The sequence below is a fragment of the Heptranchias perlo genome, chromosome 10 (assembly GCF_035084215.1).
Source record: "Heptranchias perlo isolate sHepPer1 chromosome 10, sHepPer1.hap1, whole genome shotgun sequence".
NCBI lineage: Eukaryota > Metazoa > Chordata > Chondrichthyes > Hexanchiformes > Hexanchidae > Heptranchias > Heptranchias perlo.
Window position 1 is genome coordinate 64,005,655 of NC_090334.1, and position 54,927 is coordinate 64,060,581.

At 41.1% G+C, this 54,927-nt stretch overlaps 1 protein-coding gene across 1 annotated transcript; it reads right to left on the reverse strand.

The window, feature by feature from the left end:
• Positions 1-8,058: 8,058 nt before the first annotated feature.
• Positions 8,059-54,352, reverse strand: LOC137326656 (alpha-1-antitrypsin-like). The gene is given in 8 exon segments (XM_067991954.1): positions 8,059-8,553; positions 11,435-11,582; positions 13,725-13,995; positions 20,676-21,316; positions 49,407-49,677; positions 53,676-53,781; positions 53,783-53,847; positions 53,850-54,352. Coding segments are annotated over 8 exon segments (2,187 nt in total). The 5' UTR covers positions 54,346-54,352; the 3' UTR covers positions 8,059-8,364.
• Positions 54,353-54,927: the final 575 nt, after the last annotated feature.

The following is a 54,927-nucleotide window of genomic DNA, read 5'->3' on the forward strand; positions in this document are numbered from 1 at the left end:
AGCAGATGCATTGGAATACCATCACCTCTATGTTCCCCTCCAAGTCACACACCATCCTAACTTGGACATATATCGCCATTCTTTCATTGTTACCGAGTCAAAATCCTAGAACTCGCTACTTAACAGCACTGTGGGAGCACCTTCATCACACAGATGGCGGCGGTTCAAGAAGAAGGCTCACTGCCACATTCTCAAGGGCAACTCGGGATGGGCAATAAATGCCGCCCTTGCTAGCAACACCCAAATCCTGAGAATAAATTTTTAAAAAACATACTTTATATGAATTCCATTTCAAGTCTCACCATCCTCTTTAAAACTTAAATTTTTAACAAGAATTAATTTAAACATCAATTTGTGTTTTTTCATATCTATTTCTGTTGAAGAATTGGATACTTTGGCTTAAATTGGGTGTGCTTTTTATGTTAATTCAGGGAACAGACTTGCAGGAGTTGCTGGGGGTGAAATTAGACTTCGAAAGTAGTGTAAAATGGGGGATAGTGAATCGACAGCCTGTTTTACACCCCGCCCTATTTCTTTTCCACTTACAGGAGAGGAGAGGATAAAAATAGGTGAGGAAAATGAAAGTGAGTCATAAGTGGGGCATATTATTCCAGAGGAATAGATAGAAAATACTATCAAAATAAATGGGGAAAATGTGACAATTGGATTAGCTCCATTTGTTCTAAAAAAAAGTGGCCAATGTAAAAATTTACCTAAGTGCTTGGACTTTTAAACAGGACTGTGTAACTGGTTATCAGCATTTGAAGTTATTATAAGAAAGTCAAATCATGAGAGATGAAAGATCATCAACCTGAAACATTAACCCTACCTTCCTCTCTGAGTGTTTCTAGCATTTTCTGTTTTTATTTCCGGTTTTCAGCTTCTGCAGTATTTTGCATTTTGTTTTATTGTTTAATTCACTACAACTTCTCCTCCAGGAATACCCACCTTGAGTTCTGCTCTTCTATTCAATGGTATTTTTGTTTGTCTCTTTTACCCTGTTCATGTTCATTGCTATCTGTCTCCCATCTTGTGTTTGATCATGTGTTTGCTAAAACTCACGATCACAGCCACATCTCTTTTCTGAGCAACTATCTCTGGCACCGACTCATTCCATGTGAATTCTATCTTAAATTCCACCCTTCTATTCTATTCCACTTGTCTGTTACTAATCACCCACCCCCACTATTTTACTTTACCATTACAGGTAACTGTATAAATTGTTCCGTGCACCCCTACAACAAACCGGAAATGTGAATGTGCTCCCCATCATTATTGTGTTACTGAAGATGCAACCAAGTGTGAACAATGCAAGAAGTGAGGTGATAAGGAGCTGCTCTTTCCGGGTATAGTCTACAGTATTATTGTTGTCTCATGAGATCCACCCTTTCCCCTAGTCGCTGCCACATGCAAACTTTCGTCCTCTCTCTTCAGCAGCACTAACTCACTTTATTTCATAGCTGTCCTGGTCCTCAGCTCCATTTCCTCTCTCCACAGATGTTGCCTCACCTGCTGAGTGTTTCCTGAATCAGTTTTAAAAAAAAGCAACTCTGAAAATTTTTAGCAATCTATCATTTAATTATTTTTTCAGCAGATATTTTACAGAAAGAAATTTCACAAAGGAGGACTGAATATAAGCGTAAAATCTGTCGTAATAAGTCAACAACCATATCAGTTTTGAGTGTGTTAGCAATGTTTGTCATCCTAACTTTAAGTTCCCTTGAGCTGCTGAATTAAATAACTCCTGCAAGTCTGTTCCCTGAATTGGCATAACCAGCACATAATTTAAGTAAAATTCTCCAACAGAAATGGAAAAAAAAACAAAATTATGTTAAAGCTAATTCTTTTTAATTGTTTAATGTTTAAAGGGGTGGTGATTGGAGTTCAGATGAAATTAACTTGTTTGGATTCAAATGGAATTTGTGGTGGAAATAATAGAATGGTTTAATCAAGCTTGAAAAAGTAATGAACAACATTTTCACCAGCTTAAATAATGAGGTGTTAAAGTGACCCATTTAGATAAACAGATTAATATTTCCAATGAAACTATTAATCTAATTAAGTGTTCATTGTGTGTGTAGAATATAAAGCCGGACACTTCAATTAGAACGATCTTTAGATTAATCCTGTATTTTTTTTTTTATTCGTTCACGGGATGTGGGCGTCGCTGGCAAGGCCGGCATTTATTGCCCATCCCTAATTGCCCTCGAGAAGGTGGTGGTGAGCCGCCTTCTTGAACCGCTGCAGTCCGTGTGGTGACGGTTCTCCCACAGTGCTGTTAGGAAGGGAGTTCCAGGATTTTGACCCAGCAACAATGAAGGAACGGCGATATATTTCCAAGTCGGGATGGTGTGTGACTTGGAGGGGAACGTGCAGGTGGTGTTGTTCCCATGCGCCTGCTGCCCTTGTCCTTCTAGGTGGTAGAGGTCGCGGGTTTGGGAGGTGCTGTCGAAGAAGCCTTGGCGAGTTGCTGCAGTGCATCCTGTGGATGGTGCACACTGCAGCCACAGTGCGCCGGTGGTGAAGGGAGTGAATGTTTAGGGTGGTGGATGGGGTGCCAATCAAGCGGGCTGCTTTATCTTGGACGGTGTCGAGCTTCTTGAGTGTTGTTGGAGCTGCACTCATCCAGGCAAGTGGAGAGTATTCCATCACACTCCTGACTTGTGCCTTGTAGATGGTGGAAAGGCTTTGGGGAGTCAGGAGGTGAGTCACTCACCGCAGAATACCCAGCCTCTGACCTGCTCTCGTAGCCACAGTATTTATATGGCTGGTCCAGTTAAGTTTCTGGTCAATGGTGACCCCCAGGATGTTGATGGTGGGGGATTCGGCGATGGTAATGCCGTTGAATGTCAAGGGGAGGTGGTTAGACTTTCTCTTGTTGGAGATGGTCATTGCCTGGCACTTATCTGGCGCGAATGTTACTTGCCACTTATCAGCCCAAGCCTGGATGTTGTCCAGGTCTTGCTGCATGCGGGCTCGGACTGCTTCATTATCTGAGGGGTTGCGAATGGAACTGAACACTGTGCAGTCATCAGCGAACATCCCCATTTCTGACCTTATGATGGAGGGAAGGTCATTGATGAAGCAGCTGAAGATGGTTGGGCCTAGGACACTGCCCTGAGGAACTCCTGCAGCAATACCCTGGGGCTGAGATGATTGGCCTCCAACAATCATGAAAGGTATATGGTCATGTGTAAGAATTGAGAGGATGACATCCATGTAACATAGGAAACTGCTTTTATTGTTATATGCTAACCACTCAACAAACCAGGAGTCAATAGAAAAGAATGAGAAGAAATTTGTCTAATTCCTCTCCATACCATAAAATCCTGAATTATATGATTACACATTTAAATGCATTAAAACGTATTGATTTGGTATTGTAACCGACACTCGGAGATGAATTAATAATGATACTCGAAATGGCACACATTGCTTAATGTTTCAGGTCAATGGCTGTATCTGTCAGTCCGGCAGGTCTCTGGGCTGAAAGAAGGTAGGTCTGTGTGAGGATCCTCAATTCTCTGAGGCGGGGGGGGGGGAGGGCAGAGCCAGAGCGGGAATGGCCAGGCTGGTTTTGTGTGCTCCTCCCAGCCCCACAAAAATAAAGTCAAACTTACCTGTTGGCTCCTCTTCAGCCCAGTCGCCAGCTGATAGTGGTCAGAGTGTGCACCATGGACCCCAGTTTACTTAGCTGTGTGCCCTCTTCAGGCGGTCAACTTGGAGGACCCCAGAAAATTGGAGATGGCCATGGCAATGGCAGCAACAAAGCGGTACGTTTTACCACAGCCATTTTCAGGGCCCTACCACCCTGTGCCTACCTGAAAATTCAGTCTCAAAAAACCATTGTTGTGGTCCTGGTTTTATACTAAACAGTCTGGGCAATACAACTGAAGATGTAGTTGGCTTTGGCTGCTACCTCTTGACACTACACTTGAACCTTATAGGGAACTATTATTCGCAAGTCACAAATAGAGGAAAAAAATAATTTTCCCATTCCTCAGTTTCAATTGATTAAGCACAGACTCGTCTTTATATATCATTCTTTGTTGGAAAACCATTAGAAGGAATTGCAAGAAATCATCCCAGATACGCAGCACTTCACCATCTAGAAAAAATTATAGGACAATTCCTATGAAACCTTCCTGTTCTGATTCACATTCACTATTTCTTGCTCAGTTATACTGTATACCACAAAGGTTTTGACATTATTGTAATTCAAAGTAACAATGATTTATTGGGAGTCTGATGTTAGTATTACTGTATATCTGCTCTAACACCCTGTCTGGTGAAATGCCAAATGCAGGAAACTGTCATTATATGCAAACTTCTCATTTATTATATTTTCTTTTAAATGGAGCAGAAAATAAATGATAGAAAAAAAGAGTATATGCATGGACACTGTAAATACGTGCGTGACATGAGAGAAAATAAAGTTCATTTGTTGGAGAATATCTTATTTCAAAATGTGATATTGTTTACTTAGAATGGGCTAATTGTTTCAGTACATTTTATTGGCCCAACATAAAAGTATCGAGGTCTTTTGGATAACAAAGATCCCTTCATCAGGTGATCATTAAGGAGACTTATTGCATTTTCATCATTCAAGTATACTCTGCTGAACTGTTCTGTTGCTATGGTTATCATTTTTGATGAAGAGTTGAAAACCTTTGAGAACTTATCGTTGTGTAAGCAACTGAAGACATTCAATTTGAGATATTTCTGAGATGCGATAAGGCTCTATATAAATCTAAATCTTTTGCTTTCAATTTTTAAAAGATTCATTCTTGGGATGTTGAGAAAGTAGCGGTGGGCCTCCTTCTTAAACCTCCGCAGTCCATGCAGAACCGTTCTATGGCACAATTTTATTTATTAATATTAAAGGATTGCTAAATGTGCAAGAGTATGGACAAGTAAGTATTTCGATTTTGCTGAAGTTGGAGAAACAAAACAATGTGGAAATTATATGGAAAAATTCCAGCCTTTTCTAGGCTAATATTACTCGACCAACAGTGCACCAAAGGAAACAAATAGAATTCAGTTACCTAGTTGCAATATTGCAAAAAATTGCATAAAGCCTGGTGACGCTACAACTCAGAACTACATACATGCTAAACAGCGGAAGCAACATACTATAGACAGAGCTAAGCGATTCCACAACTAACGGATCAGATCAAAGCTCTGCAGTCCTGCCGCGTCCAATCGTGAATGGTGGTGGACAATTAAACAACTAATGGGAGGAGGTGGCTCTGTGAACATTCCCATCCTCAATGATGGTGGAGTCCAGCACGTGAGTGCAAAAGACAAGGCTGAAGCATTTGCAACCATCTTCAGCCAGAAGTGCCGAGTGGATGATCCATCTTGGCCTCCTCCCGATAGCCCCACCATCATAGAAGCCAGTCTCCAGCCAATTCGATTCACTCCACGTGATATCAAGAAACGGCTGAGTGCACTGGATACAGCAAAGGCTATGGGCCCCGACAACATCCCGGCTGTAATGCTGAAGTCTTGTGCTCCAGAACTAGCCGCGCCTCTAGCCAAACTGTTCCAGTACAGCTACAACACTGGCATCCACCCGACAATGTGGAAAATTGCCCAAGTATGTCCTGTCCACAAAAAGCAGGACAAATTCAATCTGGCCAATTACCGCCCCATCAGCTTACTCTCAATCATCAGCGAAGTGATGGAAGGTGTCGTCAACAGTGCTATCAAGTGGCACTTACTCACCCGCTCACCGATGCTCAGTTTGGGTTCCGTCAGGACCACTCGGCTCCAGACCTCATTACAGCCTTGGTCCAAACATGGACAAAAGAGCTGAATTCCAGAGGTGAGGTGAGAGTGACTGCCCTTGACATCAAGGCAGCATTTGACAGAGTGTGGCACCAAGGAGCCCTAATAAAATTGAAGTCAATGGGAATCAGGGGGAAAACTCTCCAGTGGCTGGAGTCATACCTAGCACAAAGGAAGATGGTAGTGATTGTTGGAGGCCAATCATCTCAGCCCCAGGGCATTGCTGCAGGAGTTCCTCAGGGCAGTGTCCTAGGCCCAACCATCTTCAGCTGCTTCATCAATGACCTTCCCTCCATCACAAGGTCAGAAATGGGGATGTTCGCTGATGATTGCACAGTGTTCATTTCCATTCGCAACCCCTCAGATAATGAATCAGTCCGAGCCCACATGCAGCAAGACCTGGACAACATCCAGGCTTGGGCTCATAAGTGGAAGGTAACATTCGTGCCAGACAAGTGCCAGGCAATGACTATCTCCAACAAGAGAGTGTCTAACCACCTCCCCTTGACATTCAATGGCATTACCATCGCCGAATCCTCCACCATCAACATCCTGGGGGTCACCATTGACCAGAAACTTAACTGGACCAGCCATATAAATACTGTGGCTACAAGAGCAGGTCAGAGGCTGGGTATTCTGCAGCGAATGACTCACCTCCTGACTCACCACCATCTACAAGGCACAAGCCAGGAGTGTGATGGAATACTCTCCATTTGCCTGGATGAGTGCAGCTCCAACAACACTCAAGAAGCTCGACACCATCCAGGATAAAGCAGCCCGCTTGATTGGCATCCCATCCACCACCCTAAACATTCACTCCCTTCACCACTGGCGCACTATGGCTGCAGTGTGCACCATCCACAGGATGCACTGCAGCAACTCGCCAAGGCTTCTTCAACAGCACCTCCCAAACCCGTGATCTCTACCACCTAGAAGGTCAAGGGCAGCAGGCACATGGGAACACCACCACCTGCACATTCCCCTCCAAGTGACACACCATCCCGACTTGGAAATGTATCATCGTTCCTTCATCATCGCAGGGTCAAAATCCTGGAACTCCCTTCCTAACAGCACTGTGGGAGAACCTTCACCACATGGACTGCAGCGGTTCAAGGCGGCGGCTCACCAGCACCTTCTCAAGGGCAATTAGGGATGGGCAATAAATGCCAGCCTCACCAGCGATGCCCACATCCCATGAACGAATAAAAAAAAAATCTGGACTTCTCCATAACTCAACACAGCAGTGTCTGGCTAAAGGCACTTGGCGGTGGGTCAGCATTTGCAGTTCAACAACTGAAACTTCAGGATTTTAAGGTGTATTTTCACTTGAGCATGGTGACTAGTTACAGGCTTTTGAAATTTTTTTTTCAAAATCATTGAAAATTGTTTCCTAATTCTTGGGTTAGAATTGCTTAACTTACCACAGAATGGCAGTAATTTAATTGTTGTATGAAGCGGGCTTTACATCTTCTCATTCTGTTGAGCTGCCACGTGTCTAATGAATACTTCAATCTCTGATAATGGTGCCCAAAGTTTCAATCTTGATCCCAGAGATCGTAAGGACAAGTGCTTCTCCTTTCTCTACTCCAAGTTCATTTGAATTTGATGTTTAGCATCTGCTTTTTAAAGTTTATTTACTATTTCATAATATTATTTGTGAACTGTGCTCCTTGGTGTCAAATCAATAGTCTTCATTTAGCATTCATTCTCATCGCTGATTGATCAATATATGTAAAAAAGCATAAAAGTGTGCAGAAAGAGTAATGTTATGCTCCTTTAGGAGACACTGGTTGGTGTTCAACCATAATATCTGGGCCATCCAGGAACACCCTGTTCTAGGCATCCTTAATGGCATCACTGGGTATGAATAAGGTAATCATTCCAATTTTGGTAAACACACATTAAAACAAAAGTTTAATTTGTTTTTTTTTACAGGAAGCTTGCAGCTCTTTATTTAAAAAAGGGGCAATGCCTTCATGAAAAAAGTGGCAACCTTTTTCCATTTGTTCACAAACACACAACACAATGACATTGGCCAGTGTTTCCATTTCTATGCTTGCTAGCCCATGTATTTGTGGCCATTCACTTCAATGGGCAGAAAGCTGTGGGTTAATGATTACAGAAGTAGAAAGTCATTGTGTAAAAAGGCATTATTGTGATTCACCACCAGTGCATCATCCTGTTGAAAATGATGATTAGCTTTTTCAATCCTACTCACCAAACAAAAAATAAGTTTAATTTAAAAAATTGCAAACGACACTGTAAAAGTTCAGATGCATTTTCTATTTTAATGCAAGTTATATTAAACAATCTTGTACTTGTGTATTATGCAAAGCATGATAAACAATAAGTCTACATTTGAGATAAATTTGATACACTTGGTTATTATTGAAAAGAGTTTTATTTGGCTTTAGATCACTTCATAATATGCTTGGCAGATTACTCTATTGTAAAGCTAATTAATTATGCAGGCTAACCATCAAACTAATTAAACGTTAACACCTGTTACACCTAACTATTATTTGCCATTTATTAATGCTGCTTTTTTGTGAATAAATTGAGTTTGCACCAGTGTCAAACAGTGGGGTTCACCACTCTTCCTGCAAACAGGACACTCTTGATGTCGTGTTCAGCAATTAATAGTAAGAAGGGTCTGTTAAATACATACTGAATAGGCATTGACATTGGCATTATGTCAATTCCTGTAACTGCTGTAGCTTCTGTTCCTCTTTCATCAACATCCAGCACTGCCTCATGAACCACCTACAAGAACAAGGAACCAGGAAATTTGATTAAACTATTAAAAGGGATGGTATTTCTATTAATGTGATGCGTTTAACACATTAATATTAAATCAGTGCTTATAATTCAGCAATTAAAAAATCCAGTTGGTTTAAACACAATTTATCATTCTTTAGGCTTGTTCAGGCCTACCATGCATTGGATCATCCAATCATACATAGAATTACATAGAACGTACAGAAACAGAAACAGCCCATTTGGCCCACTGGTCTATGCTGGTGTTTATGCTCCACACAAGCCTCCTCCTGCCCTACTTAATCTAATCCTATCAACATATCCAGTGAATACTGTGCTGGTCTTACACCAGTCCAAGAAATAGGATTAAATGGATGGAACACAATGATTGATATAAATGTCAATAATGTATTAATTTTGGTTAAAAAAAATGGCACTTCCCTCCTTTGTTCCATTCTGCTCTATCACTATGTCAGACATTAGGTTTTATCCCTATATGTCCATTAGATCCTCCACTTCCTGAATTCCAATAAGCTCTCAGGTCCTTCTGCACCCCCATTTTGAACCTCTGAATTTATCCCATCTTGTTCTGTCTTTCCCAGGGCTCTGTTTTCTTTCACTCTCCATATCAATAACTTCATCCACTCATCATCCAACGTTATCGCCTCTTTTGTGGACAATTCCACTCGGCAGTCATTAAATTCCTGCGTGCCCTCAGTGCACATTACTTTCAGTCCACTTGCAATACAACAATTGAATCCCTAAATCCTGATCTCCACCATTAATGCTTTCAGTTGCTTGTAGATCTGTTTTTATCACGTGTCTTTTAAATCCAACCAAGAGTGACCACCTTTTGCTTTTGTTGACACCAATCTTTGTCCTCCTTCGTATTTCTTTTTGTTCGTTCATGGATGTGGGCGTCGCTGGCAACGCCAGCATTTATTGCCCTTGAGAAGGTGGTGGTGAACCGCTGCAGTCCGTGTATGGAAATTCTTAGCCTCTCTATTTCTTCTTATCTCAAAGGGAACTCCCATATCTCCTCCATTGATAAAGATACCTCTAAGAAGTTCAGTTTCCTTTTTAAAGTGAAGCATTTATTTTCCTCTCAACAGCTACTAACTCCCTATAACCCCAAATCTGCCCAAGATGCAGGTGCTGCTCCCATGTCTGCGAAGGCTCTTGTAGAAACTCTCGGATTCCCTAACAGGATTCAACAGGTTCAATAAGTGATCATTAAACAAACATACGAATTAAAAGCAAGAGTAGGCCATTCGGCCCCTCGAGCCTGCTCTGCCATTTGATAAGATCATGGCTGATCTGATTGTGACCTCAACCCTACTTTCCTGTCTACCTACTATAACCTTTGACTCCCTTGTTAATCAGGAATCTATCTAACTCAGCCTTAAAAATATTCAATGACCCTGCCTCCACCGCTCTCTGGGGAAGGGAGTTCCACAGACTCAGGACCCTCAGAGAAAAGAATTCTCCTCATCTCCATCTTAAATGGGAGACCTCTTATTTTTAAACTATGGCCCCCTAGTTCTAGTCTCTCCCACAAGGGGAAACATCCTCTCAGCACCTGCCCCTTCTAGTCCCCTCAGGATCTTATTTGTTTCAATAAGATCACCTCTCATTCTTCTAAACTCCAGTGTATACAGGCCCAACCTGTCCAACCTTTCCTCTTTTACCTGCAGCCCCCAACTTCTCTCCCTTTCTATTTTGATACTAAAATGGCCAGTACTGCTTTGATCTTTCCTTTCTTCTAATGTGCCTTCACCCTATACTCTCTTCTTCCTTGCTCCATCCTTGCTGTGTTTATATTGAGACTTCAAGCAATATTTCCTGCTGTAACTCAATCTTTCCTAGAACCTCAAATCTGTGGAATATCTTATCACCTTCAGTTTTTCCCCTGCCTGCATTGTACAGCATTTTAACACAAGTTTGAAATCATTTAGCTACTTCTTTATGATTCATCTCATCTTGAGGTTGAAATTGTGTGCACTGGTTAACGTGTTCACATCAGTTTTCCTGTGTGCTATTTTACCTTTATGACTAACCTGTTAACTTTGTTAAAAAAGCGTACAGGCTTTTGAGGGAATCATGTTGGCCAGTGCACGGAAAGCACCTCACATGGGAATTTGAAGCTCTTATCTCTTACTCTTACTCTAGTCACCAAGCTGGTGTCTTGAACCGTCTCTGTCCTCCACCTTGGTTTCCCAATAAATAATTTGTGACTTGCTGAAGTTACACTGCACTCAGATACTGGAGAAAGATATTCCTTCAGTGTCATTCCTTTGTGAATCTGTTCTAATTCTTAGGTTATTGTTTGATCAGTAGTTTCAATAATTGTGAATAACTCTTGCTTGGAAATCGAATGCCTATTTATGTTGAATCATGAATTCCAGAGTATTGTCAACAACATGGAAACAACTGATCATGTGTACGCTTGTCACAGTTGCAACTTGTTATTTTCTGACAATGGTCACCACTGGTTTTGGGACAAGGTTTACACAGGCCAGCAATCTGAAAATTGTATTGCTGCCCTGTACAGGCGGATTCAGCCTGCTTATAGCTAGAAAAATTGAAGGCCTATGGTAGCCAGCACCTTCGGCAGCTGCCATTTAAGTTTCCTTTAGGCAGCGCAGAGTAAAATATTTCTTGACGTGATACTCCAGAAAAATGACATGCAAGAGAGAAGAGAAGAGAAAAATCACAAAAAAAACTTAAGCATATTTCTGTCTTCCGATGATAATTATCCAACTGAAATATGTAAATTTTAGCATCCAAAACATTCCAATAATTTGGCCAATGTTTCCATGATCTTTTGTTAGTTTGCAAAAAACAAATTCAATATTTAGTTTTTCAATTAAATATGAAAGTGTTTTACCTTTGATACTTTTAGTGCTTCAGTTTTAGATATTCCAGAGAGGTCTGCATTCTTAGTAAAGACGTCTATGATACCCATTGCCATCAGTAGGTCTTTGAGCTGGTAGGATGTCTTCAGTGACAACTTTGGCAGGTACAGGTCTGCAGAACTATTAAAAACATATGTCAGAAAGGTACTGCTTTACTCATCATTTTCTGATTTTTACTAATACATAAATTAAGCAAAAAGAAAGCGACAGTATAAATTAATATGGTGGTAAATTTGGCCTTGTATGAATATTTTCTTTGTATAAATTAACAGTTAAGGCAGAGTTTGTATTATGCCTAGAAATTTTAAGATGACCGATAGATGTCAGCCCTAGGACCGAATGGGATTTATTCAGGGAGAAGCTTATTCAATTCACAAACATTAGGCTTTAGAACTACTGAGAGAATGAGAACGAAAAGGAAAAGAGATGCAATATGGACAGTTTCTGGGAACTGTTGTGATATTCGTGCAGGAGTGAGATAGATTAATGATACAAAAAACTATATTATATGTCAGCTTGGCTGATAGCACTCTCACGTCTGAGTTGGGAGATTGTGGGTTCAAGCCCCATTAAAGACTTGAGCAAGACCAGAATTTGGGTACTCTTGACTATCTGCTGATTTCTCACACTTACCAGATGGATTCACTTCCATTATGATGTATAATAGTTTAGCACCATAAAGGACTCTCCCCAACTTACTTTAGCTCCTCATAAAATGTCAATAACTACTGAAAACACTGAATTTTTTCCCTGGTGAAAACTAATCAAAAATTTCCACAATATTAAATATTTTTGAAGGTATAAGTAGCTTCTCACTTATGAATATATAAACTATGCACGCCCTACGTTTCTTCCCATCCTGAAAGTAATGATTCATGCTGATTGTTCACCAAAGTGAATATTCCTCATGTGAGGTCAGACTGTGAGAATCAGCAGACAATTTGTCTATACAGAGTGTGTTACAGTAAGCCTGTTCCTCACACAATAGCTGCAACCACGTGCCTTCCAGCAGGAATCACTAGGTGGTGAATCAGAGCAGAAATCTAGCTAACTGAACCAAAGGCGAGAGGTGGTAAATGTTACATAACAACATAAGAACATAAGAAATAGGAGCAGGAGTAGGCCAATCGGCCCCTCGAGCCTGCTCCGCCATTCAATAAGATCATGGCTGATCTGGTCCTAACCTCAAATCTAAAATCATGTCCAATTTCCTGCCCGCTCCCCGTAACCCCTAATTCCCTTTACTTCAAGGAAACTGTCTATTTCTGTTTTAAATTTATTTAATGATGTAGCTTCCACAGCTTCCTGGGGCAGCAAATTCCACAGACCTACCACCCTCTGAGTGAAGAAGTTTCTCCTCATCTCAGTTTTGAAAGAGCAGCCCTTTATTCTAAGATTATGCCCCCTCGTTCTAGTTTCACCCATCCTTGGGAACATCCTTACCGCATCCACACGATCAAGCCCCTTCACAATCTTATATGTTTCAATAAGATCGCCTCTCATTCTTCTGAACTCCAATGAGTAGAGTCCCAATCTACTCAACCTCTCCTCATACGTCCGCCCCCTCATCCCCGGGAAATGTTGATTAGTTTTGAAAGAGACCTGACAAAACTATAGCTTCAAAAGGACATGGAGGAGATGAAGATTTAGCGATTCAACTACACTGTAAGAGGAATTAAGCCTTTTTAAAAAATTCATTCTTGGGATGTGGGCATCCCTGGCAAGGCCAGCATTTACTGTCCATTCCTTGTTGCCCTTGAAAAGGTGGTGGTGGGCCGCCTTCTTGAAACGTTGCAGTCTGTGTGGTGTAGATTCTCCAACAATGCTGTTAGATAGATACTTCCGTGATTTTGAACCAGTGACAATGAAAGAACTGAGATATAGGTCTAAGTCAGGATGGTATGTGACCTGGAGGGGATCATGGAGTCGATGGTGTTCCCATGCACCTGCTGCCCTTGTCCTTCTAGGTGGCGGAGGTCGCGGGTTTGGGATGTGCTGTTGAAGAAGCCTTGGAGAGTAGCGGCAGTGTGTGCTATAGATAGTACACACTGCGGCCATGGTACACCAGTGATGAAGGGAGTGGATGATGTGGCTGGGAGCACTAAATGGCCATGCAATCTAAATGAAGTTGATGACTAGAGTGGCATTATCTGCAGAACAATGATTTTTTTTCCCCTCCTTTAAGCTGATTGTAGCACTCCACCTCTGCGCAGCTAGAGAATAATTATATTTTACTTGATTTCACTGATGTGATCAACTTACCCAATCTGTAATGAATTCAATAAGTATTGAAAATTGGTAATGGTCAGGTTTTGTTCCACTTGCGCCAATTTTCCCGGGTCTGGTAGAATCAGCACCAGGGAAGCATTTCCTTTATAGGGAACCTTAATCACAGAACTGGAAAGTTGTTCATCGCGACTGCTATAAAACATCCCCATCTTCTTCATCATTTGAACTTTAACTGTTGTTGTATCATCTACATGAAAGTCATCTTCATAAGTGTCCTGAGGATCAAAAGGCTTCACCCATTTCCCTATAAGAATCAAATAGAGATAATTAGATACTATACTGAACTGTTTACTAATTGGTGTGGACATAGGATATATCCTTTCTACTCTTCACTAATGTTAACAAAAAAGAGGGGTTAAATTGGTTAACCCCCGAATCCAGTCGTGGGCATCGCGGTGAGAGATAAACCTGCGCCCGGTTATTCCGATGCAGGCAGCACGAGATATTCGTGTTGCCTGGTCACTTACCTCATTGAAGTGCAGCATGGAGGCTGTGCCACGATGTTTGCACTTCTCACCAGCATGGGGGGCGGGGGCGGGGGGCGAAATATCGCATGATTTGCTTGCACCTCTTAAAGGCAGGCACGGTACGGGTCTGAACGGAAATCGGACATCACACACGTAAAATACAGATGCAGGTCCTGTCCCTATGTTTACAAACTGTTGAGTTATGTTAAAACATTGAATAAAGGTTGCGCACTGCTAAATCCCACATCCTCCAATCTGCAGCCAGACCTCACCAATCTGTCGATCTGAGTTTGTACCAGGCCTGCGAGAGTGCGTGCACCAAGGTTCTCTGCTGATGCACAAGAGGCCTTGGTGCAAGAGGTGGACGGAAGGAGGGGCATCCTATATCTGCAGGGGTCGGGGGGGGGGGGGGGGGGGGGGTGGTGGGATGCGGAATAAAGAGGCCCTCCAGACATATGCTCAACGGGCAGTAGGGTACGCAGTCAATACCGGGCGCATAGCACCATGAACATGGATGCAGTGTAAGGAGAAGTTCAATGCTTTGACACAAGTGGTCAAGGTGAGTGAGGTCAACTGTCAACTCCTACCAACTGCACCATTAGCCGCATCCACTGCTCCACGCACTACACCCCCCATCACCCACCTACCAACAAACTCTTTCAATCAGTACACAACTCTTCCAATCAGATGCTTCTTCTCACCCTCACACATTACCACTGTTCCAAGCCGCACACCCACAACTCACAGGTCACACACGCTGGCAGCTATTCAACCATGACAAGCACATCACGTAAACATCCTGCAGGACACTCACCGACACTTCTCACTTACTTGAGGGAAGGCGCCTAACAGAAGGCAGCAAGTGCCAGTGGCATTTAGCCCCTCAAGCCTGTTCCGCCATTCAATGAGATCATGGTGGACCTGTGACCTAACTCCATATACCCATCTTAGCCCCATATCCCTTAATACCCTTGATTCACTGAAATCTATCAATCTCAGATTTAAAATTAACAATTGAGTTAGCATCAACTGCCGTTCGCAGAAGAACGTTCCAAATTTCTACCACTCTTTGCGCGTAGAAATATTTCCTAACTTCACGCCTGCAAATCCTAGCTCTAAATGCTAGGCTATGTCCCCTCATCCTAGTATTCAAGGATAGGAGACATCCAAAAACAGTTACAAATGCATCAGCAGCCAAAAGCAATAATCCACCAACTAACCTGTAAATCCTGCATGGTCCCTTTAAATAGCACTGGTGGGGGTTCTCCAGGCCGTCTAAGACACATTCAGGTATTCATAGTTCAGACAATGCATTGATTGGAGCGTTAAGTGCCAAATTGGTGTCTATGCTTTTACATCAGCATTGCACACTGATCTAACGCATATTCTCCTTACTTTACATGCTGCTGGCGTTCGTGAAACCCTTTACCAAGATGGTGTCCAGTGCACGGCACACTCGAAGCGTGCACACGCATTCCAGACCCTATTTTGGAATTTAGCGAGACCGCGTAGTGCCAATACACCGGGCGCTACATGGCAGAATTTCTAGCCCCTGGTGTTAAATTTCCTCTGTACACTATGTTTAGTATACTGATTGACACATTCATATTAACGTTGTTACATTCCAAAAATAACTGCTTTCTACACCTTGTAGTAATTTACCTGCCAGCAGAGCAATGTCCATTTTAACCAAAATAACTGATAATAGATAGATTTTTGGTTCAGGTTATTTTGATTAAATGAATATTTTTTTCTCAAACCTGTTCAATTAATTTTTTGAATCTAACATCTTTCCAGTAATTTTGAAAATTGACTGTTTTTGAGTTTCATTGTGGAGAGCAACTTGCTAGGTTTTATTTTAAAAAAAGGACTTGCAATTTACAAATTACTAGAAAAGTTGCTTTTGAAAGAATTGTTATTTGAGACTCTTAAGTATGTTGTCTATAATATATATATATCCAAATGTTTTACATACATTTTTTACATTACATTATTTTAATGTTGTGGTTAGCCCAAAGTCAACAGGAAATGAACATGAACACATTAACCAGTGTGTTAAAACTAATCTGCAGAGGGACTTAAACATCAGTCAGAGCAAGTGTCGAACAATTCCTCACTTTCTATTTACATTGTTAGCAGAAAAGATAATCACAAAGTAAGGAAACTAAACTCCATAGAAATTCCAAAAGAATTCATGGCCAATTATCTATTTTGTCACTTATAAACCTAATCTGATCTATTGCTTAGTTATTTATCTGTGATGGTGACAAGACCCCTAGTTTTGTTTTTTTATCTTTTTCACTCAGGTCCTGTTGCAAGAATCATTAGCCATGGACAGAGAAAATGGGTCGGTGGGTGCTCTGCATTCAGACCTACCACACAGCCATTCTAAAACTGGTCAACAGTACGTGTGTGAGGGAATTGCCCAGGAAGCAATTGTTTAAGATGTCCTGTTATTCAAAAAGGGAGCGAGGGATAGACTGAGTAATTACAGGCCAGTCAGTCTAACATTGGTGGTGGGCAAATTATTGCAATCTATTCTGAGGGACAGGATAAACCATCACTTAGAAAGGCATGGAGTAATCAAGGACAGTCAGCATGGATTTTTTAAGGGATGGTCGTGTCTGACTAACTTGATTGAATTTTTTGAGGAGCTAACAAGGTAGGTCGATGGGCTAGTGCATTTGACGTAGTCTACGTGGATTTTAGCAAGGCTTTTGACAAGGTCCCATATGGCAGACCAGTCAAAAAAGTAAAAGCCCACGGGATCTAAGGGAGAGTGGCAAGTTGGATCCAAAATTGGCTCGGTGGCAGGAAGCAAAGGGTAATGGTCGATGGGTGTTTTTGTGACTGGAAGGATGTTTCCAGTGGGGTTCTGCAGGGCTCAGTACTAGTCCCTTGTTTTTTGTGGTATATATTAATGATTTAGACTTAAATGTAGGGGGCATGATTAAGAAGTTTGCAGACGATACAAAAATTGGCCGTGTGGTTGATAGGAGGAAAGCTGTAGACCGCAGGAAGGAATCAATGGACTGGTCAGGTGGGCAGAAAAGTGGCAAATGGAATTTAATCCAGATAAATGTGAGGTAATGCATTTGGGGAGGGCAAACAAGGCAATGAAGTACACAATAAATGGGAGGATACTGAGGGTGTAGAGGAAGTGAGGGACCTTGGAGTGCACATCAACAGATCCCTGAAGGTAGCAGGACAGGTAGATAAGGTGGTTAAGAAGGTATATGGAATACTTTTCTTTATTAGCCGATGCATAGAATATAAGAGCAGGAAGGTTATGCTAGAACTGTATAAAACACTAGTTAGGCCACAGCTTGAGTACTACATACAATTCTGGTCACCACATTACAGGAACAATGTGATTACACTAGAGAGGGTACAGAGGAGATTTACGAGGATGTTGCCAGGACTGGAAAAATTTAGCTATGAGGAAAGATTGGATTGGCTGGGGTTGTTTTCCTTGGAACAGAGGAGGCTGAGGGGTGATTTAATTGAGGTGTACAAAATTATGAGGGGCCTAGATAGAGTGGATAGGAAGGACCTATTTCACTTAGCAGAGAGGTCAATAACCAGGGGGCATAGATTTAAAGTGATTGGTGGAAGGATTGCTGCAGAGCTGAGGAATTTTGTTTCACCCAGAGGATGGTAGGGGTCTGGAACTCACTGCCTGAAAGGGTGGTAGAGGCAGAAACCCTCATCACATTTAAAAAGTACCTGAATGTGCACCTGAAGTGCTGTAACCTACATGGCTACGAAGCAAGTGCTGGAAAGTGGGATTAGGCTGGGTGGCTCATTTTCGGCTGGCGCGGACACGATGGGCCGAATGGCCTCCTTCTGTGCCGTAAATTTTCAATCATTCTATGATGCTGGAGGGGGTTCTCTTTTGAGGCAGAATGAGAAATGTTTTGCTCTGCTTCCATCTATGCTCTATCTGACTTCAGATTGCTTCACGATGACACTGGCTGCAAAAACAAAATCGCAAAGTGTTCTATTCCCCAGCATTGCCAGTCTTGCACCTTTTCACCAATATTTTGAAATGAACAAGAGTGACAAAAAATTCAGTTCCCCAGAGAACTACTCTTGGCTTTTCTAAGTGAAACTGCCTACTTAGTAGCAAATAATGCTGAGTTATGAACAGATGTGTGCTGTAGACATGTACCTGCTAAGAATGAAGTCAAGGCTGTCCCAATTCATTTCACTCTCAATCTTTTCACTTATTGGGCAGATGACACTTCATCACCTCTTAGTCAATTTTTAAAAGGGTACTGATGGTGAAACTTCACGTTATATTAAATATGTGCTTCATTACTTCACATTTTAGGGAACTCATATTGCAAGGTATGAGTGACTCGAAGCAATAATCACCTAATACTAGAATACCATCTGGAGTATTATTTCTTTGATTATTTAAAATAAAATCAAAAAATATATTTCTATGAAACCAGTCAAATATGTGTTTGTTAATGAAAAGTGAAATGATTTGTGCATTTCATGTCAGTGATGATTAAATAATTAACTATATTTAAATTTATAAAATTAGTATGTCACTATCTCACCTCTGTGCTTGTGTATTAACCAAATTTACTTCTAGGACTACTCTGATGAAAAAAATGACAAGATCAATCTTTTAGACTTCTAATTAAATTAATTTAATCCTTCTAAAAATCCATGCAGCTTAAAATTCTTCTGTATTGCCAATCGCCAAATCTATCTGCAATATTTGAATAGATTTTAGATTTTCTGTTAGTATTACACTTACTTCCTGTATCATGTCTTGGCTGTCACTCTACCACAATATTTCCATCAAGCCTTGGTGTTAACGTAAGCTATAAAAATATACTTACCATTATAATTACCGGCTTTGGCCCTCGCTTTATTGCCTGTCTCTGCTCCCCCCTACCCCACATAGATGATGTTGCATCCTCAATGTTCCTCCAGTCTATGGTCCTGGACCGATCCCTCCCTCACCAGTGGCCAACCTTTATCCCTCAATCAACATCTTCAAAAACAGATTAGTTGCCATTTATCTCATTACTGTTCATGGTGCCTTGCAAAGTGGCTGCTGCATTTGCCTACAAAATAACAGTGACTACACGTGAAAAGTAATTCATCGGCTCTGAAGTGCTTTAGGTCTTCCTGAGAACTTGAAAGGCACTGCATTAGTGCAAGTTCTCTCTTTTTTTAAACCCTCCTCCACCAGTGACTTGCTATGTCCCGCGGACTTGGGAGTGTGGCCACATCCTTTCCTCCACTGATAAATGAAAGATAAGCAAAGAAAAGGAGCAGACAGGAGTAGAAGAGCACAGAATGAGAGAAGAGAAAGAGGCAGTGATAGATAAGAGCAGAGACAGACCAGCAGAAGAGAGATGGACAAAGAAAGAGAGATACGAGCAAAAGCACAGGGTCAGGGAGAAGCAGAACATGTGAAAGAGAGAGAGAAAACCAGAAGGTGGAACAGATAAGTAGAAGAGATAATGAGAAAGAAGCACAACAAAAGATAAAGAGAGATGCAACATGAAGATGACAGAGACAGTTAAAAGAAAGACTTCTCCAACTTACTACAGGAAAGATGTGATTGCACTAGAGAGGGTACAGAGGAAATTTGCGAGGATGTTGCCAGGACTGGAGAATTTTAGTTAAGAGGAAAGATTGGATAGGCTGGGGTTGTTTTCTTTGGAACAGAGGAGGCTGAGGGGTGATCTAATTGAGGTGTATGAAATTATGAGGGGCCTAGATATAGTGGATCGGAAGGATCTATTTCCCTTAGCAGAGATGTCAATAACCAGGGGGCCTAGATTTAAAGTAATTGGTAGAAAGATTAGAGGGGAGCGGAGGAAAAATGTTTTCACCTAGAGGGTGGTAGGGGTCTGGAACTCACTGCCTGAAAAGGGTGGTAGAGGCAGAAACTCTCATCATATTTAAAAAAGTACTTGGATATGCACTTGAAGTGCCATAACCTACAAGGCTACGGACCAAGTGCTGGAAAGTGGGATTAGGCTGGGTAGCTCTTTTTTGGCCAGCACAGACACGATGGGCCGAATGGCCTCCTTCTGTGCTGTAAATTTTTCTATGTTTCTATTACTATGTGCAGCTTATTGAGAGATTTGCAAATATGGAGCCAGACTTTCATCCCTGACTCAATTAAACTAAATACAAAACACCGCTTTGATGAAAAAAATATTTTGCTTGGGATCAATCTTTTAGATATCTAAATGAAATAAATTAATTGTTTTGAAGATTAATATGTCATCAATACACATTAATGTAGCTTAAGTTTCCTGTACATTACCAATCCTCAAATGACTATTATAAACCCAACCTTCTACCACAAAGAAATTAAAGTGAAAAAATCATTAAGAAATTTTCCTACTCAAGATGTAGAATACATCTTCCCTTTGTTCAAATGCTTTGATATGTGTGTATAACTTAAAAAAAAACTTCTTACCTTTAAACAAGACATAATTAATAAGTATCATCACAGTTTCCCGATCAAGGTCTTTAATAAAGTCTTGGATTTTGCCATTCGTTTGCCGGCTCACATAAGTGTTGATTGTTTCTTTCGCTTTCTCTGTTGCTCTGAAATCAACATTGACTGCCTCTGCCGTATAAAATTGCCGTGTGTCCTCAAGGAATTTTTTTTGAAGAACTAATCCCTGCTGTACGTACAGAGAGTTCCCCATCATCAAATGCAGTTCACTATTTTCACCGGTTAGCTCTTGCAGGAGGTATCTGAACGTCTCATGCACTTCTGTTGCATCGTTGTGTGTCATATTACTGTACCCGAGAACCCGTACAAGCTGATCTCGAGTGTTATGTTTTGCGCCCAGAGACAGCATCGCCAGGGCGGCAGAGATGCTTATTGGAGAGAAGAAAATATTCTTGGAAGCTGAGCTTGGTTGAGAGGCAATCTGTCTGTAGAGACGCAAGGCAAAATCTGTATTTGAGGCTGAAAGTTCGAGTGCAGACAATTGTCTATTTGGATTGTTTTCGTTAGGTATAGCAGGGTTTCCATTAACACTAACTATTCCACTGTAGAGCACAGTGACTAGTAGCAAAGCAACAGGAATCAGCTTCTCCATCTTTAACCTGCAAAGCAAAAAAACAAACTTATATTGCAGTGTTTTGAGATTGTTCAAATTCTGACCAACCTTTATCTAAGTCACATTAACGTTCTGTGCAACCTTAATAATAAATCTTTATTACATCCAGTAAGCTAACTGAGTTCTAAAGAGGTTCGCATATTGCCAACTTAACTTCTAGAACAAGAGCATTTATTAAGAGCTTCTTACTCGAAGTTTGATCGTAATTTCAGAGTCCTACCTAAAATGAAGCAGGCCGTTCTTACTTTGGTGTTCCCCTGCATGGTAGTTGGTGTTTAAATCCAATTTATACCGTTGCAAATGCAAACAGATCAGTTACACATTAATCGGTAAACTGACCTTCAGACTAGCAGTTACCATGGCTATACAATGGTATTTGCATTTATGATTCTTACAACTTCTATGTGCATAACCAAATACTGCAAAAAGGTTTTTGTAACATTAGTTTCATGTATTACATTTTGCATTGAGAAGAGGTGCATATTGGTCCATTTTCTTTTATTTACTGACTTCCCCCAAACTACAATGTTCCAAATACATTTTAAGTCATTTATTATGGACAACGTTAAGGTTTTATTGTTATTCCCACATTCTTACACAAGATTATTGTTGTGAATAAACATGCAGCATTATAATTGCAATTCATTCTAAATAGATAACTGTATCAAAGTTGATTTTCATGCAATTAACAGCAGCAGCTTAAGAAAAATTGATTGTCATTTAAGAATCTCAAATATACTTAATGATGCAAATATTACAATTTATTGTAATTAAATATATTTAGAATTTACTGTAATTAAAGTTCAAGTCAGGGTACATATTACTTATATAAGCTTGGCATTTTGCTGCACAGGACTTTCATTCAGCCCATCATTGCTACACCAGCTCTCTGAAAGAGCCATCCACTTAGTTCCATTCCCGTGCCCCTTGCTTATATTTAGTATTTATCCACTTCTCTTTTTAACAGCTGTTATGGATTCTGCCTCCACCACTGATTTGGATGGGTCATTCCATGTCCTAACAACCCTCCGCATAAAACTATTTCTCCTAACCACTCCCTTTGTTCCTTGGTGATGATCTTAAATTTATGCCTTTTAATTGCCGACTAACTGACCAGTGGAAATAGTTTTTCCCAATTTACGTAATCAAAACCTCTCAATTTGAACACAAATTTTGACTTGTTAAACTAGGCTACTAAACCTAATGAAAGTTGCAAACCTAATTTTATTTAAACTTGTTTGAGGCAATACACCCAGTTAACAAGGATAATTTACAATGATCTAGTCAAGGGTGAGTGCCCATGCAGCCACTTTTAATTTAATCAGCAAAACTTGAACAAGAAAACCTCATTTAAAGTTCTGAAGATCAGTTGATTCAAAAATTGGGCAGAATGAGTACACTAAAGCTAATTTGAAGTGTAAAGTTTTATACCTAAGTTAGTCAATAAAGTTTATTCAAAGGGACACATCAGCTGATTTTAAATTTGGAAATACAAGCTTCTTTCAAGGTTATTAAGCTTGTGGTAGAGCAGGTTTTTTACAGTGCATTTGTGAACACATTTTAAGAGTTATATCTAAACTTATCTTAAAGTCATACATCAAAGCTTGTTTGAAAGTGTGCAAGTAATTGTTTTAAAAATTGTGCATTGTTTCAAAATTGTTCAAGTAAATTAGTTTAAGGTTATAGAATGGTGTGTGTTTGCAGTCTGTCTAGTGCAGTATGTTTGTAGTTCATGGAAAATAGCATGATTCAATGTTAAATAATTTATTGTAGCCATAATATTTTACAAGGAAATGAATGGATTTGTATGTAGATTCTGAAATGGGATCTGGTCTTATAAGAGTTGAGCTTAAGTAGAATCCAGTACCACTTCATTGACCTGGATAGTCAATTTCCATTAATTGGTAAGTTAAATTAATTGTTGATTATTGCATACTCGCACTGTGTTCTGATTGTTCATGAACAGCTGTTAGTGTTCAAATAAAATTAATATAGCTAAAGTTTTACAATAGATTCTTTAGATCATTGTGCCTTTTCACAATTGGTGTACAGTTTGGAGCAGATATAAAGTTCATGATAGCACATGTAACTAATTTTGAAAGAATACAATTTAATAGTTTTAGAACATTTTAGATCTGTTTGAAGAGGTTAGGGTATGATATTGACATTTTTTGAACTTTAGTAGCAACAGAAAATAAAAGCATTAAAAAAATGGAATGTAGAGTAAGCAAAATGATTCCAAATGAAATACAATTGGAATGGACTAATGGTGGGAACAAATTTACACTTCAAAAGAAAATGGATTATCTTTTGGTGGAATAGTCTGCTTCTCTTTATAAGTGCTCTTTTCCACTTGTTGGACTTTTACTAATAACATTGTTTGGAGAATTGTCCAATTTTTAAGGCTGTCACATACCATGCCATTGTATACTGTTATTTTTAAACTGTAAATGGCAGGTTTGATTTGATGAATGGAAAAAGGAGATGCTAAAAGGCACTTTTTACATAGACTAAAGTTGATTTGTACGTTTATCTTGTGTGCTGGATCAACAGCAAAAGCTACTGTCAACATTGTCTTGTAATGCAAAAATTGAACCTTGACCTCAAGATATCAAGGTGAATGAAAAGGATGAGTTGTTACAGTAATGTGAAAAATAATTTAAATGTCCCTTAAAATATTCTCTACATGAAAACAGTGTGTGCCCTTTATGATTTTTTTCTTTCATATCAAGAAAAAAAAAGAACTTTTTGCTACTTGACAATTGGATTTGTTTTCTTTGGTTTAAAAACTGAATGTGAAGCTTTGATGGGCATTATTATTTACCCAAACTTTCTGACCATAGACCTTCAAACAAGACAGTGTAGTTATCAGCATTTGAAATATATACTTAACCTGATACCTGCTTTAGAAGCAATTTGACCCTTAAGTATCTGCAGTAAGAATCAGTTAAAAAGAGTTTACGATAAGATTTTTTTGAACAACATTTAATTTGTTAATTGATTTTACAGTCACTACACCATTTCATAGAAGAGTACTCAATATGAGACATGAAAATGCATCGTAATCAGTCATCAAGCGCATTAGCTCTGATTGCGTGTTTTTTTTACTTCGACTGTTCAAGCTGCTGAACTCAATGGGCTAGATTTTCTGCTGTGGTGGAGTTTTTGCAGGAGGTATATTGGGACTGCACTTAATACCAACCCGGTGTGACCCTGCTCTGAATCCACTGCATTTTCCTGTGTCAGGTTAATTTTAATGTTGAGGGTAGGCTCCCAGCATTATTTGCGCTCCCTATTGGGAACTTGGCTCCTTGAAGTTCTTACACATGACTATATACCTCATGAAACATAATACAGAATTAATCTAAAAACAGGGTCATTCTAATTGAAGTGTCTAGCTTTATATTCTACACACACAATGAACATTTCACCAGATTAATAGCTACATTGTTTGCATTGGAAATATTAATCTATTTATCTAAATGGGTCACTTTAACACCTCATTATTTTAGCTGGTGAAAATGTTGTACATTAATTTAGTCGAGCTTGAAAAAGTATTCTATTATTTCCACCACAAATTCCAAATAAATTAATTTTGTATTGCAGCATACTTTGTAAGAACCACAGTTGTCAGTCTCATCATCTCCTTTAAATGTTAAACAGCTAACCAGAATTAGCTTCAATGTAATTTTTTTTCCTGACCATTTTTGTTGGATATTTTACTTCGATGTGTGCTGGTTATGTCAATTCAAGCAACAGACTTGCAGGAGTTACTGGCCTGGATTTTCCTTAGGTTTTCAGCCTGTTTTTGGGAGGAGTGAGGAGTACTGAAGAGGAAAATGGATTGGTGAGATTTCGTTCCATCCCTTCCTCCAAAAACCTCAAGGTAATGTTAACAGCTGGCAACACTTACTAAAATACTGATCTGCCATGTGTACAAATGTTACTTGAGAAGTCCCATAATGTCTGAATTTCAATTTCCCCCCTTTGCCATCTGTGGCCCACATCTCGAAAGGAACAGCAGTGGAACATAGGAACAGGCCATTCAGCCCCTCGAGCCTGTTCCACTATTCAATGAGATCATGGCTGATCTGTATCCTAACCCCTTTTACCTGCCTTGGCACCATATCTCTTAATAAACTTGGCAAAAATCTATCAATCTCAGATTTATAATTGATAATAATTGATCTAGCATTTACTGCTTTTTGTGGGAGAGAGTTCCACACTTCTACCACCCTTTGCGTGAGGACGTGTTTCCTAACTTCTCTCCTAAATGGCCTGGCTCTGATTTTAAGGTAATGTCTCCTTATCCTAGACTCCCCAGAGGAAAATGTTTCTCTCTATCTATCCTATCAATTCCTTTCAAAATCCTAAACACCTCAATCAAATCACCCCTTGACCTTTCATATTCCAGAGAATACAAGCCTAGTTTATGTAATCTCTCCTCATAATTTAACCTTTGGAACCCTGGTAACATTCTGGTGAATCTGCACTGCCAAGGCCAGTATATCCTTTCTAAGGTGCAGTGCCCAGAACTGTATACAGTACTTCAGATGTGGCCTTACCAGGGCTTTGTATAGCTGTAGCAAAACTTCCTCCCCTTTATATTCTAGCCCTCTAGGTATAAAGGCTAACATTCCATTAGCCTTTTTGATTATTATAGGTGGGAATGGATTTAAAGGGCATCTTATGAGGATATTGCATTTGCTCTAACCTTCCTGCTGTATATTTGCTGGGATTTATATTTTACTTTGTCTGTCCACACCTCACTTTTAGGTTCAGCAATGCCCCATTGTCCAGAACCTTTTCTATGGACCTAGCACAACAGTGTAAGAGGACAATCAATTTGATACAAGATGAGAACAACTGCGCTCACATCACCAGGCTGTAAGCTCTCTGAAATCGGCATCAGGAGGCTTGATGAGTGGCTCCCGAATGGACAACATGCGTCATCTGATTTCCATAATCCTGTCAACTTTCTCAACAGGAAAGGTTTTCACTATTGAACATTCACTATCCAGACAACTGCCATGATTCTTTTATTTCAAGTCATGATATGTAGTTGCTCATTTCCTGCACCTGTCTTCACCCCCATGGAGGAATGCTTACTGACACCAGGGCTGCATTCCTAGAAGATGGCAAGCCGAGATTCTACAAGCTGTCTGCTTTCTCTTTCAAGGAGAAAGTTGTCCACATGCAATGACAGAGAACTGCCATGAGAGTTGGAAGCCCTAGCCTCTGATCTCACAGCTCTTACAAGGAGGAACTCCCTGGAACTCTTCAGCGAGCTTACGGGAGAAGCAGTGGGAGATGGGGAAGTAGGAAGGGAGGCAGCTGCCGCAGGTTGGTAATGAGATTCATTTTCTCATGTCTCTTCAGTTGCTGCAGCACAAATAAAATCTGTCACCACAATACGTTGTGGATCCTTAAGCTCATACTTAGTTCTGTGAGAGCTATGGCCATTGTGCAACTCTTCTACCTATCCTTACCTCTTATTTTTCTGCCCTGTCAGGTGTGTTACAGCTACAAGCTGAGGAAAAGGTTAAAAAAGGACCTTGGTCCTCTGCTTTGGATTCTGCCAGCACCTCTCCACTGTCCTACCAAATACCAGCCCCATAGAAAGTCATCTGGAGAGAATATGAAGGGTCTTGTGGTACCTTCTATGCATTGATGGTAAGCTGATGAGACACTTCAAAAGGTGTTTGTAAGTGTTAAACATGCTTATTATAGTGCATTCCGAGAAGGAACAACTGTCTTCTCTTATCTTGGCTGCCCTAGGGAAGTCTTTGAACATCTTGCAGTACTGCATTGCCATGTGGGGGATAGTGGAGGAGGCACTTGTTGCCAAGGATAGCTCCTTCTAATATCCTTGAACAGTCCCTTTCTATGGGTGCCTCCACTCATGCCAAATAGATGTTCCTTCCTTTGCCTTAGGTATTTCTACTGAAGAATCTGTAAACTTGGGAGCTCTGTGCCCTGCAGCTGCACTCTCAGCCATGTTCCTATGCTTCCCAGTAGTACCTTACACCAAACTTCGCATTCTGAGGCCTGGGCCTTTAAACTACTGAAGTTGTTAAAATGCTGCAGCCGCTTCCAAGTTCCTGTCTCATGGCAGACAACAATACCTCTGGAATTCCAGCTCCTCCGGTCTCATGGCAGACAACAATACCTCTGGAATTCCAGCTCTGTAGAAAATGAGGCTGAATGACCCTGGTTAGAATCGGTTGTAGTGGAGGGCAGAAGTCCTGCCTGACTACATTTCTGTCACAAATACCGCCAATTGGAATATCCAGCCTGTCTCCCATTCACCTTGACTGGCTGTGAGAATTGAGGCATCTTTTCTATGTCCAAAGCCAATATACAACCATGATGTGGAGATGCCGGTGATGGACTGGGGTTGACAATTGTAAACAATTTTACAACACCAAGTTATAGTCCAGCAATTTTATTTTAAATTCACAAGCTTTCGGAGGCTTCCTCCTTCCTCAGGTAAATGTTCAGGAGCTCCTGAACATTTACCTGAGGAAGGAGGAAGCCTCCGAAAGCTTGTGAATTTAAAATAAAATTGCTGGACTATAACTTGGTGTTGTAAAATTGTTTACAATATACAACCAGCATTTGGTCTTGACCGATTGCACGACAGACCCTCATAAACAACAACAGTTGCTGGCTTTGTGGCCCATACTGCCACATGCAAAACAGTGAGCCCTGTATTTTCTGATTGGTGTTTCTGTAATGCCACCTGTAACGCATTTGAAATATTACATCAGAAAATGTCTGTAAGCTCCCTGGAATTACCATCAGGAGGCTTAATGAGTGTCTCCCGAATGGACAACATGAGTCATCTGATTTCCCACCCACGCTGCAATCTTTCAGCACTTGCGAGGCCACAAAATGATTGTCAAGTTCACCCAACTGCTTCAGGGACTTGTATTCCTGTTAAAGCAATCATATCCTCAAATCTTCTTGACATGCTTGTAGAAAGCGATCCCTTGACATTAATTACCTTAGTCGCATATAGTCTGTCACTTTCTTTTCAACTAATCTCCAATTCCCAAATTTCCTCCAGCTGTATGACTAGTTCTCTAAATCCAATATGGAGTTTTCCATAAGTTACATTTTTGCCTGTATGATTAGGCATTAAGTTATAAGCAGTAAGAATAGCACACTTTAATGCATGTATTGAATGAAGTTGTAAAGTGTTGTGAGCGCTTGTGTCTAACCATGCTATAATTATCCTGGATGTTTTTCGATGTGGACACTGGGTGCCCAGTGCTAATATCTCTCACTTTAATGAGCTCACAAAATTGCAAGGAAATTTAAAAAAAAATGTATTTGCCTGTCACACAATTATGGAATATTTAGTTCAAAGCAGTGCAGAAGAAAACTATTGCTTACCACTCTAAATAAGCACAAATTGTACTTAAGAGACCATAAGAGATAGGAGCAGGAGTAGGCCATTTGGCCCCTTGAGCCTGCTCCGCCATTTAATGAGATCATGGCTGATCTGATTTTTACCTCAACTCCACTTTCCCGCCCTTTCCCCATATCCTTTGACTCTCTTGCTGGTCAAAAATTTGTCTTAACTCAGCCTTGAATGTATTCAATGACTCAGCTTCCACAGCTTTTTGGGGTAAAGAATTCCAAAGATTAACGACCCTCTGGGAGAAGAAACTTTTTCCTCCCAAAGTGGATGACTTCACATTTTCCCACATTATATTCCATCTGCCAAATTTTTGCCCATTCACTTAACCTGTCAATATCTCTTTGCAGACACTTTGGGCTCGATATTAGGAGGGCGTCGGGTTCGCGGTGGGAGGTCTATTGGGCGCGTGGGTAACACGCCCGGTGAAATCAGTCTGCCCCGCGCGCGATCGCAGGCTGATTGGAGCCACTTACCTGGTCTTCCGGGTTCCCCACTGGTAACCTGCGCGTCGGGCGGGCTGCGCATGCACAGTAAGGTCTGTCAGCTGGAGGAGCTCTATTTAAAGGGGCAGTCCTCCACTGACTGATGCTGCAAGAAATAGGAAAAATTACAGCATGGAGCAGCCTAGGGGGAAGGCTGCTCCCAGGTTTAATGATGCCTCACTCCATGTATCATTGGATGGGGTGAGGGGGAGGACAGAGATCTTCCCCCCGGCGGGCGGGAGGAAGCGACCTGCCTCTGCCACCAAGAAGGCCTGGCTCGAGGTGGCAGAGGAGGTCACCTGCACCACCAACATATCGCCCACCTGCATACAGTGCAGGAGGCACTGCAATGACCTAAGTAGGTCAGCTGAAGTGAGTACACTTACTCATTCCCCTACACTCCGTCTGCCACATCACTGCCCCCACCCCACATCTCCTTCTGCACTGCCAACACTACTCTGTCACATCACTCCTCACACCCACTCAAAGCTCATCCTCATCTTACCTGCACTTACTCACCTCGCCAGTACTCATCCCGCCACTACCACTCAAACCAATCCTCATACAATCTCATGGCTCTATCTCATACTCACCCTCTCATGCATCTCTTTCACGGTCAGCCTCACTCAACCTGCCACTACCTGTGCTGCAGCCACAGGGCATGCATCACATATGTGCAGTAGGCAGCGTAAGGCAAACGTGTTGTGAGCATGAAGGGGATGCACAAGGGTGTTTGAGGGTTTGTCATGGTTTTTACTTATATTTAATTTCTGATCAACTCACATCACATATTATATTGTCACCACTACTGCCACGTCTTTGCGAATCTTGTCTGGTTTGTGCAATAATGCCCTTTCCTGAGGATCACAATGAAGACCCACACCTGATGCCACCCATTGTGTCACTGCAGAGTGGGTGTAGGTGTATTTGCAGGGCTCTTTTGTGCAGACGACTGAGAGACGTCGGCAATGTCCCCGGTGGCACCCTGGAAGGATGCGGAGGAGAAGTTGTTGAGGGCAGTGGTGACTTTGACAGCAACAGGTAAGAAGATGGTGCTCGGGCCAGCCGGGAGCAGCTCGGCATGAAAGAGGCTGCAGATGTCCACGACTACATGTCGAGTGACTCTGAGCCTCCGTGTGCACTGCTGCTCAGAGAGGTCCAGGAAGCTGAGCCTCGGTCTGTGGACCCTGTGGCGAGGATAGTGCCCTCTGCGATGCATCTCTCTCTGCGGTAGCCCTCCCTCCTGCTGTGCAGGTGGATATGTCACAGCACTGTGTTGTGGAGATCCACGTGTCAGAGGTGGCCAGCGAGGCTGGTGATGCTGTTCGCCCTTCGAGGAGGTCATGACTGCAGCTACGGCGGCCCCCATCCGGACGATGTACATCCGAGGGGGTCTGCAAGGTAGGTACATGTCTCTGGACCCCGGGGTAAGTGTGCAAGTTGGTGAATTTGATTGTCAGGAGGAGGGTGGTGGAGGCCAAACTTTGTCCAAAGTGACAGAGTGGCCTCCTGCAATGCGTGAGGGTCTCCACCGCCCCCCTCTCCCCCCCACCACCTCCCACCTGTCAAATGGACCTTTGCAGCTGCCACAGGCTGATGGCTGCAACACGTCCATTTCAACTGGGAGTGTTTCCCCCAGTACGGGAAACAGTCCCAGTTTTTTGTAAAATATCTCCTTAATCAGGTCTCTAAACCTGAAATACCAGTATAAATACTTTTAAGTGGCACCCCGCTGGCTTTAATTGCCTGCGGGAGTCCCACATGCGGGGGCTGCGCGCACACATCAGCGCATCTGTGGGGAACCCGAAAGTGGGCGGGTTGGAGCCGGGCTCCCGACCCGCCCCGGGATTCCCCGATTTTTGGAGCCCCCCTGCCAGGAACGCACCCGAATGCGGGTGCTAATATCGAGCCCTTTGTGTCCTTGTCGCAACTTGCTTTTCCACCTATCTTTGTATCATCAGCAAATTTGGCTACAAGACACTCTGTTCCTTCATCCAAGTCATTGATATATATTGTAAATATTTGAGGCCCCAGCACTGATCCCTGCGGCACCCCACTAGTTACAGATTGCCGTTTTGAAAATGACCCTTTTATCCCGACTCTTTGTTTTCTGTTAGTTAGCCAATCCTCTATCCATGCCAGTATATTACCCCAACACCATGAGCTCTTATCTTGTGAGGTAATCTTTCATGTGGCACCTTATCGAATGCCTTTTGGAAATCCAAATATACTGCATCCATTGGTTCCCCTTTATCCACCCTGCCCGTTACTTCCTCAAAGAACTCTAATAAATTTGTCAGACATGATTTCCCCTTCATAAAACCATGTTGACTCTCCTTGATTGTATTATGAATCTCCAAATGTCCTGCTACTACTTCCTTAATAATGGATTCTAGCATTTTCCCAATGACAGATGTTAGGCTAATTGGTCTATAGTTACCTGCTTTCTGTCTCACTCCTTTCTTGAATAGGGGTGTTACGTTTGCGGTTTTCCAATTCGCTGGGACCTTTCCAGAATCTAGTGAATTCTGGAAGATTACAACCAATGCATCCACTATCTCTGTAACCACTTCCTTTAAGACCCTCTGATGCAAGCCATCAGGTCCAGGGGACTTGTCAGCCTTTAGACCCATTAGTTTACCATTACTTTTTCTCTCGTGATAGTGATTGTTTGTTTTTAGTTCCTCCCTCCCCTCTGCCCCTTGATTTTCTATTATTATTGGTATGTTATTAGTGTCTTCTACTGTGAAGACAGATACAAAATATCTGTTCAATTCCTCTGCCATTTCCTGGTTTTCCATTATTATTTCCCCAGTCTCATCCTCTAAGGGACCAACGTTTACTTTAGCTACCCTCTTCCTTTTTATATACTTGTAGAAGCTTTTACTGTCAGTTTTTATATTTCTTGCTAGTTTACTCTCATAATTTATTTTCTCCCTTTATTATTCTTTTAGTCATCCTTTGCTGGTTTTTAAAGTTTTCCCAATCTTCGGGCTTACCAGTAATCTTTGCCATGTTGTATGCTTTTTCTTTTAACCTGATTCCATCCTTGACTTCCTTAGTTAGCCATTTGTAAACAATTTTACAACACCAAGTTATAGTCCAGCAATTTTATTTTAAATTCACAAGCTTTCGGAGATTTCCTCCTTCCTCAGGCAAATGTTTCAAGAAACATTTGCCTGAGGAAGGAGGAAATCTCCGAAAGCTTGTGAATTTAAAATAAAATTGCTGGACTATAACTTGGTGTTGTAAAATTGTTTACAATTGTCAACCCCAGTCCATCACCGGCATCTCCACATCTTAGTTAGCCATGGTTGGTTCACCCTTTTTGTGGAGTCTTTCCTCCTCATAGGGATATATTTTTGTTGCGAGTCATAAAATATCTTTTTAAAATGTTTGCCACTGCTTATCGAACATCACACCACCTAATCTGTTTACCCAGTCCACTTTAGCCAATTCCACCCTCATTCCTTTATAATTGCCCTTATTTAAGTTTAATACAGTAGTTTCAGACCCAAGATCCTCGCTCTCAAACTGGATGTGAAATTCTATCATGTTATGATCACTGCTTCCCAAGGGATCCTTTACTTTGAGATCATTAATTAGTCCTGTTCCGTTACCCATTACCAGATCCAAAATGGCCTGTTCCCTGGTTGGTTCTCCAATGTATTAGTCTAAGAAACAGTCCCTAATACATTCAATGAACTCCACCTCAGGGCTATTTTTGCCAATTTGATTTGTCCAATCTATGTGAAAGTTAAAATCGCCCATGATTATTGCATTACCTTTTTTACAAGCCCCCCTTATTTCCTGATTAATATTTTGCCCTGCTGTGTAGCTACTGTTAGGGGGCCTATATACTACTCCCACCAGTGATTTCTTTCCTCCACCCAAATTGATTCGACATCTTGATCTTCTGAGCCAAGATAATTTCTCACTATTATACCAATTTCATCCTTTATTAAGAGAGCTACCCCACCACCTTTACCTTTTTTCCTATCCTTTCGAAATGTTAAATAATCCTGAATATTTAGCTCCCAACCTTGGTCACCTTGTAACCACGTCTCTGTAATGGTTACGAGATCATACCCATGTGTTTCTATTTGTGCCGTCAATTCATCTATCTTGTTACGAATGCTGCGTGCATTCAGATAAAGAACCTTTAATTTTGTCTTTTTACTATTCTTTCCTACCCCGGCCCCATTTGCTAGTGCACTCTTATGTTTGTATGCTCTGTCCCTTCCTGACACACTAATTATCATTACCCCCATCACTTTCCTTGTCTTTTCTCTTTATCAATCTAAACTTCGCCCCACCTGAGCCCTCACCCCAACCCTTTATTTAGTTTAAAGCCGTCTCTACTGCCCTAGTTATTTGGTTTGCCAGAACACTGGTCCCAGCATGGTTCAGGTGAAGCCCGTCCCAACGGAACAGCTCCCTCTTTCCCCAGTACTGGTGCCAGTGCCCCATGAATTGAAACCCACTTCTCCCACACCAGCCTTTGAGCCACGCATTCATCTCTCTGATCTGATTTACCCTGTGCCAATTTGCTCACGGCTCAGGTAATAATCCGGAGATTATCACCTTTGTGGTTCTGCTTTTTAATTTAGTCCCTAGCTGCTCAAACTCCCTCAGCAGAGCCTTTTTCTTAGGTACCAACGACATAGGTAGGACTATGTGGACCACGACAACTGGATCTTCCCCCTTCCACTCCAAGTTTCTCCAGCCCTGAGGAGATGTCCTTAACCCTGGCACCTGGTAGGCTCTTGCTCTTGACTGCAGAGAACAGTATCTATCCCTCTAACTATACTGCCGCCTACTACAACCACATTCCTTTTTACTCCCCCCACTTGAATGGCCCCCTGAACTACTGTGCCATGGCCAGTTTGCTCATCCTCCCTGCAGTCCCTGCACTCGTCCACAAGGGCTGCAAGAACCTCGTATCTATTGGACAAGTGCAGAGGCTGAGGCTCCTGCAATGCTACCTCCTGGATCCCTGTACCTGGCTCACTCGCAGTCACACCCTCCTGTCCCTGACCACGTGCCAATTCTACAGTATTTAGTCTAAGGGGCGTGACTGCCTCCTGGATCAAAGTGTCCAGGTAACTATCTCCCTCCTTGATGCCTCACGATGTTTGCAGCTCAGACTCCAGCTCCTCAACTCAGAGCCGAAGTTCCTCGAGCTGCAGACACTGACCGCAGATGTAGTCGCCCTGGACAAAACTCTCCAGTAGCTCCCACATATTGCAGCTGCAACACATCTCCTGCCCTGTCATAACTTTTGTTTATTTAATTGATTACTACAATGCCAATAAAATTATTTTTAGGTTGAACCAAGTACTGGCCTTGTTTAATTTATTAAATTGTTTAAAATACGGTTTTATGCTGTAAGTTACTTAGCCCACAGTCCTAAGAAAGAAGAAAACAAGAGATACTCACCACCAACCACCTACCTGCCTTACCTGTGACGTCACACTGCAGTTTTGTTTTGTTGCTGTGACCCGCTCTCGGTACGCTCCCCTCCGCTCTCGGTACGCTCCCCTCCGCTCTCGGTACGCTCCCCTCCGCTCTCGGTACGCTCCCCTCCGCTCTCGGTACGCTCCGCTCTGCTGACTAATCAAATGCACCTCACCCCTTACTGCACCGAATACCCTCACTCACCAAATTCCCATTTATAGACTCTGTTGAAACCAGACTCTATTGATAGCTGCTACTCCATGCGTTAGCAAAACCCTTCTGAATTTATGCTAGCTAGAATGCCAATCACCCGAGTCAGCCCCAGCTGACAGTAGATTACCAGTTCTAACCAGTCACCTAATTAACTAGGTGACCAACTGCCACTTCAGGCTGCTTATTTACCACTAACTGAAAACTGCAAGTTAAGATGAAATTTACGTTAAACACTTGATGCCAAACTTAGTCAAATTTTAGATAAAGATCAATCCTTTAAAAATCCCCTCACTCACCAAATTCCCAATTATAGACTCTGTCGAAACAGACTCCGTCGATAGCTGTTACTCCGTGCTCCCTCACAGATCATGATGTCAGTGAGTCTCCTATTTCTGCTGAAAGTACACTTGCCTGTTATTGGTTTCTTGCGTACGCTACTAACAAACGTTAGTTATCAATGTTCAGCTGATCAGTTTAAGGAGCACAATGCAGCCAAACTTTGGAAAAAATGGCTTATATTGTCTTTGCTAAAATAATCTGAGAACATTTCCGCATTAAGTTTCATTGTGCCAAAGGTTACTTATCAGAAGGAACAATACGGTTTCTTGTTTCCTGGACAAAGCTCAAAGCTCATTGTATGCTTTTACTTAGGACATCCGGGTTGTCATCATATACAGAAATGTTTCTTCTTCAAAGAATTATTATAAGTAAGAGTCATAGTACTGTGTGAAGCCAACTCCTTATTACATGGGGTAGGCATCAAAAAAATATTCTGTCGTCGCCTATATAATTTAGCCAAAGCTCTCAATGTAAACATACTGGCCCATAATCTCCTGGGAAAATAACAGTGAGTTTAATGCGCACACCATTATTAGTGTGTTTAAAAAACCCCAGCAATTTGAGGCAAAGAAGAGATACCCCATGAGTTGCGAATCGTTACAAATTGCTGGATGATTTGCTATTATTCTCTCAAAAACTGGAATTCGCCATCAACCTCCCAGTGAGTGATAAGAAATTGCTGCATTTGCGCCATAAATATGAATTAAACTCCCGGCAGAAAGTTTGGGCTGGTATTTGACAACATAAGGACCCTTTCAATAACGAGATCTACATTCCTGCAATGTCATTCAAGCTCGAAGGCCCAGAAAGGGAACAAGTGAATCTGCGGAGTCTCACTCCTGCACGTAGTAAATTGTTCTTAGAGGTTTTTAAAATTTAACATGTTTAAATTTTTAAAAAATGTCTCTTTTTTTCTTTCTCTGAATCCAATCTTTTCTCCCTCTCTCTTTATTTCTCTTTCTAATTTGACTCTAATTCACCCTATTTCCTTCTCTGTCATTCCTCTGTTTCTTTCTCTATCAAATTTCATTGATTAAGGAGATACATTGTTGTTGTTCACCAAGGTCCCAGATGCCCCGTTGACCTTACTGCGCCGTTATCAATTCGCACTTCCAGCAATTTGTGGTGCAAAAAGTTTTCAAGGTAACGGTAAAGGAAAAAAATCCAACTCACGGGCCACACTGCGACATGCCCCACTCCAGCAAATTCTGGTCTAATGTTTTAGCCATGGTTATAGACCCAAATTTAGAATTCCAAATCATTCAGGATGTAGAACAGTGCAGTGGTTTGTCCAATCTAAAACATTTCCAATCTAAAATGTTGCTGACATATGTGATGTCAATCTCCTCTTTTGAAGATACATTTTGGAGTTTGAATCTAGTTTCTAATGGGTTCAAATCACAAAATTGTCCAATTTAGCACTAATTGACACCAAGTTGACTGTCATTGTGAGAGATTGGTCGTATCATTTGTCACTAAGGGATTCCCATCTGAGGTTAGAGTTTGAAGTGCATTGTTGGGACAATGAAGAGAGAGGTTTATCCTGAATCTAGCCCATTGTTTTACTTGTGCTATATAATAGGTGCCAAAAGTGGAAAGGTATTGAATTCTTCAACACTGAAATTATTAACCTTTGATGGGCACACAAATTTGCCTACCAAGATTTTTTAAATCTCCCAAAAAATTCTTCTAGAGATTCCAAATCATTCACGTACAGTATAAAACCCGAAGGTCCACTTACCCAGTAATAACCAATGTGGGATCTAAGATCAAACATTTAAACTAGGTTCTAACATGTTTTGAAAATAACAAAAAGTTCAGCGTTGAACTTATCTCATGCATAATACATGAAACTCTACCTTGGTTCTAATGGATTACTTCCATTTCCTAGCCTCCCTCCCCCCGACCCCAATACCCACTGAATACTAATTCTAATAAATACATAGATTGTTGTCTCATTCTGGCATTGTAGCTAAACTTTCTAATTGTCCTGAACATGGGCAAGAAGAACCGCATTGGTTTTTTCTCAACTCTTCCAAAACATTCTGGTAAGGCAATAACTAGTCTCTCCCAAACAAGTAAACTTATTCACTGGAAACAAACACAGAGCAACCATTGTTCTCAATTGTCTATCAGTTAAGCACAAGCCTTATTTGTATAACAGATTATACCAGTCATTACCTTGTTGCAAAACTGCCTGAAGGAAGATTACAGGGAAAATACTGCAGCTACACAACCATCAGCTAGAAAAAATATATTTTCTTATCATTGCCCCGTCCATTGTATAATTCCTATGAGGCCCTTCTATTTCAATTCACATTCACTATTACATGCTGTTTTACTGCAACCCACAAAAGTTATGATATTGTTACTTTCATTTGTAATCACGGCTGTCAATAAATTGTAATTAACTTCTGCAATTAACCCATTAATTTTTTTTGGCAATTCATTTTTTTAATACGCATTAATCGGAGAAATAATTCTGGGTTTCAAAAATAACGCCAATGAGCTCAGATATTCATTACCTGCCTGTTTGTGGCACCAAGTCCAGCAGAGCTGGTGTCCTGCTCCCTCACTGTGAAGGGTAAGTCAATGGCTAAGTCTACAAGAGCTTATTTTGAGACAGACGTTAGTCCTATAGAATGAGCCAGGAGAGAAGGTTTCCATTCACTCAGTTTCTAACTACACACAGTTTTCAAGGTTTTTAATATACTTGCATCAATTTATTACTGCTCGTGATACATTTGTAGCAGTGCATTATTGGACTCTATTGGCTGTCACTTGGACTAAAGAGGAGAAGGACCTGGCAATGATGGAGGGCTTCATTTAGGGTGAGCCAAGAAGCCCACTCTATTATAGTGTTTAGGGGGTGCAGACCAGTTTATTGATCCGGGCCCTATCAAACTGTGGGGCAGCTGATGAGTATACTCTTTGCCAGTAATGCTATCAGTTGAGGAGCAGCATGGTAGTGTCAAAAGATTGACCTGGTTATGTTGGTGATACAAAGTTGTCAATCTTCACAATCTGGGATTTTGAGAGGCAAGAAACTGTTTTTTTTTAGTCAATTGTTTTTTAAAAAAACTTCCTCCCCTCCCACCTCCAAAATAGGTTGGGAGCAGGGTGCTTAAACAATAAAGGCAAATGAAAGACATTTAACTTCAAAAATTGAGGGGGACAAATAGTTAGAATCGAGCAATGTTAGCGAAAAGAGGATCATTCAATTTAAAATGTAAATAGAGAAGGAATAGGATGGGGGGAAAGTTACAATTAAGTGAACACAGGTAAAGTGGTGATCTTTTTCATTTTCTTATAAAATTGTTTTACTTTAGCAGCTTGGGGTTTATGTTATAGTAATGAATTTAATAAGTTTAGGAACAATTCGATTTTTTAAAAAACTGAATTGTTTGAGTCTGCTGAAAACAGACAAAACTGTTCGGGTTTTTACGCTGAGTTGTTTTTTGGATAATAGTATCAGTAATAAAACAAACTTGAAATGGATGCAGTAATTGTATCAATTAATTATAGTGTTACAACCAAGCTGAGAATTTTTAATCAGGAGAATAATCATGACTAATTTTTAAACATCGCTTGACACCCCTATTTATAATAAAAGCAGCATAATAATTCATTGGTAGTTTGATGTGGGTAATAATGTATATCTGCTCTGTAGCATCCTGTCTGGATGAGAAATGCAGGACACTGTCATTAACTGCAAACTTTTCTCATTTATTCTAATATCATTTTTAAATTCCCTGGCCACTGTCTGAGGTTGAACCAGACTGTTCACAACCTCAGCTCCCATTTGACCCTGAGTTGAGCTTCCCACTTCAAATCCTCTTCATCACCAAGACTGCCCACTTCCACCTCTAATATCGCCCGTCTCCGCTCCTGCCTCATCCGTCTACTTCTGAAACCCTCATCCATGCTTTTGTTACCTCTAGACTCGACTATTCCAATGCTCTCCTCGTCGGCCTCCTGCCTTCCTCCCTTCGTAAACTAGAGCTCATCCAAAACTCTGCTGCACGTATCCTAACTCGAGCCAAGTCCTATTCTCACATCACCTCTATGCTTGCTGACCTACATTGGCTCCCAGTCCAGCAACGCTTCAAATTTAGAATTCTCATCCTTGCGTTCAAATCACTCTACGGCCTCGCCACTCCCTATCTCTGTAACCTCCTCCAGCCCTACAACCCTCTGAGGTCTCTGCCCTCCTCCAATTCTTGCCTCTTGCACATCCCCAATTTCCTTCGCTCCACCATTGGTGGCCGTGCCTTCAACTGTCTAGGCCCCAAGCTCTTGAATTCCTTCCCTAAACCTCTCTGCCTCTCTAACTCTCTCTCCTCCTTTAAGATGCTCCATAAAACCTAGCTCTTTGAGCAAGCTTTTGGTCACCTGTCCTAACATCTCTTTATGTGGCTCAGTGTCAAATTTTGTCTGAAATACTCCTGCAAAGTGCCTTGGGGTGCCTTACTACATTAAAACCGCTATATAAATGGAAATTTTTGTTACAAAAAATAAATGATAGATAAAGAACTGTGTGCATAGACACTATAAATATGTGCCTGATGTGAGTGAAAAATAAAGTTAACTTGATGGGAAACATTTTATTTTAAAATGTGACATTTAAACAGTTTACTCAAAGAGCTAATTGTTTCAGTACATTTTGTTGGTCCAACACAAGAGGAAAGCACACAGGATTTTGGATAACAAATATCCCTTCATCAGGTGAACACAAAGGAGACTTATTGGCGTTTCATCATCCAAGTATATGCTGCGGAATTGTTCTGTTGCTATGGTTACCATTGTTGACTAAGAGTAGACAATTTTTGATAACTTATCTTTGTGTAAGCACCAAGAGCCTGAAGCCATTCAGTTTGAGATGCTTTGAGATATTTCTGAGACGTGATTAAAACACTATCTCTTTTGCTTTCAGTTCTAAACTTTTGTAATGCGCATTTTGTTCATTAATATTTAAAGAGCTAAACTGACAACAATATTTGGTTTTGCTGTCGGGATATGGACAAATCTGGCAAGGCTGCATTAATTGTCCATCCCTAGTTAGATAGATAGATAGAAAGAAAGAACTTGCATTTATATAGTGCCTTTCACGAAGTCAGGATGTCCCAAAACACTTTACAGCAAATGAAGCACTTATAAACTGTAGTCACTATTGCAGTGTAGGAAACAGAGCAACCAATTTGCACACAGCAAGTTCCCTCAACAACAATGAGATAATGACCAGATAATTTGCTTTAGTAATGTTGATTGAAGGATAATATTGGCCAGGGCACCAATAGCAGGGGAGAACTCCCCTGCTTGTCTTCAAAGTAGTGCCATGGGATCTTTTACATCCACCTGAGAGAGCAGATGGGGCCTCAGTTTAACCTCTCATCCGAAAGACAGCACTCCTTCAGTACTGCACTGAAATGAAAACAGAAAAATGCTGGAAATACTCAGCAAAGTCAGACAGCATTTGTGCAGAAAGCAACAGAGTTAATGTTTCAAGTTGATGACCCTTCGTCAGAACTGAACTGTCCGCTTAGATTTTGTCCGCAAGTCTCTGGAGTAGGACATGAACCCACAACCTTCCTACTCAGAGGTAAGAGTGCTACCACTGAGCTACGGTTGATACTGTTGCCCTTAAAAGGTGGTGGTGGACCTTCTTCTTGAACTGTTGCAGCCTTTCTGTGGATGGTGTTAGGTTAATAATTTCAGGATATTGGCCTAGAGATGATTAAATAATGGTGATATATGTCCAGGTCAGGATGATGTGTGACTGGAAGGGCATCTTGGAGGTGATGGTGTTCCTATGATATTGCTTCCTTCGTACTTCTAGGTGGTAGAGGTTGCACGGGAGGGAGACGCTGTCAAAGTAACATTGGCGAGTTGTTATAGTGCATCCTGTAGATCGTATGTACTGCAGCCACAGTGTACTGAAGATGGAGGGGGTGGATATTGAATCCAGTGGCAGAGATGCTGATCAAGTGGACTGTTCTGCCTTGGATGGTGTCAAGCTTCTTGAATGTTGTTGCGGCTGCACCTACCTAACCAGGTGAGTGGTGACTTGAACCTTGGAGAGAGATTTTGGAGGTGTCAGAATGTGAGCCACTCGTCACAGAGTACCCAGCTCTTTTCATAGTCATGGTGTTGATATGGCAAGTCCAGTTGAGCTTCTAGTCAATGGTGATCCCCAAAATGTTGATAGTGGTGCTGTTGAAGATTGGGAAGGTGGCTGGACTTTTTCTTGTTCAAGGTAGTCATTGCCTGGCACTAATGTTACCTGTTACTTTTCAATCCAAGCCTAGATGTTATCCACCTCCTGCTGTAGGCTGGCATGTGCTGCTTCATTAACAGAGGAGCTGTGAATGGAGTTGAACACTGTGGCATTATCAGCAAATAGCCCCACTCCTGACCTTACGATGGAGAGAAATTCATTGAAGTAGCTGAAAATGGTTAGGTTGAGGAACTCCTGCTGCAATACCTTGGGCTGCAATGATTGACCTCTAACTACCACAAACAGCTGCCTTTTCATCACGTATGACCCCAGTCACTGGATGCTTTTCCTTTTGACCCCATTGGTCTTAGTTTTGCTCTGGCTCCTTGCTGCCTTAATGTTGAGCGCAGCTATTCTCATCTGTCCTCCTAGTATTCAGCTCCTGCATCTGTATCTGGATCAAGGCTGTGATGAAGTCTGGAGCTGAGTGGTTTCGGTGGAACCCAAACTGAGCATCAGTGAGGAGGTTATTAGTGAGATGATGTCTTTTGATGGCAATGGTGATGACTCCTTCCATTGATTTGCTAATGCCTCAAATAATGAAGCAGTCCGAGCCCGCATGCAGCAAGACCTGGGACAACATCCAGGCTAGGGCTCATAAGTGGCAAGTAACATTCGCGCCAGACAAGTGCCAGGCAATGACCATCTCCAACAAGAGAGAGTCTAACCACCTCCCCTTGACATTCAACGGCATTACCATCGCCGAATCCCCCGTCGTCAACATCCTGGGGGTCACCATTGACCAGAAACTTAACTGGACCAGCCATATATATACTGTGGCTACAAGAGCAGATCAAAGGCTGGGTATTCTGCAGCTTGGATGAGTGCAGCTCCAACAACACTCAAGAAGCTCGACACCATCCAGGATAAAGCAGCCCGCTTGATTGGCACCCCATCCACCACCCGAAACATTCACTCCCTTCACCACTGGCGCACAGTGGCTGCAGTGTGTTCCATCCACAGGATGCACTGCAGCAACTCGCCAAGGCTTCTTCAACAGCACCCCCCAAGCCCGCGACCTCTTCCACCTAGAAGGACAAGAGCAGCAGGTACATGGGAGCAACACCACCTGCACGTTCCCCTCCAAGGCATATACAATCCTGACTTGGAAATATATCGCCGTTCCTTCATCGTCGCTGGGTCAAAATCCTGGAACTCCCTACCTAACAGCACTGTGGGAGAACCTTCACCACACGGACTGCAGTGGTTCAAGAAGGCGGCTCACCACCACCTTCTCAAGGGCAATTAGGGATGGGCAATAAATGCCGGCCTCACCAGCGACGCCCACATCCCATGAACGAATAAAAAAAAAATGATTGGGTGGTAATTGGCCAGGTTAGATTTAAAGAAAAAAAGAAAGACGTGGGCATTTAAACTGCGCCTTGCACGATCTCAGGATGTCCCAAAGCGCTTTACAGCCAGTTAAGTGCTTTTAAAGTGTAGTCATTGTTGTAATGTAGGAAACTTATCCTCCATTTTTCTTGTTTTTTGTGCAGAGGACAAATCCTGTTTTTTGTGCATAGGACGAATATGGGAAATCTTCCACATTGTCAGGTAGATGCCAATGCCAGATATACTGGAATAGCTTAGCTAGGGGAGTATCAGGTGTTCATCTGGCATGTAAGGACCGGAATTGGCTGGACACTGATATTTATGATATTGAGGACCTTGGTACAAAACCGAGTAGGATTGTCCAATTGGCACTTTTAGCTGAAGAAACTTTCAAACAGTTCAGCCTTGTCTCTTGCTAGTTTCATCATAGTTGAAGACAGGGATGTTCATGAGTCCACCACTTCGGGTAGTTGCTTGATTGTCCTGGATGTGGTAGGACTTTGCTCTGATGCATAGCCTAGTGGGATTTCCTAGCCCTGCCTGCTTTTAGTGTTTAGTATGCAGGTAGCCCTGGTGCTGCTCCTGGAATGCCCTTCTACACTCTGCATTAAACCACAGTTGATCTACTCAATCTGTGTCAGGCTGTTGCTTGACTGATGTGGGCAGACCAGTCCCCAGGTGTTTGTAAAGAGGATTAGAATCATAGAATCTTACAGCACGGAAGAAGGCCATTCAGCCTGTCATGCCTGTGCTGGCTCTTTGAAAGAGTTATCCAATTTAGTCCCACACCCCAGCTTTTCCCTATAATCCTGCAAATTAATCCTCTTCAAGTACATGTCCAATTGCCTTTTGAAAGTTCCTATGGAATCTGATTCTACCACCCTTTCAGGTCGTGAGTTCCAGATCTTAACACCCCTCTGTGTGGAAAGAATGTCTCCTCATTTCCCCTCTAGTTTTTTGCGAATTATTTTAAATCTCTGACCTCTGGCAACAATCACCAGACAGGAGGATTCCCTCCCAGTCGGGGAACACTTCAGCAGTCAAGGACATTCAGCCACCGATCTTCGGGTAAGCGTTCTCCAAGGCGGCCTTCGAGACACACGACAACGCAAAATCGTCGAGCAGAAATTGATAGCCAAGTTCTGCACCCATGAGGACGGCCTCAACCGCGATCTTGGGTTCATGTCACGCTACACGTAAACCCACCAGCTAAAAAAGAGTTATCTGTTTTTAGTACAATTGGTCATTCTCTCTCTTTCTCTTCCTTTCGGACGTTTCTCTCTCTCTCTCTCTCTCTCTCTGTCTTTGGGCTCTGACCGTTTGTATATTCAGTAGTCCTGTATGTAATGTGTCTCTGTCTGATTGCCTTGACAACGGGCAGTTGGAAAGATTATCTGTAATCACCAGGCATTGTTCTCTGACTATATATGCGGTAACCTTCATGGAATCCCACACTCACCTGCCGAAGGAGAAAGCCTCCGAAAGCTTGTGATTTTCAAATAAAACTGTTGCACTATAACCTGGTATTGTAAGATTTCTTACATGTGCCCAGAATTGGACACAATACTCCAGCTGAGGCCTAACCAGTGATTTGTAAAGGTTTAGCATGACTTCCTTGTTTTTGTATTCAATGCCCCTATTACAAAGCCAAGTATCCCATACGCTTTCTTCACCATATTATCCACATGCACTGCCACTTTCAAAGATTTGTGAATACGCACCTCCAGGTCCCTCTGCTCTTGCACCCGCCACAAAATAGTACCATTTTGATTATACTGCCTCTCCATGTTGTTCCTCCCAAAGTATATCACTTCACATTTATCCGCATTAAATTGCATCTGCCATGTGCCCGCCCATTTCACCAGTCTGCGTATGTCCTCCTGAAGTCTGCTAGTATCCTCGTCACTGTTTACTACATTGCCAAGTTTTTTACCATCTGCAAACTTCAAAATTGTACTCCCTATACCCAAGTCCAGGTCATTTATATATAACAAGAAAAGCAATGGTCCTAATACCGATCTCTGGGGAACCCCACTGCATACTTCTCTCAAGTCAGAAAAACATCCATTCACCACTACTCTCCGCCTCCTATCCCTTAGCCAATTACATACCCAAGGTACCACCATCCCTTTAATCCCACGTGCTTCTATTTTCCAAATAAGTTTGTTATGTGTACTTTATCAAATGCCATTTGAAAGTCCTTTTATACAAAATCTATTGCACTACCTTCAAGCGTCTAGCATGGTCTTCTCAGTCTTGTCCTATGCCTAGGTCTCTCTATTTGTCAGCTTTGTTCCTTATTTTTGAACTTGGTACAGCAAGGGCATTAAGAGTCAACCATGTATGGGACTAGAATCATGTGTAGGTCAGGCTGGGTGGCAGAACATTAGTGGGGTTTTCTGGTATTCTCATGGTCACTAGTCCAATACCATAACCACCAGTCTATCATATCTATTTAGGTATTGCCATATTAAAGAAACCTATAAACCCCCAAGTAATAAATGGAAATATATAGCAAAATTCCTGCCTATATCAGTTTGATGGTTGTCTGGTTGCAATATTGTAAATCTGGAGTCCTCCATAACTCCAGTGTCTGGCTGAAGGCACTTGGCAGAGGGTCAGCATTTGTATTTCAACAACTGAAACCTAAGATTTTAAAGTGTGTTTTAACTTGGGATCATTACTATTTTTATCTTTACAGGCTTGCAAGATTATTTTCACATCCTCCTCGAAAATTGTTTCTTGACTTCTAGCACTGCTTGTTACCAGAGAATGTCAGTAATGTAATTATAGTGTGAATCATAGAATGATCACAGCACAGAAGGAGGCCATTGGACCCATCAAGCCCATACCGGCTCTTCGTAAGAGCAGTACAGTTAGTCTCTTTCCCCGTAGCCCTGCAAACTTTTTCCTTTCATGTATTTATCCGATTCCTTTTTGAAGGCCACGATTGAATCTACTTCCACCACCCTTTCAGACAGCGCATTCCAGATCATAACTACTCGCTGCGTAAAAAAGTTTTTCTTCATGTCGCCTTTGGTTCTTTTGCCAATCACCTTAAATCTGCCTCTTCTGGTTCTCGAACCATCCACCAATAGGAACAGTTTCTCTTTATTTACTTTATCTCAACACTTCATGATTTTGAACACTTCTTTCAAATCTCCTCTTAACCTTCTCTGTTCTAAGAACAACAACCCCAGCTTCTCCAGTCTATCCACAGAGCTGAAGTCCCTCATCCCTGGAACCATTGCAGTAAATCTTTTCTGCCCCCTCTCTAAGGCCTTCGTATCCTTCCTAAAGTATGGTGCCCAGAATTGGACACAATATTCTAGGTGTGGCTGAACCAGTGTTTTATAAAGGTTCAACATAACTTCCTTGCTATTGTACTCTATGCCTCTATTTATAATGACCAGGATCTCGTATGCTTTTTTAACTGCTTTCTCAACCTGTCCTGCTGCCTTCAAAGATTTGTGCACATGGACCCTCAGGTATCTCTGTTCCTGCATCCCCTTTGGAATTGTACCATTTAGTTTATATTGCTTCTCCTCAATCTTCCTGCCAAAATGTATCACTTTGCACTTCTCTGCTTTAAATTTCATCTGCCATGTGTCCGCCCATTCCACCAGCCTATCTATGTCCTCTTGAAGTCTGTTACTATCCTCTTCACTTTACTGCACTTCCAAGTTTCGTGTCATCTGCAAATTTTGAAACTGTGCCGTGTACACCCAAGTCCAAGTCAATTAATATATATCAAAAAAAGCAGTGGTCCTAGTACCGACCCCTGGGGAACACCACTGTATACCTTTCTCCAGTCAGGAAACAACCGTTCAGCACTACTCCCTGTTTCCTGTCACTTACCTAATTTCGTATCCATGCTGTCACTGCACTTCAAAGAATAGGGCTTTGGATTTTCTCATTCAGTCCAGCTGATTATATGTATGATGAACACTCCACTGTGATGGCTGTGTGCAAAGTGACATTACTTTCATTAGTTTCAACCTAGATCCCAGAGCTCATAAGAACCGGTACTGGTAAGTAGCTGCAACCTATTTAAAGTCTATTTGGCACTTCATAATATAATATTTGTGAATATGTTCCTCAGATATGTTGAATGTCTCCTAGTTATTGTGTCGCAGTCAAATCAACAATCTTTATTGAGCATTGATTCTTCTTATTAACCTGTTAGTATTCCTTAAAAAGTAAGCAGAAAGAATAATGTTATGCAGAGTGAGGTGATGCAGGTTGAGGTTGAGACACATTGGCAGGGCAAGTGAGGAGAACCTTGACCATATCATATCTCTTTTAGACATTCTTAATGTCATCACTGGGTATTAAATGGTTACAAAAAATGCAACTCCTACTGTTATTCCCCCAGCATAATAATAAAAAAAAATTCTGCATAAGCATCCAGCTTTTTGTAAAGGGCACTGTCTTCATGAAAATGTGTTTGACCTTTTTTACAAACACACGTCACAATCTGTCATATTCGATTTTTCAATAATGGGGAAAAATAGGGTTGAGCTGGGCCAATAGGCAGTCTCGTTGTCCCTGTATCAAAGAGGCCTGGAATGGTTTACGTGTCCCATGGGAGCTCCTTCTTTTAATTTGTATAAGCTAAAGGCCCAATGATGAGCTAGCCCAGAGAGCTTGGCCTGTAGCATACTTGGCTGGGGATATTAAAATCTGAGCAAGGAGCAGCTCTTAAAGAGCTGCAGATAGGCATAGAGGGGGAAAGTTGGAGGGGGGACTGAAGAGTAGAGTAATTGATCACAATGACACAGCAGAGACGGTGGGCAGCATTGGTCCATTTGATGCCAAACAATTGGAGGTCCTGCTGCAGCAGACACACCACGACCTAATTTGTGCTGAGAAAATTGCCGGATTCGAATTTGGCCAGGTTGCTAGTTGGGTCCATGCGGCCACAGATCTCATTTCCCAACCTCAGCCCACTTTGCTCTGCCAGTAGAGCCTCATAAAATTAACCCTATTTTGTAGAAAGGCATCAACGTGTCAGATAGAAAGGACATCATCATCATGCTGAAAATGATGATCAGCTGTTCTGATTCTTCTTACTCAACAAACAAAAATAGGTTTACCAGAAACTACTTCATGAAGAGCTTTGAACAAAAAAGCTGCAAACGACACTGTAAAAGTTCAGATGCATTTTCTACTTTAATGTAAATTATATTAAACAACCTTGTACTAGGCTTTATACAAAGTATGATAAACTTTAAGTCTACAGTTGATGCATTTGTTTATTATCGAAGAGAGCTTTATTTGACTTTATTATGCAGGTTAACCTTCTAACTATTTAAATCTTAATAGTTGCGACAACTAACTTAATTGATGTCCATTCATTGATGCTGCATTTTTTTGTGAATGAATTGAGTTTGCACCAGTGTCAAACAGTGGGGTAAATGTTTACAAGGCTGTTTCACCATTGAGACCATTACAGAGGAGTCGGATCATGTCACGTCCTCACTCACTGCCCATACACTTGTTTTCCAGCAGGGGTCACTGGATAGCAATCAGATGCCGAAAGTCCGTTTGCATTTTTGTTCCCGAGCTCTGAGACTCTAGGAACTGTACTTGTTAAAATGGATTTCAATTTAACAAAAAAACGTTTTAAATTTAAAGCTCTTGTTAGCATAAGTGTGCTTTTAACAGTTTTGTTCTAATATCAAATGTATAGTTTGAGTAAAATTATTACAAACCAATAATGATCTATATACATTTTATTTAGTCTTTAAAATTGTGTATTATTTCTACATATGCTAAGAACACAAGTGGGGAACAAGAAAAGCTATTTTGACTCATCTAGCCTATTCCTTCCACCCATTTACAGTAAAACCTTAATTATCTGCCTCCTTGGCCATCTATTAGAATTTTCACAGGGCAAAGCCTTGCGGGAGATGTCACCTCATTGCAGAACTCGCTAAAACTGACCTCCTCTTACTGATGACCTCCTGAATAGACAGTGCAAGAAAATTTAAATTTGCTTGAATTTATTCATATTGTATGTGAGTTCATCCCAGTACTGGAGCATCACTGAACTGTGGGTAGAAGACCAGCAATTGGGTACTTTTGACTATCTGCTGATTTCCCACATTCACCAGATGGATTCCCCTCGATTATGGTGTATAATGGAGGTTGAACTATGATACAATTTAGCATTGTAAAGGACTCTCCCCAGCTTACCTTATCTTCTCAGGAGGCAGTAACCATTGATAAAACTCTGAGGTTTTTCCCTGACCAAATCTAATCAATCCAAAATTTCAGGATATTAAATATTTATTTGAAGGTACAGGTAGCCTTTCATTTATGGAAATATAAACTCTACCCCATCTCGGTTTCTTCCTTTTGGGCCTCTTTTCCTGAAAGTAATGAATCTTCGTGCACTAAGAGCATGCAATCTAAAAGTAGCTGATGACTGTAGCGGAATTACCATAAAACAATGATTTTTCCCCTCCTTATTGTTGATTGTAACACACCACCTCTGTGCAGCTAGAAAATAATGACTTTTAACTTAATTTCACTGATGTGATAAACTTACCCAATCCGTAATGAATTTATCAAGTTTTGAAAATTGGTAATGTTTAGATTTTGTTCCACTCTTGTCAATTTTCCTGGATCTGGTAGAATCAGCACCAGGGAAGCATTTCCTTTATATGGAACCATAATCACAGAACTGGAAAGTTCTTCATCGTAATTCATAGCATATCTTCCTTTCCTCTTCATCATTCGCACTTTAACTGTTGTTGTATCATCTACATGAAAGTCATCTTCATAAGTGTTCTGAGGATCAAAAGGTTTCACCCATTTACCTAAAAGAACCAAATAGATATAATTAGATAATATACTGAACTGTTTACTCACCTGTAAAAAGAAAGACTTGCATTTATATAGCACCTTTTATGACCTCAGGACATCCCAAAGCACTTTATAGCCAATGAAGCACTTTTTGAAGTGTAATCACTGTTGTAATGTAGGAAACACCAGCAGCCAATTTGCACACAGCAAGCTCCCATACACAGCAATGTGATAATGACCAGGTAATCTGTTTGTTATCTTTGGTGTCCTGGCCAATATTTACCTCTCAACCAACACCACTAAATCACTCCCCTGCTCTTCTTTGAAATAGCACCTATGGGATCATTTACATCCTCCTGAGAGGGTATACAGGGCCTTGATTTAACTGCACCTCCAACAGTGCAGCACTCATGTGTCAGCCTGGATTTTGTACTCAAGTCTCTTGTGTGGGACTATGAACCCACAACCTTCTTGACTCAGATGCAAGAGTGCTACTAACTGAGCCACAGCTGACACTGAATGAATATCTAAGGGCATTCTTCCTCTCATTAATTAAACAATTTCCTATTATTCACTAAACCCTGTAGAAATTCCTTAAAATCTTATGGCAAAATTATTTTGACGAAAGATCTTCGACCTGAAACGTTAACTCTGTTTCTTTCTACACAGATGCTGCAGGACTTGCTGATCTTCTCCAGCATTTTCTGTTTTGGTTCTTTATTAAAATAGTTTTATTCAACCTGTACTTCCCCTATGGGTAGATTTGAAAAATCCTCTCCTTCTGTAGGAGAACTGGCTAGGTTCAGTGAGGTACTGAGCTCTGTATAGGCTCAATACTTTATATCAGGTGGAGACACTAATTCCTGCTCAGCTGATGTCAGTGATGAGCTTCATCATCGGAGAGCGGCTGGCCTGAAAGAACAGAAATTGTCATCTCTTTTTCTTCCTGAGTGGAGTGGAATTCATCCTGCAATTGAATGCTCGCTGAGTATTGCTGTGTGCTACAATTCTGGTTTAACATCCTTTTATTTTTTCTGTTTATATAATGATTATTGATGAAACCTGCTTACATTATCTAGGCTAGGGTTAAGTAACATAGTTGAAAGGTGATTGGTAAAGTATCCTGGATATTCAATGATATTAATTCAGCCTCTCCACATTGTCAACAGTTCTTCAATAATTCCTCCAATCCAATTCTCTTTAGTTGAATCATCAGTCTTTACTGCTAAAACAAAAATAATTGCAAAAGCTACAGAAGGAGATAAATAAAACAAACAGAACCATAGGCTTCAAGGGGATATAGACAGGCTAAGTGAGTGGGCAAGAACATGGCAGATAGAATATAATGTGGAAAAATGTGAAGTTATCCACTTTGGTAGGAAAAACAGAAATGCAGAGTATTTTTTAAATGGTGAGAGATTGGGAAATGTTGATATTCAAAGGAACCTGGTGGTGTCCTTGTACATGAGTCACTGAAAATTAACACGCAGGTGCAGTGTGCAATTAGGAAAGCAAATGGTATGTTGGCCTTCATTACAGGAGGATTTGAGTAAAGATGTCTTAATGCAATTATATAGGGCCTTGTTGAGACCGCACCTGGAGTCTTGTGTACAATTTTGGTCTCCTTACCTAAGAAAGGATATTCTTGCCATAGATGCAGTGCCACGAAGGTTCACCAGACTGATTCCTGGGATGGTGGGGTTGTCTTATGAGGAGAGATTGAGTAGACTAGGCCTGTATTCTCTAGAGTTTAGAAGAATGAGAGGTGGTCTCATTGAAACATACAAAATTCTTATAGGGCTCGACAGGGTAGATGCAAGGAGGATGTTTCCCCTGGCTCGGGAGTCTAGAACCAGGGGTCACAGTCTCAGAATAAGGGATAGGCCATTTAGGACTGATGAGGAGAAATTTCTTCACTCAGAGGGTGGTGAATCTTTGAAATTTTCTACCCCAGAGGGCTGTGGAGGTTCAGTCATTGAGTACATTCAAAACAGAGATCGATAGATTTCTAGATATTAAAGGCATCAAGGGATATGGGGATGGTGCAGGAAAATGGTGTTGAGGTAGAAGATCAGCCATGATCAAGTTGAATGGTGGAGCAGGCTCGAGGGGCCGAATGGCCTACTCCTGCTCCTATTTCTTATGTTCTTATAACTGGTACAATGGGTTACAACATCCTTTCGTCTGTGGGACCTGGGCATGAATCCAGCTGAAACTGGTGAGATGAAAGTCTTTTCTCTCTGTTGGCTGCAAGTGAAATTAAAGTGGTCAGTTTCAACTCTATTAGAGGACATGAGTACACGGCATTAAATGTTCCGAATTAAGCATTAGTGGGCATTAACACTGCAATCTCACTCGGAAAAGGCAACAGATGGCTAATGAGTGAAGTACAAAATTCCCATTGATGCTGGAGGGGGGTCTCTTTTGAGGCAGAATGCAAAATGTTTTGCTCTGCTTCCATCTATCTGACCTCAGATTGCTTGAGATGACACCAACTGGAAAAACAAGATGGAAAAAATGTTCCATTCCCCACCATTGACAACTGTGCACCTTTTCACCAACATTTTGAAATGAACAAGAGTATCAAGAATTTTTAATTTCTCAAAACATCTATTCTTGGCCTGTCTAAGTGAAATTGCCAACTCAGTAGCAAGTTGTGCTGAATGATGGGCAGATTTGTGCTGTAGACATGCACTTTCTAAGAATGAAGTCAAGACTGGCCAAATTCATTTCACTCTGGATCTTTATACTCAATGGACAGATGAGACTTTCATCATAACCCCTCTTTGTTAATTTTTAAAAGGGTATTGGTGAAACTCCACATTATGTTAAATATGTGCTTCATTACTTCACATTTTAGAGAACCCACATTGCCAGGTACAGGCAACTTGAATCAATAATAACCTGATACTAGATCATCATCTAGAGGACTACTTCTTTAACTATTATTTTAAAGATATCAGGAAAGAAATTCTGATGAAATATATATCTGTTAATAAAATGTGAAATATAAGATGATAATTACTTGGATTTAAATTTTTAAAATTAGTATGTTGTTGATACAAATTTAGGGTCTGCCTTAGATATTGTCTTCAGTTAGCATCACGGTCTTTCCAGCAGGCGAACCCGCATCCATCAAAATCAGGAGTTTACTTTTGCTAGCCAATATCTAGTTGTATTATAGCGTGACGTGGGGGTGTAACAATGTTATAAGAATTGGATATAGTGATCCTTGCAAATGTCCTCATTTGTCTTTCAGCAATTTTCTGGAAGGCAGACTTTAATAAGAAGAGGCTGGATGCAAATCTATGAAGGAGTTTATTTTGCAATTGTTAACTCAACAAATAGATAAATATGTGAAACAATTCCCATCACAATATGAACTTGATGTTTTATCTCTTCTCCTAAATAAAATAATAACTTATGCTGCAACGGCCCTTTTAGCTGCCTAAAAACACTTACTTTTCTTGGTCAGTGTTTTTATTCTGAAACTTGACCAGTTTTCTAAGCCGAAGTTTTTTTTTAAATGAGCCACCATTGTCTGATGCCATCTGGCTGTCCTGAGAATCTAACCCCTTGAATGCAAACTTTAAGTTTAAGCACATTGTAATCTAAATTACACCAAGCCCCCACTTTAGTGGGCAATTAGTTGACAATCCCAAAGCTGGCACTCATTGACTCATCTCTGTATTCATTTATTAACCATATTTTGCAGCACTAAAGTTCATAAAATAGTTTTGATGGAAAAAAAATGCAGTTTGCTCAGGTTCAAGCTTTTAGATGTCTAATTAATCCTCCCAAAGATTAATATCTCATCAATACAATTTAATGTAGCTTAAATTTCCTTTGTATTACAATCCTCAAATTACAGTATTATGAAATTAACCTTCTACCCCCAAAGCAAGTAAATTGAAAAAAAATTAAGAAATTTTCCTACTCAAGATGTAGGAGGTATGCCTTCCTTTTTACAAATTATTTAAGATATGTGTGTATAACTTTAAAAACGTCTTACCTTTGAATAAGACATAATTAATAAGTATCATCACAGTGTTCTGATCAAGGTTTTTAATAAATTCTTGGATTTTGCCATTCGTTTGCCGGCTCACATAGGTGTTGATCATTTTTTTTTGCTCTGTCTATTGCTCTGAAGTCAACCATCACTGCCTCTGCCGTATAAAATTGCCAATGTCCTCAAGGAATTTCTTTTGAAGAACTAATCCCTGCTGTACGTACAGAGAGTTCCCCATTATCAAATGCAGTTCACTATGTTCACCGGTTATCTCTTTCAGGAGGTATCTGAACGTCTCATGCACTTCTGTTGCATCGTTGTGTGTCATATTGCTGTACCCGAGAACCCGTACAAGCTGATCTCGAGTGTTATGTTTTGCGCCCAGAGACAGCATCGTTAGGGCGGCAGAGATGCTTATTGGAGAGAAGAAAATATTCTTGGAAGTTGAGCTTGGTTGAGAGGCAATCTGTCTGTAGAGACGCAAGGCAAAATCTGTATTTGCAGCTGAAAGTTTGAATGCAGGCAAATGAAAATTTGGATTGTTTTTATTTTTTGAATGGGTGGAAACTTGCTGAGTTGTAGCCTTCAGTGTAGAATGTTTTCAATTAACACTAACTATTCCACTGTAGAGCATTGTGAGCAGTAACAAAGCAACAGGAATCAGTTTCCCCATCTTTAACCTGCAAAACAAAGAACAAACTTGTATTGCGGTGTTTTGAGATTGTTCAGATTCCAAGCTGCCCTCGTCTAAGTCACACTTCGTTTCTGTACAACCTTAATAATGATGTTTTATTACATGCAGTAAGCTAACTCTGAGTTCTAAAGAAGTTCAAATATTGCCAACTTAATTTCTAAAACAAGTCAATTTAGTAAGCAGTTCCTTACTTGAAGTTCGATCTTAGTTTGAGTCCTCTACCTAATATGAGGCAGGCCGTTCTTACAGTGATGTTTTTCTCCCTTCTGCATGGTCCTTGGTGTTTAATGCCAATTTATACTGCAGCAAATGTAAACAGATCAGTTATGCATTAATCAGTAAAGTGACATTCAGTAAACTAACTCCATATACCTGCCTTTGACCCATATCCCTTAATACCTTTGGTTGCCAAAAAGCTATCTATCTCAGATTTAAATTGAGCTAGTATCAATTGCCGTTTGCAGAAGAGAGTTCCAAACTTCTACCACCTTTTGTGTGTAGAAATGTTTTCTAATCTCGCTCCTGAAAGGTCTGGCTCTAATTTTTAGACTGTGCCCCCTA